Source organism: Neomonachus schauinslandi, chromosome 3, assembly GCF_002201575.2.
Source record: "Neomonachus schauinslandi chromosome 3, ASM220157v2, whole genome shotgun sequence".
NCBI lineage: Eukaryota > Metazoa > Chordata > Mammalia > Carnivora > Phocidae > Neomonachus > Neomonachus schauinslandi.
Window position 1 is genome coordinate 70,431,372 of NC_058405.1, and position 68,923 is coordinate 70,500,294.

At 40.6% G+C, this 68,923-nt stretch overlaps 1 protein-coding gene across 4 annotated transcripts; it reads left to right on the forward strand.

Moving 5' to 3' along the window:
• Positions 1-33,936: 33,936 nt before the first annotated feature.
• On the forward strand, positions 33,937-60,455 carry HSPH1 (heat shock protein family H (Hsp110) member 1). 4 transcript variants are annotated; one of them, XM_044913207.1, is made up of 18 exons: positions 33,937-34,451; positions 36,954-37,011; positions 39,142-39,282; positions 39,980-40,102; positions 42,229-42,328; positions 43,533-43,666; positions 44,286-44,530; positions 45,488-45,716; positions 47,718-47,824; positions 48,080-48,213; positions 50,389-50,597; positions 52,215-52,346; positions 54,807-54,863; positions 55,853-55,945; positions 57,373-57,480; positions 57,581-57,700; positions 58,114-58,275; positions 59,449-60,455. In XM_044913207.1, the coding sequence occupies exons 1-18, from the start codon at positions 34,345-34,347 to the stop codon at positions 59,653-59,655; spliced, it is 2,466 nt and encodes an 821-aa protein (XP_044769142.1). In that variant the 5' UTR covers positions 33,937-34,344; the 3' UTR covers positions 59,656-60,455. The 4 variants fall into 4 exon arrangements, with proteins under 4 accessions (XP_044769142.1, XP_044769143.1, XP_021533946.1 ...); XM_044913208.1 differs by having other exon boundaries at positions 54,807-54,860; positions 55,883-55,945; XM_021678271.1 differs by having other exon boundaries at positions 54,807-54,944; positions 55,820-55,945; positions 59,449-60,348.
• Positions 60,456-68,923: the final 8,468 nt, after the last annotated feature.

The following is a 68,923-nucleotide window of genomic DNA, read 5'->3' on the forward strand; positions in this document are numbered from 1 at the left end:
GATATCTTTTTGAACTGGTTTTCATTTCCTTCAGATAAATACCCAGAAGTAGAGTTGCTGGATCATATCACAGTTCTATTTTTAATTTTTTTTAATTTAAATTCAAGTTAATTAACATATAGTGTATTATTAGTTTCAGGGGTAGAATTTAGTGATTCATCAGTTGCATACAACACCCAGTGCTCATTACATCAAGTGCCCTCCTTAATGCCCATCACCCAGTTAGCCCATCCCCCACCAACCTTCAGTTTGTTCCCTATAGTTAAGAGTCTCTTATGGATGGACGCCTGGGTGGCTCGGTCAGTTGAGCATCTGCCTTTGGCTCAGGTCATGATCCCAGAGTCCTGGGATCGAGTCCTGCATCAGGCTCCCTGCTCAGTGGGGAGCCTGCTTCTCCCTCTGCCTGCCCCTCCCCCCTGCTTGTGCTCTTACGGTTGGCCTCTCTGTTTTTATCTTATTTTTCCTTCCTTTCTCCTATGTTCATCTGTTTTGTTTCTTAAATTCCACATGAGTGAAATCATATGGTGATTGTCTTTCTCTGACTTATTTCACTTAACATAATACCCTCTAGTTCCATCCACGTCATCACAAATGGCAAGGTTTCATTATTTTTGATGGCTGAGTACTATTCCATTGTATATATACCACATCTTCTTTATCCACTCATCTGTCGATGGATATCTGGTTCTTTCCATAGTTTGGCTGTTGTGGACATTGTTGCTATAAACATTGGGGTGCAGGTGTCCCTTTGAATCACTATTTTTGTATCCCTTGGATAAATACCTAGTAGTGTTATTTATGGTTTGTAGGGTAGTTCTATTTTTAAATTTTTGAGGAACCTCCATACTGTTTTAGAGAGTGGCTACACCAGTTTGCATTCCCACCAACAGTGTAGGAGGGTTCCCCTTTCACCGAATCCTCCATAACATCTGTCATTTCCTGACTTGTTAATTTTAGCCGTTCTGACTGGTGTGAGGTGATATCTCATTGTGGTTTTGATTTGTATTTCCCTGATGCCGAGTGATTTTGAGCACTTTTTCATGTGTCTGTTGGTCATTTGTGTGTCTTCTTTAGAGAAATGTCTGTTCATGTCTTCTGCCCACCTCTTGACTGGATTTTTTGTTTCCTGGGTATTGAGTTTGATAAGTTCTTTATAGATTTTGGATACTAGCCCGTTATCTGATATGTCATTCACAAATACCTTCTCCCATTCCATAGGCCTTTTAGTTTTATTGATTATTTCCTTTGCTGTGCAAAAGCTTTTTATCCTGATGAAGCCCCAATAGTTCATTTTTGCTTTTGTTTCCCTTGCCTCTGGAGACATATTTAGCAAAAAATTGCTGCGGCCGAGGTCAAAGAGGTTGCTGCCTGTGTTCTCTAAGATTTTGATGGATTCCTATCTCACATTTAGGTCTTTCATCCATTTTGAATTTTTTTTGAGGAACCTCCATACTGTTTCCCATAGTGGCTGCACCAGTTTACATTCCCACCAACAGTGGGATCTGCGCTATTTCCAGATGACATGATATTAAATATAGAAAACCCTAAAGACTCCATCAGTAAACTTAGAACTAATAAAACAAATTCAGTGAAGTTGTGTGATACAAAATAAGTACACAACAATCTGTTGTGTTTCTATATACTATAATTAACTATCAGAAAGAGAAAGAAACAATCCCATTTACAACTGCATTAAAAAGAATAAAATACGTAGGGGTAAATTTAACCAAGAAGGCGAAAGACCTGTATATTGGAAATTACCAGAAAGTAATGAAAGAAAATGAAGAAGACATAAATAAATAAATAAATAGTTTTGTTGTGCTTTTATTAAGACTTTTTTTAAGAACAGAAGCTGTGGGCCCTAACTGCATAGCAGCTTACCCGAAATGTATTGGTGTTTTTGGTGCTGTTGCTAGTAAGTAGTCCCTTATTTTACCGTAGCTGATTTCAGGTGTAGGATCCTGGTTAATAAACTTGACAAAATAAATAAAAATTAGTTTTCATTTCTCCATCAATAAACATGTCACAGAGTAACTGCAGGTATGAGGCCCACACGTGACCTGCTGAGGTTGGGAAGAGAAATGCATTTCCTGGGGAGATCACAGTCCCATTGAGAGGACCAAGATGTGCATAAATGCCATGAGCTCACGTAGAATATGGCAAATACCCTAACTAAGAAGCATCTGAATGAAGTATGACAGAAGTGCAGGGAGAAGGACAGCACATCCCCCTGGGGGACCAGAGAGGGTCTCACACACGGGGGAGGCGAACTAGGGGTTAGGGAACAGATGGGCTCTCCACAGTGAGAGAAGGTAGGAAGGACATTCCAAAAGAGAGAACAGGGGGCACTGTTACATGGAAGCTGGGAGCTATGAGTTCAAAGACTGATGAGTTCAGTTTGGCCAATACATAAGAAATATGAAGGAGAAGCCAGTTTGGGCTGCCTTGAGGAGGACTTTAAATGCCATGCTAAGGAGACTGACCTTCCACTGAGCGTTCCAGGGAGGGCAGTGGAGAGATGGGAAAGACACTTCAGTGGTGATGACAAAACCCTCCACCATGGGACTGTAGCTCTCAAGGCATATCTTTTGTCCTAAGTCTGCAATCACTATCAGAAAACCCAGTACATGATGTGTACCCAATTCATGTGTGCTGGGTATTGATTTCATGAAAGAGCTCTGCTATGAAAAAAGTAATTCAATGGTAACATTTTAGATGCATTGGAGAGGGGAAGGAAGAGGAGCAAGAACGGTTAGGAAAACAAAACAGTACACCTGAAACTAATATAACATCATATGTTAACTACCTGGAGTTAAATAAAAACCTAAAAAACACGCAGAAAACAAAACAAAATCATGAGAAAAGGATAAAGGAAGGGAAACCAAGATGTGTAGAACACATGCTATAGCTTGGACTCAGCCAGTTAACTTTCAAATATGTTACTTCATTTAACCCTCCCAAAAAATGTATATAAAAGGACTATTCTCATTCCCACTTTACAGAGTAGTAAACTGAGTCAGGCAGGTCAAACACCAACAGCCAGAACTGCTTTTAGTGGCAGTTTCTTTCCACAAAGTCATGCTCTTTAACCAAGATGGTAGCAGCAAGAAGAGAAGGTGTCACTGTGAAGGCATGACAGAGGTCAGATCCATAGTACGGTTCTTGTGGGTGAGCAGATATCGGCTGGAACAAAGAGACCACAGAAGGAGACAGCTGGAGCAATGAACTAAAATGGAGATCTGCCAGAGGAATGAGTTGGTAGGGGAAAATGGAAGATTATCAGTACTACCATTATTAACGACAGCTATACCCTTACAAAATCAATAGATGAATAGTAATAGCTAACATGTAATAAGCACTTATACACCAGGCACTCTACTAAGGGCTTTACATGCATTACTTCTTGTTAAATAATATTTTATTCAATTCTCAAGGCAATATTTCATTCAATTCTCAAAACTTTTTGTAACAATACTGAAATATTATTTGCTTTTTTCTCTGTGTTTCCACCACTGGTGCAAAAGCAGTGTGGGTAGAAGGGTTATTTATTGCCTTGGCACTAATCAAGGCAGCGGCAACAACAACATAAAAGCCAGGTTAGTGCTTAATGAAGCAAATTACTCATTTTCTGAAATTACACCCTGAGTACATATCTTTTTGATATCTTGTGTGGTGAAACTGAGGTGTGGCATAAAAGTGTTTCTCCTGTATGTCAAACTATAACGTCCTCTCAAGAAAAAACACTGGTGTGATGGCTTGAGTTGCAAGCTGAACTAGCTGCTTTTTTTTCACAGAACACCATTTTTCATTGATAGATTGACAAACCATGGCCATTCAAAGTTAGGGACTGGGCCAACATTTTTTTTTTTCAAAAAAAAACAAGTGAGCCTGTCACTTCAAGGAAAACAGCTGATGGTATTTGTTGCCAACAATAAAATTGAAGCTTTGACATGAAACTTGAATTTTGGAAAACTTGTATCTGTAACCATGAGTTTAATAGCTTCCCAGTCCTTGAAAACTTTTCCAGGAGATCAAAGGTGGTGGTAAGAAATACCATTTTTTTTGATCTCATATACTGACATGGGTCAACATTTGAAAGACCTGCATACTTCCATGAAACAATATTCTCCAAATGATCTGTGTGTGATGTTACAAAATCACAAATGGGTTTTAGAAAGTTCTTTTCAAAGTAAAAGATCAGTGGGGTTTAATGTAACACAAAAAGTTCTCTGATATGGCTTCAGATTCCATGTTGCAACGAATGTTTAAGAAATTCCCAATCATCTTAAGTTTTGGTGTAGTATCAAAGAATGCCTTCAATTAAATGAAAAGATTTTTAAAAATCTCTCCATTTTTCAACTGTGTATCTGTGAAGCTGGATTTTCTTCACTTACTTCATTCAAAACAATATATCCCACCAGATAAAATAAAAAAAGCAAATATGAAAAAAATTCACTCATCTTCTATTAAACCAAATATTAAGGAATTTACAAAAATGTGAAATAATGACACTCTTCTTATTTTTTTTCTTTTGGAAAATATAGTTATTTATCATAAAAACATATTAACAGATGATGGGTTAAGTATTGTTATTTTTATCTATTAATATGTTTAAATTTCTTGGGTCTTGTATCTAATACAGCAAGTATTTATAGATATGACCCACATAAACAAAAGTTGTTTAGGGTCCTCAATAATTTTTAAGAGTATACAGGGGTCCTGGGACCAAAAGATTTGAAAACCACCAATTCAGGACATATACCTTGTAAAGCATGGGTTCCAGGACTCAAACCCTGGTCTGACTCCAAAACCCTTTCTCCTGCCCTGAATTGCTCCCTGTTTAGTTATAGATTTATTGCATTTGAAGTCCCAAATTTCCAAGAATCCCACTTTGGCTTTCAGGTTACCTAATTAAACCCGTAATCATTAGGGATTTAAAATAAGTATCAGTTAGATGGGCCAAGTTATATTGTGGTAACAAACAACCCAAAAATTTCAGTGGCTTACAATTACAAAGGCTTTCTTGGTCCTGCCAAGTCTGCTGCTGGCCCGGGCGACCTTCCAGGCCAGCTGTGCTCCATTGTCAGTGGTCTCAGGCTGCCTGCCATCTCAGCTCAAGTTCTCCTTTACGGTCATTGTTGTAGTAGAGGTGCCTGCTGGAGAGCCATGCACCAGCTGTCAGAGGCCTCCAGCAACAGCAAACAGTCATCTCCTCTTGGATTTCCCTGCAGGGTGGGGCAGGTGCAGTCCTCATGGCCAGAACAGAGGAGAGCTGGATACTGCTGGTTATGCTGGTTACTGTCCAGCATCCACTCCCTCTGAGCCCCCATCTTCCACCACCCCAGTGTCTGCTCTGAAGAGATGCTGTGCTAGACGCTAGGGGGCATGAGCAAGGTTCAGTTCCCAGAACTCTGCCTCCGCCCTTCAGAAACTCACCATTTATCTAGAAAGAAAAGATAAGAATACAAAGACGGCTCTGTAGCTGACATTGTAAAGCTCTTTACTATTTATCAAATAACCATGAAAATAATTGCTGAATGAGGCAGCTAGAGGAGAAGTCTGGATGAATCGAACGGTTTTGAGTGTCCTTGGGAAAAAGAAAGCTCTGGGTTGGATAATCAAGGATGATTTCAGGGATAAGGTAGGATTTGAATAGAGGTCATGAAATGAGGGAAGGATCCAAACTGGTAGAAATGGAAAAGCGGTGGGGGAGAAAAAGACATAAAGTCAGTGAAGTGAGAGAAATATTTTCAAGAGGACCAATAGACTAATGTGGCTACAGGTGATGTCTGTCTGGTGAGGAGAGTAGCAAGCCCTGGAGAGGGGCCCTGCCCTCATGAGGGCTCAAGTCTCTGGGAAGAGAGGGCGCAGCTGACCAGGCCCCCACGAAAGGAGGCCACAGGGCCCTGAGGACTTCTAATTAATCAACAAGAGAAATGTTAGGTAGAGATACAGACATCATTTGTTCTAATTGAAAAATCTAGAGCCAAAATAGAACCAAATTTTTGTCTCTTTCTTTCTAAAATTGTACTTCCTTTGTAATTCCCTAACTTTGATAACAATAAAATAGCTTGGCATGATAATGTCTTACACAAATGAAAATACGATTTTCAGAAATAGCATTTCAGTAACTTTAAGTCAAGCGGATGTTGGACTATTTGGCTTAAATTAAATTGTCAATGGCTTTCAAGAGTAGGCAAGTCCTGTTTTTTGTGTTTTCCTGCCTTGTGACATCTACTGACATCTACTTTTGGAGGGATATAAAATGAAAGAGAAGAAAGAAGGAAACCCCAAATCTTGAGATGCAGGCTGTGCCTCTGCCAGTGAAGCTGCCCTGACTCACTGAAGCACTCAGGGTTTGGAGGAGAGTGGGGACAAATTCAAATGCGGCAGTAGTCAGGGAAGAGAAGAGATTGTAAGGAGACACATTGCAGGCATCGAATTTAAAGGACCTGTGAGAGATTGAAATCAACATCTTCTTTCTGTGATCCCTGCATGATAACATTTCTTAGTTTGTTTAAATGTTTGAGGTTAAATCAAAGACTATATAATGCTAGAACAGAGTAAAAGAGTTGAAGCAAGATGGCTGAGGCCTCGAATGGCAGGCCTGCAAAGGTGTACTTTCTCTTACAGTCACGAGGAACCCAGCGCATTGTTGAAAGGCTGATACTCATGGAGGTAGCCCATTAAGAAGACTCTGGCGAGAGGGGGCGGAGCAAGATGGCGGAGGAGTAGGAGACCTGGATGTCGTCTCCTCTCAGGAATTCAGCTGGATAGGGATCAAACCATTCTGAACACCTACAAACTCAACAGGAGATCAAAGAAAAGAAGAGCAACAACTCTCTCATCAGAAAAGCGACCACTTTCTGGAAGGTAGGACGTGCGGAGAAGTGAATCCGAGGCGATATTCGGGAGGATAGACGGCGGGGGAGGGGCCTCCGTCGGCCGCTTCTGGCAAGTGATAGAGCCGCGGAGCACAAAATCGGAACTTTTAGAAGTTGGCTCCACTGAGGGACGTCGCTCCAGTGGCTAAGCAGGGGGTGGAACCCTCGTGGGACAGTGTAGTCTCAGGACCCTTGGGATTACAGAAAGACTGGGGGTGCCTGAGTGCGGCAGAGCTCCCGGGTAACGGAGCAGGGAAGCCGGCTGCAGAGGCGGAGCCCAGGCGCGGGTTCTCAGCTCAGGGTTGCCATAAACCGTGATCCGCGGCACAGTCGGGCCACTGCTCCTCCAGCAGGGACCCAACAAGCGGCAGATCCGGGGAGACTCACCTTCTCCCCCCGGGAGGAGAGGTGCAGGAGCGCACCGCAGGGATCTGCTAGGTTTGGAGACTCCACCCAGGGTCGGGTGCCAGAGATAGAAACACGCGGTCACAGGCCGGGTGAGCACGGAGTGCGGCTAGAAACCAGGGAGACGGGAGTGACTGACTGCTTTTCTCTGGGGGCTCACTGAGGAGCGGGGCCCGAGTTCTCGGCTCCTCCGGGGCGGAGATTGGGAGCCCGCCATTTTCACTCTCCGCCTCCAAAGCTGTACGGAAAGCTCGCAGGGAACAAAAGCTCCAGAGAGCAAACCCCAGCAGATTACTTAGCCCAGACCGGGCAAGGGCGGGGCAATTCCGCCTCAGGCAAAGATATTTGGGAAACGCGGCAATAGGCCCCTCCCCCAGAGGCTCAGCAAGAACAGCCAGCCAAGACCAAGTTTACCGATCAATGAGAATGGCAGAACTCCAGCACTAGGGGAATACTACACATAGAATTCATGGCTTTTTTACCATGATTCTTTAGTCTTTCAAAGTTAATTTTTTTTTAACTGTCTTTTTTTCTTTTTCTTTTTTTTTTGAATTTTTCTTTTTCCCTTTTTCAACCAACATCTTATCAATCCCTTTTTTAAAAAACATTTTTATTTTTCATTTTTAGAATCATATTTTATCCCTTCATAGTAGTTACCTGTATTTTTGGCATATATATATAAGTTGTTCTCTCTTTAAAATTTTGAGATAGTTTCTTCTAACAGACCAAAATATACCCTCTAGTATAAATCTCTATAAATCTCTAGTATATGGTTTTTTTCTACTCCCCTCCCTGATCACATTCTCTCCCTTTTTTTTCTTTTTTCTTTTTTTAAATCCTCTTCTTTCTTTTTTCAAATCCTCTTCTTTCTTTTTTCAAACAACTTCTTATCAATTCCTTTTATAAAATTTTTTATAATTTCCATCTTTACAGTCATATTCCATCCCTTCATCATATCAACCCTTATTTTTGTACATATATAAGTTTTTCTTTCTTTAAAATTCTGGGAGGCACTTTCTTCTAACAGACCAAAATACACCCAAAATCTAGTGTGTGGCACTGATCTATGTACCAGCCTAATCATATTTGATCACATTCTGGTTTTTTTGTTGTTGTTGTTTTGTTTTGTTCTGTTTTTGTTTGTTTTTATCTTTATCTTTTTCTTTTTTTTCTTTTTCTTTTTTCTCTCTTTCCCTTTCTTTTCCCACTGCTTCAGGTTTTTTCTGATTTGTTTAGAGTATATTTTCTGGGGACGTTGTTACTCTGCTAGCATTTTGTTCTCTCATTAATCTATTCTCCTCTGCACAAAATGACAAGACGGAAAAAAACACCTCAACAAAAAGAACAAGAGGTAGTACCGACTGCCAGGGACCTACTCAATACGGACATTAGTACGATGTCAGATCTAGAGTTCAGAATCATCACTTTAAAGATACTAGCTGGGCTTGAGAAAAGCATGGAAGTTATTAGAGAAACCCTTTCTGGAGAAGTAAAAGAACTAAAATCTAACCAAGTTGAAATCAAAAAGGCTATTAATGAGGTGCAATCAAATATGGGGGCACTAACTGCTAGGATAAATAAGGCAGAAGAGAGAATCAATGATATAGAAGACCAAATGATGGAAAATAAAGAAGCTGAGAAAAAGAGAGATAAACAACTACTGGATCATGAGGGCAGAATTCGAGAGATAAGCGATACCATAAGATGAAACAACATTAGAATAATTGGGATCCCAGAAGAAGAAGAAAGAGAGAGAGGGGCAGAAGGTATAATGGAGCAAATTATAGCAGAGAACTTCCCTAATTTGGGGAAGGAAACAGGCATGAAAATCCAGGAAGCACAGAGAACCCCTCTCAAAATCAATAAAAATAGGTCAACACCCTGACATCTAATAGTAAAACTTATGAGTCTCATAGACAAAAAGAAAATCCTGAAAGCAGCTCGGGAGAAGAGATATGTAACCTACAATGGTAGAAACATTAGATTGGCAACAGACCTATCCACAGAGACCTGGCAGGCCAGAAAGGACTGGCAGGATATATTCAGAGCACTAAATGAGAAAAATATGCAGCCAAGAATACTATATCCAGCTAGGCTGTCATTGAAAATTGAAGGAAAGATAAAAAGCTTCCAGGACAAACAAAAACTAAAGGAATTTGCAAACACAAAACCAGCCCTACAAGAAATCTTGAAAGGGGTCCTCTAAGCAAAGAGAGAGCCTAAAAGCAACATAGACCAGAAAGGAACACAGACAATATACAGTAACAGTCACCTTACAGGCAATACAATGGCACTAAATTCCTATCTTTCAATAGTTACCCTGAATGTAAATGGGCTCAATGCCCCAATCAAAAGACACAGGCTATCAGACTGGATTAAAAAATAAGACCCATCGATATGCTGTCTACAAGAGACTCATTTTCGACCCAAAGACACCCCCAGATTGAAAGTGAGGGGGTGGAAAACCATTTACCATGCTAATGGACACCAAAAGAAAGCTGGGGTGGCAATCCTTATATCAGACAAATTAGATTTTAAACCAAAGACTGTAATAAGAGATGAGGAAGGACACTATATCCTACTTAAAGGGTCTATCCAACAAGAAAATCTAACAATTATAAATATCTATGCCCCTAACATGGGAGCAGCGAATTATATAAGGCAATTAATAACAAAAGCATAGAAACACATTGACAACAATACAGTAATAGTGGGGGACTTTAACACCCCCCTCACTGAAATGGACAGATCGTCTAAGCAAAAGATCAACAAGGAAATAAAGGCTTTAAATGACACACTGGACCAAATGGACTTCACAGATATATTCAGAACATTCCATCCCAAAGCAACGGAATACACATTCTTCTCTAGTGCCCATGGAACATTCTCCACAATAGATCACATCCTAGGTCATAAATCAGGTCTCAACCAGTACCAAAAGATTGGGATCATTCCCTGCCTATTTTCAGACCACAATGCTTTGAAACTAGAACTCAATCACAAGAGGAAAGTCGGAAAGAACTCAAATACATGGAGGCTAAAGAGCATCCTACTGAAGAATGAATGGGTCAACCAGGAAATTAAAGAAGAATTAAAAAAATTCACGGAAACCAATGAAAATGAAAACACAACTATTCAAAATCTTTGGGATGCAGCAAAGGCGGTCCTAAGAGGAAAGTATATAGCAATACAAGCCTTTCTCAAAAAACAAGAAAGGTCTCAAGTACACAACCTAATCCTACACCTAAAGGAGCTGGAGAAAGAGCAGCAAATAAAGCCTAAACCCCCAGCAGGAGAAGAGAAATAATAAAGATCAGAGCAGAAATCAATGAAATAGAAACTAAAAGAACAGTAGAACAGATCAACGAAACTAGGAGCTGGTTCTTTGAAAGAATTAACAAGATTGATAAACCCCTGGCCAGACTTATCAAAAAGAGAAGAGAAATGACCCAAATCAACAAAATCATGAATGAAAGAGGAGAGATCACAACCAACACCAAAGAAATACAAACAATTATAAGAACATATTATGAGCAACTCTATGCCAGCAAATTAAATAACCTGGAAGAAATGGATGCATTCCTAGAGATGTACCAACTACCAAAACTGAACCAGGATGAAATAGAAAACCTGAACAGACCTATAACCACTAAGGAAATTGAAACAGTCATCAAAAATCTCCCAACAAACAAAAGCCCAGGGCCAGATGGCTTCCCAGGGGAATTCTACCAAACATTTCAAGAAGAATTAATACCTATTCTTCTGAAACTGTTCCAAAAAATAGAAATGGAAGGAAAACTTCCAAACTCATTTTATGAGGCCAGCATTACCTTGATCTGCAAACCAGACAAAGACCCCATCAAAAAGGAGAATTACAGACCAATATCCTTGATGAACATGGATGCAAAAATTCTCACCAAAATACTAGCCAATAGGATCCAACAGTACATTAAAAGGATTATTCACCACGACCAAGTGGGATTTATCCCTGGGCTGCAAGGTTGGTTCAACATCCACAAATCCATCAACATGATACAATACATTAACAAAAGAAAGAACAAGAATCATATGATTCTCTCAATAGATGCAGAAAAAGCATTTGACAAAGTACAGCATCCTTTCTTGATCAAAATTCTTCAGAGTATAGGCATAGAGGGTACATACCTCAATATCATAAAAGCCATCTATGAAAAACCTACAGCAAATATCATTCTCAATGGGGAAAAACTGAGAGCTTTCCCCCTAAGGTCAGGAATGCGGCAGGGATGTCCACTATCACCACTGCTATTCAACATAGTACTAGAAGTCCTAGCCACAGCAATCAGACAACAAAAAGAAATCAAAGGCATCCAAATTGGCAAGGAAGAAGTCAAACTCTCACTCTTTGCAGATGATATGATACTTTATATGGAAAACCCCAAAGACTCCACCGCAAAACTGCTAGAACCCATACAGGAATTCAGTAAAGTGGCAGGATATAAAATCAATGCACAGAAGTCAGTGGCATTCCTATACACCAACAACAAGACAGAAGAAAGAGAAATTAAGGAGTCGATCCCATTTACAATTGCACCCAAAACCATAAGATACCTAGGAATAAATCTAACCAAAGAGGCAAAGGATCTGTACTCAGAAAACTATAAAATACTCAAGAAAGAAATTGAGGAAGATACAAAGAAATGGAAAAACGTTCCAATCTCATGGATTGGAAGAACAAATATTGTGAAGATGTCAATGCTACCTAGAGCAATCTACACATTCAATGCAAACCCCATCAAAATACCATCCACTTTTTTCAAAGAAATGGAACAAATAATCCTAAAATTTGTATGGAACCAGAAAAGACCCCACATAGCCAGAGGAATGTTGAAAAAGAAAAGCAAAGCTGGCAGCATCACAATTCCGGACTTCCACCTCTATTACAAAGCTGTCATCATCAAGACAGTATGGGACTGGCACAAAAACAGGCACATAGATCAATGGAACAGAATAGAGAGCCCAGAAATGGACCCTCAACTCTATGGTCAACTCATCTTTGACAAAGCAGGAAAGAATGTCCAATGGACAAAAGACAGTCTCTTCAACAAATGGTGTTGGGAAAATTGGATAGCCACATGCAGAAGAATGAAACTGGACCATTTCCTTACACCACACACAAAAATAGACTCCAAATGGTTGAAAGACCTCAATGTGAGACAGGAGTCCATCAAAATCCTAAAGGAGAACACAGGCAGCAACCTCTTCGACCTCAGCCGAAGCAACTTCTTCCTAGAAACATCGCCAAAGGCAAGGGAAGCAAGGGCAAAAATGAACTATTGGGACTTCATCAAGATAAAAAGCTTTTGCAAAGCAAAGGAAACAGTCAACAAAACCAAAAGACAACTGACAGAATGGGAGAAGATATTTGCAAATGACATATCAGATAAAGGGCTAGTATCCAAAATCTATAAAGAACTCATCAAACTCAACACCCAAAGAACAAAGAATCCAATCAAGAAATGGGCAGAAGACATGAACAGACATTTCTGCAAAGAAGACATCCAAATGGCCAACAGACACATGAAAAAGTGCTCAATATCGCTCAGCATCAGGGAAATCCAAATCAAAACCTCAATGAGATACCACCTCACACCAGTCAGAATGGCTAAAATTAACAAGTCAGGAAACGACAGATGTTGGCGGGGATGCGGAGAAAGGGGAACCCTCCTACACTGTTGGTGGGAATGCAAGCTGGTGCAGCCACTCTGGAAAACAGTATGGAGGTTCCTCAAAAAGTTGAAAATAGAGGTATAACATATGATCCAGCAATTGCACTACTGGGTATTTACCTCAAAGATACAAAAGTAGGGATCCGAAAGGGTACGTGCACCCCAATGTTTATAGCAGCAATGTCCATAATAGCCAAACTGTGGAAAGAGCCAAGATGTCCATCGACAGATGAATGGATAAAGAAGGTGTGGTATATATATATAATAGAATATTATGCAGCCATCAAAAGGAATGAGATCTTGCCATTTGCAATGACGTGGATGGAACTGGAGGGTATTATGTTGAGCGAAATAAGTCAAACATAGAAAGACATGTATCATATAACCTCACTGATATGAGGAATTCTTAATCGCAGGAAACAAACTGAGGGTTGCTGGAGTGGGGGGTGGGGTGGGAGGGATGGGGTGACTGGGTGATAGACACTGGGGAGGGTATGTGCTCTGGTAAGTGCTGTGAATTGTGCAAGACTGTTGAATCTCAGATCTGTACCTCTGAAACAAATAATGCAATATATGTTAAGAAAAAAAAAAAAGAAGAAGAAGAAGGTAGCAGGAGGGGAAGAATGAAGGGGGGGAAATTGGAGGGGTAGACGAACCATGAGAGACGATGGACTCTTAAAAACAAACTGAGGGTTCTAGAGGGGAGGGGGGTGGGAGGATGGGTTAGCCTGGTGATGGGTATTGAAGAGGGCACGTTCTGCATGGAGCACTGAGTGTTATGCACAAACAATGAATCATGGAACACTACATCTAAAACTAATGATGTAATGTATGGGGATTAACATAAGAATAAAAAAATTAAAAAAAAAAAAGACTCTGGCGACAGAGTCTAGAATGCACTGGAGAGAGCACAGACAGATGGCAGTGAGGTGGATTGAAGACCATTGCAACAGCCCAGGCATAAATCAAAAAGGAGCTGAACTAGAGCCCAGGCTGCAGAATTAGAAAGGAACGTGAATGCAAGAGTTGTCATGAAGGATAAATCAGAAAGATTTACGATTAGCCAGAAGGAATTAAACATGATTCTGAAGTTTGGAATCCTAGTCGCCAAGTATCATGGTGAGATAAGTGAGGGGAGAGGACACTTGGGTTTAAAAGATTTCGTTTTTCTGACAAAGTGTATTTGAGGTGAGGGTGGTACATCTAAATAGAAACATTCTGTAAACAGATAGATGGGAGGACTGGAACTCAGAGAAGGGTCAGTGGCTGAAATACAGATTTGAAAGGAGCCACAAAAGAACTGGAAAAAAAATTCACAGGAGTCAGTAAAGAGAGAGAGTTGCAAATGGCAGGACACCAAGTTAGGGACACCATCCTGGTGGCTATTAGGTTTTTTCCATCTTGATACCATATATTTGGTGTCTTTTGCAACACCACATCTCCAGCCTCTCAAAACAGTTGTCACTATCCACCTGGAGTAGGTATCAGATCCCATGGGGGAAAAGGCTCCCACAGACTGCCCCCACTTCAGATGCCAACTGCAAGTTCAGGGTCACCCATATTTCCGACTGATAGGCTATAAATCTGAGGTTCCTACAACCTCCTCTTCAGTTTCAACAATTTGCTAGTACCACTCACAGACCCCAGAAAGGCACTTCGCTTAGGTTGACCAGTTTATTAGAAAGGATACAAATGAACAACCAGATGAAGAGGTACATAGGTGAGGTCCAGAAGGCTCCCAAGCACAGGAGCTTCTGTCCTCATGGAGCTGGGGTGCACCACCCTCCCAGCACATAGATATATACACTGACTTGGAAGCTCTCCGAATATGATCATTTAGGGATATTTATGGAGGTTTCATTCCATAGGCATGATGGATTAAATAACTGGCCATTGGCGATTAACTCAATCTCCAACCTCTAGCCTCACTCTTTTCTCCCAGGAGCAGGGGTGGGGTGTAGCAGTGATGTTTGAGACTGAAAGTTCCAAGCTTCTCATCAAGGCTTGATCTTTCTGGCAACCAGCCTCCATCCTGAAGCTATGTAGGGAATCCCTAAGAAACACCTCAACAAAAGAAATTCCTGTCACCCTTATCACTTAAGAAATTCGAAGGGTTTTAGGAGCTCTGCGCCAGGAACTAAGGAAAACCACAAGGGATGTTTTATATAATACCACAGGGGTTATCCTCATTGAAGGGTCAAGGGCAGGAAGAGAAGCTAGGGACAAAGCAATCTGACACGTAGGACAGGAACCAGACTTGGCAGTGCCATGAAGATAAGCTGGAGCACTTCCGAAGGAGGTGGAAAGTGGACATTTAGCTTTCCTCTAGACTTTCCAGCATCTGAGTTCCTTTGCTACATTTGGGAAATTCCTCATCTTACTATATGCAGAGCCTGATCACTTTCCCACCCTGCATTGCAGTTAGGAAGCAGGGGCAACACCTAGATTCTGCCAACCAGACACTCATGCCCAGGCTCTGAACGCGAAGTGGGGGTGGGGGTGCTGCCAGGTACACTCTGCAGTGAACGGTGGCAGCAGCAACAGGCTCCTCCAGTGTGGGTGCCCCCAGCAGTGGAAGCAGCAACATCTAGGGCCGGCGGCAGATTCAATGGATCAATTTCCAGCATGACTGGGGGACTCATTCCTGGCTTCCTGGCCTCCAAGCCTGGTTCCATGCCCTCACCCCATGTCCATCCTCCAACTCCCCAGATTATTTGAGCTTCCCAATACCTTTGTGTCCCTTTTCTTCTTAAATCATCCAGAGTAACTTCTGTTGCTTGCAACTAGGACCCATGGCGAATATAAGAAGTTGCCAACAATGTCAAGTACTGAAGACTATTGCATTCAATTTCATGATTTGGTTATTCGTGATTTTTAGACAGATATCTAGCAATGGGAATAAAATATTATTAACAGTGGAAAAAAGACTGAGTTCAAAGATAATACTTATCTAGCCACATGTCTGAGATCAATATCGTACTAACAAACAATATCGATTTGGTTATAGAGTTCTGGAGGACTCATCAGAGTCCAATTGTTAAAAGCCTGAGACCTTCTCTTGTTCAGAGCTATATTTTTTGTGTCAGGTGTGGCTAGAGAGTGATTCTCATTCCTTCTTCCTCCAACAGAGAGAGACCCACTCTTAGGATCATAGCCAAGAAGAGAATCGCACAGATTGATCTAACGGAGCAGTAGAAAGGTCTGATTATCCTTCTCTTTCCTCCCCTCCTCTCCTTCCTGTGGGACAAAACACAGGTTCATGAACTTGGCATCCTCAGTTCTTCACACTCTGGTCTCAACCTTTCCACCATGGGCTCTACCTTTCCCTTCCCTCACATGTCCCACCATGGACACAGGACTCTCTCAGAGCACATCCCATTCACAAAAGTGACATGTTCTTTCACACATATGAGAAAACACTGCTATATTTTCCTTCTGACTAAGATGGTTCCCCCACTTTTCTGCCTGGCAAACTCACAGGCTTCCTGTATGACTCAGATCAGATATTGCTTATTTGGGGAAGTCGTCCCAAGTTCCACACTTCAGATCAAGTGACTCCTGTTTCTGTTCTCCTTTAACACCGCTCTCTAAACAATTGATTATGCAACATATCTACCTATATCTATTTATAAATTGCATGGGTGTCACTATACCAGTTATATATATCTAAAAGCACACAAAAACAGAAAAATTTAAAATGTGAGATAAAAAATACAAAACAAATTCTAGTATTTTTCCTTGTCCCTACCCCCACCCCCTCAGTCACATCCTTTGTACATAATTCTTTTTTTCCTTTGTACATAATTCTATCACATTCATAGCATCTATTGCATCCTATTATAATTGTTTCAAGACCCTATTGAATTTGCCTTTGTTTCTGCACATAAACTAGGTGCTTATATATATCTGTTGAGTTAGCCTAATTACATTATAAGAAATCATTTTTTTATAAATAGTTTCAAGTTCCCATAATTTCTCAGTGGTGACAGATTGAAGAAATTGGTATATTGACTGAGTTATCTAAACAACTGCAGTTTAAAGTCAAGTGAATCACTTTCCTTCATTTAAACTGCCCCGATCTTGTGCTCAGTTAGTTTTCTTTCTGTCAGTCCTGGATTTATGCTTTAGAGCACAAATAAATGACAATCCAATCCTGGATCTGGAGCTATTAAAAATTCCAGAATCTGGGTTTGTTTTTGAAATGAAGTATTTGGACATTACCATCGCAGCTAGGACTGGGTCATTAATTTGCAAATGTGAAAGTCTTCCCAAACAAGCCAAAAGCCCAGTTATTCATGCAAGACTTGAATCAAAGAAAAAAACCAATAGGAATATACTTTAAATAGTCACAATTCCCATTTCTCAAAATTCTATTCATTTTGGGCATTCAAGGCTCAGTGCTTTTTCTTATGAGAATTATCTGACTGTGAAATACTTGTTTAAAAATAGAATCTTTAAAGAATACTATTACGTTGTGGTCCTCTCCAATGTTCATCCTACTTGTTTAAATTATATGCTGATGGCCGAGCTACATAGGCAACATATTAACATATTAATAATTAAGTGAGTTCTGTGAGGAAAGCCGGCGTGCACCTGCCTGATGGGAAGGTGGCTCGGTAAGTGCGTGTTGACTCCACATGATGTTCTATAGCTTCATTTCCCAGCGTCCTTGCAATAACCCCTCCCCCCTCCAAATACTCCCATCCAAAAAAAAAAAAAAAAAAAAAGCTCATTTGGAATAGGTCTATACAGAGTCTTGACTGAGCACTTATTCTTTATTTTGTTTGGAATATTTTTGTTTGGAATGTATTTTATTTGGAAACAGTAATATGGTGTGAGCTGCTGGCAATATTGCTTTTATTTGGGAAATCCTACAGATAAGAAATTGATAGTAAGTTTAAAGGAGTTGTTTAGCGTTTGAGTTGGTGTTTAGTGTTTGAGTTGGTGTTTGGGGTAATCACTCATCTCTCCTTTCCTCTGGGGGTTTATTCCTGACTGTCCCACACCTGAGGAACAGTAGCCAAAGTACTGCTTGCACAATAACCCCATTGCTGGGCTATCGTTAAAGCAGACACATACGGCTGAGGCTGTACCCACGGTGAATATGGCTGAATAAAGTTGAGGCCAGGAGGCTTCCCTTCCAAATATTAGATGGCTGGGTCTGTAGACCAGTGCAAGTCCACTTGCCCAAGCAATTGAATGGGCAGGATTGACATACTCTCCCAGAAGCATGGTTCTGTAGGAGGAAGAATGTAAAAAAAGGAAGTGCCTCTTGCCCATCCTGCCCTTTAAGACCAGCTCACTAGCAAAGCATAGGCCAGGAAATGCCTTGAATTCTAGTCCACCAGATCAGCAAGTCCTCTTTCTGTAGAAGTACTAATAGAGTTGAGTATAAGGATAAATATGGGTTAAAGTATTCCATCCACTCTGGCGAAGGAGGCCTGATAGGATGAGAAGGTCTGAAAATTCCTCTTCTCCAATAATGGTAATACTCAGTTCCATAATTTGCTGGTGTTTTCTAAATTTCACGGGTTTGAGGTTATGCATCTGTCAGGTTAGGCCGTGTTATGCTGCAGTAAGAAAAGACCCCCAAACTCTCAGAGGCTTTACGTGATAAAGATTTATTTCTCTCTCACATTACATGTCTATCAAGGGTCAGCTGTACCTCTGCTCTATGTCATTTTGACTCTAGGACTCGAGGTGACAGAACAGCTTCTGCCTGGGACATGAGCTGTTGCCATAGGAGGAGGGGGAAAATATAGCAAATTATACATCACTTTTGCTCATATTTCATTGAGCAAAGGAAGTTGCACAGACACATGTAAGGCACAGGATGTATCATCCTTTCTAGGAGAGGTCGCCACAAGCAGGTCACTGAATATGATTAAACTATATTACAATATAATGCATGCTGTTACAGTCTTATGTTTTATGTTGACCCCAGAGAACTTTTAAAAAGTAAGACTCAAAGGAGATCTGGAAATGGAGAAATACAACTATGGGCATATTCTAGCCCCAGGGATGCTTCATTGTCAAATACTCTTAAAAAAAATAGGCTTATTTTGCTCACAATACATGTCCATCTCAAGGGGCTCTGATCTACGGTGTCCTCACTAAGAGACAGGAGCCTCCATCCCTTCATCTGCAACATGGTGGACCCATGGCAGGGAAAGAGAAGATAAGAATTTGCACATTCTGTCTTAAAGACTTTGACCAAGAAGCAACACATGACACTTCTACTTCCATTCTGTTGACCAAAGTAGATCACATCACCATGCCCAAATTTAAACAGAAAACCCGATCCCACAATGTGCTTGGAAGGAGGAGAACCAAACCACAGTTGAACCACTCAGTGACTACCACATAAGGTACTGAAGGTGGCCTAGGCTGAGCAATGGAAGAAGAATCCAGAATCTACTGACCACCTGTGACTGTTCTGGCCAGATTACAAAGAATAGGGGACAATGAAAAAAAAGAACATCTTTTGTATGTCTCCTCAACTTTAACTTTTCTTTCGGAAAAAATAAAAGGGTTGAAGTTTCATATGTTGATGCAAATTTTGAGTTATTTTATATACTAGCCCTGTATTATCTGGGCTGGGTTCCTATCTGAGCTCACCATATAAACCTGCCAGACAAATTTAGTTAGCCATGGAAATAAACTATGGATGACTTTGCAGCCTATTATAGAGTATGACCCTGGGTATAACATTATCTCATCTTGTTCCAGTTTAGAGATGGTGGGAGCCACCTCATAAAGGCCCGAGGGGCTCAAATACTCACCTTACAGACTTTGGGGGATGTGCAGGGAAGATAGGATAAGTCTGTGAAGGGGCCAGACTAAACTCCATTAAGCACAGCAGGCAACTTCTTTCAGAAAGTTCTTTGAAAATCAGAAGAAAATCGGAAGAAAGAAAAGATCTTTTATGTTGAAGAAAATGTTTTCACATATAATATTAATAGTCATCTTTTTACCAATGTTTTAGTAAAATAATTTTTATTTTATCATAAGGGAAGGGGCTCATGAAGACAAAAGTGGCTAAGACCCATGAAAGTCATAATGCGATGCTAGAAAGAGCACCCAGAATCCTCCCCTAACCTCTCTGGAGAGCAGTAGAAATATGGTTGACTCAACCCGATCATTGACATTGGGATTAACAAGCCAAGAACACAAATGAGGAAATTCTGGCCTCAAGGGGAAAATAGGGCCTCCCTCTGCTCCCCACCCCAGGGCATACCATATAGAATGTGCTAAAAATGATGTTCAAGGTCTACATAATAATTTGGGAATCAAGAGGTGGTAGAGCTTTGCTGGGTGATAGAGTGTGATGAGGAAGGGATTACAATGCTAAGCCAGAGCAGTCTACTTCCGGATTCTTCTCTTCCATTATGTCATGGAGTTGTTCCCGATATGGTTCTTCCTTCTCCCTACAAGGGGTATGGGTGCGAGATTCTGCAAGTTCTAGCCTATGTCCTAAGAAGAAGCTATTGTTTCTTGGGATTGCTCATCCTTGGTGCATTTTTGTCCTTAGTGTCATCTTTCCTCACCATTATCTCCTATCTGCACTGTTGCAAGAATGTCCCAACTGGTGACCCTGTTTCCAACCTTGCCCCCTATAGTATAGACCCATGTTACACATTATGGTAACCTCAAGCCACGTAGGGCTATTAAGCCTTTGAAATGCAACTCTGCTGAATTCAGAGCTGCTATAAGAGTGAAATATATGCCAGATTTCAAAGATTTAATATTTTTTAAAAGATGTATATATAATCTTTTTTTTTTTTTTTTAAAGATTTTAAAGATTTTATTTAAAGAGAGACACAGCGAGAGAGGGAACATAAGGAGGGACAGTGGGAGAGGGAGAAGCAGGCCTCCCACGGAGCAGGGAGCCCGATGCGGGGCTCGATCCCAGGACCCTGGGATCATGACCTGAGCTGAAGGCAGACGCTTAACGACTGAGCCACCCAGGCGCCCCGATGTATATATAATCTTAATAATTTTTATATTGTTTATGTTATAGCATTAATAATTTAGACATTAGGTTAAGTTAAATATACTAAAATTATTTTCACCTGTTTATTTTTGCCTTTTAAAGCAAAAAACTGTTTCTATTTGCTGCTTGAAAATTTTTTGAAATTATGTATGACTCATTTTTGTGGCTCACGTTATTTTTCTATCAGGCAACGCTGCTCTAGACTTCATGCAACACCTAGAATCATTCTTTGGGAATCATGAATATCACGTTTCCCTTCTATTCAAAACTCTCCAAAAGCTTTTACATTTCACTCAGAGGCAAGTAACAGATCTTACTGTGGCCTGTAAGGTCTTATGTGATCGTAGATGATCCCGGCTACCTCCCTGACCCCCTCTCCTACTACTTTTGCCTTTGCCACTCCATTCAGGGCACAGTGGCCTCCTTGGTAAACATGCCAACCATGCTTTTACCCCAGGGCCTTTGCATATGTTTTTCCCTCTGCTCAGAATCCCTTTCCCCAGATATTGGGCTGCCACTCCCTCACTTCCTTCAGGTCTCTACTCTTTTGTTACCACCCTATTTAAAGTAAAAGTGTGCGTATGCATGCACGCATGCACACACACATCCACAATCCCCTGAGTCACCTGTTCCCTCCTTATTCTGTTTTAGTTATCCTCCGTACTTACTATACCCATCAGTTTTTCTTTTTTTTTTTTTTCTGTTAGAAAGTAAGCTCCACGAGGGCAAGGTTGTTTGTATGTTGTTTACTGCTGAAGACCAAGTGCCTAGAACAGTGCCTGGCATGTAGTAGACACTTAATGAATGTTTGTTGAATGAATGAATATCAGAGCAGTAAATGTGTGTGGATCCAGGGAGGAAAAGCCCAGGATGACCCTCAGGTTTGCCACTAGCCTAAGTAAAAGGATCTCCTTCACCTCCAAGAGATCTGTACACTGGGGTTTGAGGCAAAAGCCTCTCAGTAATAGGGTCCCCTTTGCCTGACTTTGTTCTCTGTAGAAACTCAAGGACAGGACAGGACCTGGGGATGCTAGGTGCTATCCAAATATTATCAACCCTAACACAGCTCACAAAAATCTCTTTTGTATGTGTGTCCTTTTTCTTTCTTTTTTTTTTCCTTTTTCCTTTAAACACAACTAAAACAGAATACAGTGCTTTAAAATTCTTAGGTAAAATGAAAAGAAAGCTAAGAAATCCAAACAGTATAAAACCAATTACTGTAGGGCTTGGGCTATGATCCTACAATAACTAGAGTCAAGTCACAGATTGATTAAATTTTCAAGGGCAAGGCCTGGCTTCCTCCAGCTTCAGCTTTCATCTGTTCCAGCTCATATGTGCTCTGGGTGTTACCTCATTTCCGATTACCTAGTACACCCCTGAACATTGCCCTTAATTCAAGGAGAAACTGGAATGCCCACTTTTCTAGCCACAAATCCTTGCTTGCTAGAGACCTCAGTTCATAGTTTATGGTTTCTCCAAATGCAATTAATCCCCAGTTCTTCCAGTCAGCCTCCTCCCTGCCCTCACTGGCTCTGAGATTCACTTCCCTGGGCCCTTCTCACCCCTACCAGACTCAAGGGAGCCTTTCTGGCAAGATTTAGCAGCTTGGTCTCAATTAGCAAGGAAATGGAGTACCTGGAGGCTGAAGGCCCCAGATGGTAGAAGAGCCCCTTGGAACTCAGCCTCGACATCTGAGAGCTGCTCCAGACCCTCTCTGCCCCTTCCCCATGGGAGGGTTAGGATCTGCTCTGTGTGAGATCAGACAGCGGGGAGTACAATCCCGGGCTACACTCCAGAAACCTCACCCCATTCCATCCCCACACACTGCCCAGCACCAGATATAGTAAACTGTGCCTTTAATGGATGAACATTGTTCCACTCTCTGAGACTCGCCTGGGACGGATTTTGTGGCTTAGGCTGTGCTGGAAGCAAAGGGAAGGAATTATTTAGAAGCACTCTGCTCTGTTTCCTCTCATTGCCTACACCCACACCCACTACCTCAATCACCCAAGCCTGCCAGCCAATGCCTTCCCCCAACTTCCCCTGTACTTTCCTGCCCCTTTCAATCAAGCAAGGACTTCCTTAAGTAACACATGGCTCCACCACTTACCAGCTGTCCTTTGGGAAATCACTTAATCCAGCAGCGCTGTACTCTCACTTGTAAAATGAGGATGAAATAGAAGGTACCTAGCTCTGAGGGGCCTTGGGAGCTTATCCTCGCTCTCCTCTTCTGAGATGTAAGTTCCTTGTCCACCTGGAGCTACAGGGCCTGGTTTTATCCCCATGACGAAGGAAAGGGACACAGAGCAGAGCTTAGCTGAGAGTTGGATAGAGAAAGACAGAACAAGTCCTGATAAGCTAAGTGGAGCGCCTGGATATGGCTGAGCCTAAATCAGATGCACCCCAAAACTTCCAAGTTGGGTGAATCAACAAATTCCCATTTTTAGTTTTATTTTGTTGGTGGTTGATTGGTTGTTTTGTTGCCTGCAACTGCAAAAGCTCAAACTAAAATACTGCTTTTCTGTGCCCTGGCTCTTAACTTTGGCAGCTTCATACAAGATTTTCATGAGTCTCTGGCTCCCCTGGGTGGCAAAGAGAATAAATTCACCTTTCTAGGATTCTTACTCTCTACATAAGCATTTTCATTTCTACAATTTATTCACACTTTGGCGCCTCTAGTCTCGGATATATTTGGGTTTACTCTTAGCCCACAGGTGCCTTAACAGAGATTTCTTTTTCGTGATTCCCCCCACCCCTCCCTCCTGTGGTGGTGCTCTGTCTGCAGTGAGTCAGTCGAATTCTCACTGGTCCTATTTGGAGTGGCTACTGGGTTTGGGGCAGTTGCATAGTGAACGGCCCAAGTCAGGAGAGCAGAGGGTCACCCACCTCCAGAAGCAGTCTGGACACAAAGCACCATTTTAGTATTAGTCCTGGTTTCACCAACCAACTATGTGAACCAGCCCAGATTCTATCATGCTTTCAAAAGCCCCAGCCATGTGTTTCCAAAGAAGACATCCAAATGGCCAACAGACACATGAAAAAGTGCTCAACATCGCTCGGCATCGGGGAAATCCAAATCAAAACCTCAATGAGATACCACCTCACACCAGTCACAATGGCTAAAATTAACAAGTCAGGAAACGACAGATGTTGGCAGGGATGCGGAGAAAGGGGAACCCTCCTACACTGTTGGTGGGAATGCAGGCTGGTGCAACCACTCTGGAAAACAGTATGGAGGTTCCTCAAAAAGTTGAAAATAGAGCTACCATACGATCTAGCAATTGCACTACTGGGTATTTACCCCAAAGATACAAATGTAGGGATCCGAAGGGGCACCCCGATGTTTATAGCAGCAATGTCCACAATAGCCAAACTGTGGAAAGAGCCAAGATGTCCATCGACAGATGAATGGATAAAGAAGGTGTGGTATATATATACAATGGAATATTATGCAGCCATCAAAAGGAATGAGATCTTGCCATTTGCAACGACGTGGATAGAACTGGAGGGTGTTATGCTGAGTGAAATAAGTCAATCAGAGAAAGACATGTATCATATGACCTCACTGATATGAGGAATTCTTTTTTTTTTTTTTAAAGATTTTATTTATTTATTTGAGAGAGAGAACAAGAGAGAGAGAGAGCACATGAGAGGGGGGAGGGTCAGAGGGAGAAGCAGACTCCCTGCTGAGCAGGGAGCCCGATGCGGGACTCGATCCTGGGACTCCAGGATCATGACCTGAGCCGAAGGCAATCGTTTAACCAACTGAGCCACCCAGGTGCCCGATATGAGGAATTCTTAATCTCAGGAAACAAACTGAGGGTTGCTGAAGTGATGGGGGGTGGGAGGGATGGGGTGGCTGGGCGATAGACATTGGGGAGGGTATGTGCTATGGTGAGCGCTGTGAATTGTGCAAGACTGTTGAATCACAGATCTGTACCTCTGAATCAAATAATGCAATATATGTTAAGAAAAAAAAAAAGAAGAAGATAGCAGGAGAGGAAGAATGAAGGGGGGGAAATTGAAGGGGGAGACAAACCATGAGAGACGATGGACTCTGAAAAACAAACTGAGGGTTCTAAAGGGGAGGCGGGTGGGAAGATGGGTTAGCCTGGTGATAGGTATTAAAGAGGGCACGCTCTGCATGGAGCACTGGGTGTTATGCACAATGAATCATGGAACACTACATCAAAAACTAATGATATAATGTATGGTGATTAACATAACAATAAAAAATTAAAAAAAAAAAAGCCCCAGCCATGTGAATTGACCGCATCCAAATTTCTCTAAATGAGAAGAGCACAGAATTGAAATTGACTTGCAGTGCAAGTGCAAGCTGATAGTCATTTTCATTATGCAATTTGTAAAGACATATTTAAGAACACAAAGGGTTGGCTATATTGGTATTATTTTACCATGATCAATTTTCTGGAAAGGCATTGCTATTAAAAAGTCAACCAGGTTCTTGGAACCCTTACTCACCTTTTAGTATTCCGAGACCACCTGGAAACATGTCATTAGTACGTGCCACTCTGTTGTGCTTACGTTTTTTACATAATTGTTGCTCATTCCTTACTTCAACCCTTGCACTTCAGAAACACTAACCTGCTTGTCCTTACAGGCTATCATTCATCTCCTGTGTATTTGCATCCTCTGGCAGAGAAATGGAGTACTTCCCCCCATCCTCCTCACCTCAGCTCAGGTGTATCTACCTTATCCCCCTATTCTGCATCCTTGGCCCAAGTTGGGCTAGGTGTCCCACTTCTATTTCCAATAATGATCTATGCACAGTTCTGTCATTACAGCGATTACTTGTTTATTAATTGTGTCCTCAAGTAGATCGTGAAGCTTGAGGTGTGGTCTTTTATCTCTTTTTTTCTTTAAAAAGTGCTTCTAGCACAGGGCTTGGCCCAAAGTTTATTAAATGAATATATGAATTAGAAGGACAGGAGAAGATAAAATAGCATTTGTTGAGGACCTACTGGCCAGATGACTTAAAGCACTGTGGTGAGAATTTCACAAGAGAGTGTAAGTAAATGACCTGGAGACATACCTAGCACCACATGGACATGCATGTTGAGTGAATGATAGTAGATCCGCATTCTGAAGAGGAAAGCTGAGGCTCAGAGAGCCTAAGCTACTTCCCAAAGTCACCCAGTTACAGTGAGAGAGCTAAGATTTGAACAGAGCTCTCTCTGGCCCCCAGGCCCTGGCCTCATCTACCCCTCCCTGTAGCCTTCCACTTCCGCCTCACCATATCCCTCATCCCAGCAGGTAGGCAAATTTTTTTCTGTTGATCATGCTCTTTGAATCAACTGTAACACTTTTACATAATGACTTTCCATGGGAAGAATTCCACAAATATTTGTTGGGTGAATGGGTGAATGACTAGACTGGGGGAAACTTCCAGTGCCGAACAAACACAGGTGGCTGACTAGTCCATTTAGTGCCTGGTATTAGATTACTCCTTTAGAAAATGTACAATATCACTGTAGCGATCCATTAAGCAGAAACATAATGTGTGATAAAATAACAGTGGGTAAAAGGCTTTTAAGACAATGTAACAGAAGTAAAGGTAAAGAAAATAAAGCTAATCTTTCCAGGACATGGACAAAGTTAAAATCTGTGGTATTCAGAATATTCTTAAGAATCTCTCACTACAGAGAGGAGGTATTTTAACCTCCCTGCTAAAATCTGATTCTCTGATTTTGAATTACCTGCAGAGATATTAACACAGATCTGTCTAATGTTTTGAAATCTGGATGGTTGATTGTCTAAGCATTTAAGCAGTATGAAGTAGCATACTGTGAAAGGTGAGGATAAGTAAAGAGTTGCAGGTTCTCTTACTGGGAGAGGATTAGGAGGGGAATGAAGCTAACTGGAGGCGTCGTGGGTAGCTAAGAGATTAACCAAAGCAGTAACAATCATAACTGCTGTCCATTATGCTCCCTTTCTGTGGCAGGCACTTTGCTTATGCTATATGATTGAATTAACTGGTCCCCACAATACCACGATGTGGTAGGATTTCTTATCCACATTTCACAGGTAAGATTTCAGAGAGGTTAGGTATAGTAATTTGCCCAAGGGATGTTACAGACGCAAAGATTTACACCCAGATCCATCTGACTCCAGACACGGAGGCTGGTGGATTATCTTGTGACTCTCACTGTAAAGGCAAATTGACAAACCTGCCGCCCAGGCTGTGAACCTTACCACGCTGGGTTCTAAGAGCTGCGCCCCCTTCAGTTTGCTGAGGACATGGGCTGATCACCAGCGTGTCCTCAGTACAAAGCGAAGGCCTTGCACACTGAAGATGCTCATCCACTGTAGGTGATGACAAGGGCTACTCTGTAATAAGCAAGGTGCAAAGTCAGCTTGTTAGAAAAAAAGCATATCAAGCTGAAGGCTAATAGGCATTTTAATTACGTAGGACATATTTAAAGCACAAAGTCTTGGCCATATTAGTTTTATTTTATTGTGATTAATTTCCTAGACACCCACTGCTATTGAAAGAAGTCAACAAGGTCCTTGCGATCCTTCTTGGAAACAGCCCAATGCTCCTCAATATTACAGTCTTCCTCCCACCATCCCTGCCAAGCCTCCCCACATTTTCTTATGTATAAACTCTGCCCCAGGGAAGAGTTCTGTTCAAGGACAAATGTGATCCTCAAGGACAGGTCATAGGTCACAGTCATAAGGGTGGGGCTTCCTGTACTCCCAAGGAACAAAAATGTCCTCTTCTTTCATTTCTGTCCCCTAAGGGTAACAGGCATAGTTAGCACTTCCTCTTCCATAGGAGGATATCCAATGATCTCACCTTTGGGAGATCAAGCAAGGCCAGTGCAGGACCAGAGGAAATAAAGTTCTATAGTGGTTTGTTCTAGGAGAAAGAGGCCCTTTTTTCACTGCTTGGCACTTGATGATATAAAACAGGACTGGGGCTGCCTTTTACTGGTAGGCCTCTCAGGCCTTGGAAGGTCAAAGAGAAATCAAATAGGAATAGAACATGCATATCTAGAGAACCTTAGCAGAGGAAGGTCAGGGATTTGCATTCGGGGCCACATACGAGACACAGCCAAAAGTAAATGAGGAAGCCGGAGGCAGGTATAAAAAGTCAGGGGTCAGGAACTATAGACATTCCTGACCTTTTGTTTTGGGTTGACCCTGTTCCTTCCTGTAGAGACAAAAAAGAAGAAATTTACATTGTCAAAAAATTAAAAGCAGTTGACAAATGGAGAACTTCTCAGAAGGGAGACTCTGCAAGTATAGAATAAAGTGCAATGACATATTTGTGGAGTGTACTTTTTTTAATGGAAAATAACAACACACAAACTTCCTCAGGAAAAACAGACTTAATATATCACAATTTAAATAGCTGGTTTCAGGGTTGTTAGTCAGCAATATCAGATTCCTAACCGTAATTGTGGGAGGGTGGAGGGATGCATCTTCTCCAATGCTTTACTCATAACATACCTTAAGCCTTTTGTTTGTTGATATAGAAAGCAGTTGGAAGGCATGTGTTGTTAGTTTGAAGCACCTCACCGTTCAGAATTGGCAAGAATTTTTGCTCCTTTTCGCTCTTTCTCCTTTTTTATTGGGAAATTAAAGCAACTTTAATTTGCACGACTCTTAGTTCTCATGTCTCTCTCTTTTCCAATTCTAGCTGTCCACCATTAGACAACTGACCTTTTGTGATTATATCCATTTTTGCTGAGATCTGACTTCGTAATCAAGTAGCCAACTCTCCTGAAGGATCTAGAAAGAGGGATTTCATTTCACTCTGCACAGATGAAGTTACAGGTCAATTTGCCCAATGAAAACAAATCCTGAACATATTCTTTATTCCAGCACTCCCACCCTCCTGACTGGGTTATTAATTCATTTGGGAAACTGAATATACATATACTGGTTCCATGAACCTAAGGTGCCATCTAACAATAGCATCCATAAAAATGCTAACATCCCTGGAACTCAGACACATCCTGGTCTCAGAATCTGATTCATAAAAAAACAAAAACAGTAACACTTTGGTGGTTGTTTCCCACTGAAATGAAGATGCTTTCTTTCAACAGGGCAAATCCAAATAGTCTGTAGTGAAATGACTCATCTTTATGTACAAGGACTTTGAATTTACCCCATTATAGCTCAGAAGAGAGAAGACACAGGATACTAATTCTTCTTTCTTTCCTTTTTCTCACATGTGCTGAAGAAACAAAAGAGAAAAAAAAAAAAGAGGAATCTATTTCTGGCCTACAAATTTAGCTTTCAGGGTGAAAAATCAGAATATTATGTAGGGCAACAATGATCCCGATTATCCAAATATGAAATCTCTTATTTCTACTATCATAGAATGCTTAAGGTAACCATAGATATAAGAATTGCTTTATAATTTTCAGTAACAGAGCAGGAATTCTCATTAATAGTTTATAGGTGAGAAAACTAAGGCAAAGAAGAGTGGTGAGTTACATATATTTGTCTGAATTAATTTATAGTCACAAAAGTACTTCTCAATCACAGTCAAAATCAACTCCTTGGAATGGGCAGGGCAGGCGTTCACAACAGCAAGCATGTCCTGTAGCTAAATGGCAGACACACCATCCCTCCTCACCTACTGGATGGAACACAGGATGGAGCTGGCTGTCTTATTCATAGTGAGGTTATTGTTCTTCCATCTCTTAGCCTCTGGTTTCCGAATCAAACATCACTCTATTTTCTCTCAAAAACATCTATGCTCTATTTGTGCCAGTTAAGCTTAAATAAAATCTTATAGCTATTATAGCAGTGGTTCTCAATCAGGGACACTTTTGCCTTTTTCTGCGACTGGTAAAGGCTTGGGGTGTTGCTAAACACTCTAGGACAGCCCATACACAACAAAGAATTATCTGGCCCAATATGTCAACAGTGTCAAGCGTGAGAAACCCTGTATTAGAGGAAAGCTGACAAATGTCCCTTTTCCCCAATAAGTTTGTGATATATTTCTATCATCCAAATCATTCACCAAATATTTATTGAGCATCTATTATGGCACTGTGAAGAAGAAAAACAAGATCACTGCCTTCCTGAGCCATACAATTTAAAGAGAGGAAATAGGTAAATAAACAACTAACTAAATAAATAAACACTATAATTTCAGAGTGTGGTATAGATGGTAAAGGAAATAAATGGATAACAATAGAGAATAACCAGAAGATGCTTTTGATAATATAGTCAAGGAAGACCTACCTTGCTGAGGAAATGAGGATGTTTTTAGCCGTGAATAACAGAAACTCCCAATTCAAACTGACTTACACAGTAAGGAAAAATATGGTTTCATTTAAATCCAGAGGTGGGGTGAGTCTCAGAATTGGGTTAATGCCTAGGCTCCAATTTCTATCCAAGTATCTACATCCAGCTTCCTTTTCTGGATGGCAGTAAGGTCGGTTGTAATCATGAGGTCTCATAACCTTACATAATGGGGCTTGAGGGAAGGCAAGGGAGATGGAATGGGGCACACAGGTAATAGTCACACCCCAGGGCTCTAAGCAATAACACTGAGAATCACCTGATTGGACTGTGTAGGTCACGTGCCCACCCTGAACCAACGACTGTGGCCAAGGGGAATAAAATGTGCTGATGGGCTTAAGCCAAACAGTGCCCACCCTTGGCACGGGGTCTGACATCAGCTTCTCCTTAACAACTAAGCAAACAGTGGGAAGAGTGAGGTACTTACTGGGTGACTTTAGGAAACTTTCTCTGTAGAAGATGAGATTCAAATTGTGCCTCGGAGAATGAGAAGGAGCTGGTAGTGAGGGGCCCAAAGAAGAGCATGGGGATGGGGGGGAGGGACACAAAGGCTTTGAGATGGGGAAAGGAGGCCATGGTGCTCCAAGGGGAAAGTGGTCCACAGTAAGCTTGGAGGGGCAGATAGGAACATTATCCTCTAATTTGAGTTTTTGCTAACCACATTTGTTATAAAATATGGTGATCCTTTTTAGGTTGGAAAAAACACAGTATTTCCTTCAGGATTTTTCCCTGCATTCCTACTTTTAGGTAATCATTCTTTCTAATGGCACTTAAAATTAAGGCGAAATAGGTTTTATCAGAACTAATTAACTTCCAAAGAATAATTTTCAAGTTAATATATGAAAAGAAAAAAATCCTTTAGAAAGCAAATATTGAAAGAAACTCAAGTGGATGAGATTTCAAATATTTGAGCATTTAGATGTATGGGTACTCTAGAGAAGCTATACAAAACTCATCTTGATTTAGAACAAGTTTTATCTACTTCTGTAACCCCCGGCACCTGGCAGGCACCATACTGAATGCAGAGGCGGCCACAATGATACTGATTCACACCAGAAGTTGAAGATCACGAGCACTTTCATGTTCATTATTCTACCTACATATCCACTGTTTTGACCATCTCTTCCTTCCTTGTAAGGAAGCCCATCACAACTTTTTTATATTGACTGCACATTATCTCTCTGAATGACATTCTGATTTGGGCTTTTCTTTTTTTGTCTTTGCATTTTTCTTTTATTGTACTTTGGGAGCTGTTTCTGCTTCTGATTTTGATGACTCTCTCGTTCTCCAAGACAAATATGGGGGAAAAACCCCCAGTAACTGCACTGATAGCTGCTAGCAGATTTAGGATAAAGTCACCTTAACTTCTTGTTTACCTTTGGCTCCATAATTACATAATAATGATGTGTTGGAATTATGTTTATCGTTCTTAGTTTCATCCTAAAATTTCTGACACTCTGACAAATAGTGTGAGAAATTATGTGTATTAAAAATGTAATAAATAAAATAATAAAATATGATAAAGTAATAAAAACAAGGATTCTAATTAGATAATAAATGTAGCATTATCTAATTAGAAAATAAATGTGGTAGTTCATATTCCCTATTCACTTGTCCCCAAAATTTGTGAAGGTGATATAAAATGTTAAATAAGGTTAAATAAAAGGGGGCTACAAAAATGTACAACTCAGCATTCACAGCAGTGTGAGCTGAGATACAAGTTCTGGTACTGGCTTTTCTTGAATAATATTACCGTTGCTACAATTTATTGAGTGCCTGCTACCATACTAGATGTTTTATTTACATGTAATCCTTCCAAACTCCCAAGGAGATAGTATGATCTCCATTTTTACATATGAGGAAACCGGGGCCCAAATAAGAATTGGAAGATTACACAGCTATCACATAATAATGACATATGTTTGGTGGTTTATATACATTTTCAGTCCTTGTATACAACCTATCAGGCGGAATTCAAGAAAGCTTAATAATTATCTCAAGGTCTCACAGCTGGCAAAGTAGTGAGTCTCTAGAGCCAGAATTAAAGCCCACGAAGTCTAACTCTGGGAGGCTGGTACTCTTAGAAGCTGTGCTATAAAATATCTTAGTATTGCCCAGGATTTGAACCTGACTCAAATCTACTTCTAAAGACCAAGAACTGTTCCTTTCTCCTTTTTGCAGAAGTTTCCTCATATACAAAATGTTAGAAGACCAAAAAATCTCCAAGTTCTATTTCTGTTCAAAAATGCTACAATTCCATGGATTCTAATATAGAAAATTTTCTTATGCAAACAACGTGGGGGCAAGAGAAGTTTTTGTAAGGCAAAACAAAAATCATCATAGCTACCAATATTTTCAAAGGTAGGAATACCATCACCTTTAGTTAACTAATGAAGCATTTAAAGGTTAAGTAGCTCCTCTAGATGCCAGGCCAAGGATCATAAAGCACATACAATTTACTTCACGTGTAACAAAAGCTGGCCTCCTAGACTTGTCTCTAATACAACCTTCTAAGAGTTGTCATACTCTTCAGAAGACAGATTTTTTTATCTTTGGGTCACCACTCCTAACTTACCCAGTTACACACCTTTGAACTGTGCTTATATTTTTCTGTGCCTGAGGGAAAGTGAGCAGAAAGCTATCAGGAAAACTTGAAAGACACAGAAGTGTATGAAAAACCTGATGATAGCAGCAGAGTGCCAACTTTTTTTCTTTTCATAGTTGTCTCTTTACTGAAAGCAAGTTGATAGCAACATCACTGTTCAGGGAAAGAAACAAAAGCTGTTTTCTGATCAAACCAAGAAGCAAAACTTAGTATGGCTAGGAGTGGCAGGGTAGAACAAGGTCCGCTTAAGTAAGACATCAAAAATAAGCAGCAAGTGATACCACAGACAGCCTTCCATATTACGCCACATCTAAAAAACGCTCCCCTTAAAAACAAATCAGTAACAACAACAAAAAAACCTTTTACATTTTATTCCACGAAAGAATATCCTGTCGACTGACGAATACAAGAACATTTAACACACACCTTGTGCCTATTAGCGGCTTAAACGGAAATTCCCTCTTCTATTTCATAATTCCCCAGTTGAGGGGTAATCCGTACAATCGAAAAGAACACAAAACAAACAGAAAACAAAACGCCACTGCTAGGGAATGCGCGCAAAAGCACTAGAGGGAACCCAGCCTCCCCCGCGAGTCTTCCAAGACAAAGCGGGGTCCCGGCACGCACTGCGGCCGGGACTACACATCCCAGCATGCAAGGCGCACTCCATCAACCAGCTGGACTACGGTTCCCGACGTGCTCTGTTGACAGCTGGTCGGCCTCCTCGGGGTCTAGGGTCTCCGAAGAAGTGGGGTTTGTCTCCGCCCGATCAGCCTCTCAGGGTCGGATACCATAACCCAGTAGTAAATTGTGAAGATTACGATTTTCCATTTTTCCATTCTGCATTGTCCGTTTTATTAGGGCAGCAAAGAGCCTGTGGCTACGGCGGGCGGGGACCTAGGTGGGTCAGCCTGGCCGGCTTGAGCCAATAGCGCCGGGGCGGCTTTTCTGCCACTATGGCAACCGCGGTCGTCCCCAGAGGGACCAGCCACCCATTGGGTAGAATCTTTCGAGAAGGCTCGAGAAAAAGGAAGCGGAAGTGGCACGTGGAGGGGCCGGTGGAGGCGCCGGTGAGTAAATGCCGCAGATTCTGGAAAGTTCTGATCAGTGCGATACATAAGGCTGAGGAATTGGGACCTCCCCTTCTGGGTCGGTAGTTCAGCGCCGCGCCGGTGAGCTGTGGGTGCAGATCGAGGCAGTCAGCCCGAGCTTGCGGAGCTACCTGCGGAGACCGATCACCGCTTTCCCCCGTGCTTAGTCGTCTGGGAGCTGCCACTGTCCCCAGGAAGCCGGAGGCGCCAGCCAGGCCGACTGTCCGTGTGTCCGTCCGAGTGACAGAGGAGCGGTCGGACTCCGCGGGAGCCGCGCGCGGCCGGGGCAAGAAGCGGCTGCGGAAGGAGCGGGCGGGCGGACGCAGGACGCAGAGCCAGACCCAGAGCCCAGGCGGAGGCGGACCGCGAGCCGGCCATGTCGGTGGTGGGGCTGGATGTTGGCTCGCAGAGCTGCTACATTGCGGTGGCCCGGGCCGGGGGCATCGAGACCATCGCCAACGAGTTCAGCGACCGGTGCACCCCGTAAGTGGGAGCCTGCGGGGGCGCTAGGAGAGACCGTGGAGTGAGGAGAGAAAGCCGGCGGGGGCTGGGGAACGTGGGGACCCGGGGCTTGCGCGCTGGCGGCGGAGCGCCGGGCCGATCGGAAGGCGATGTGGGGAGCGGTGCGCTCCTCCGTAGGATCTGGGTACCGACGGCCCGGTAGGGCAGGACGCTTGCCCAAGAGTAGGGGTGGGGGCTTGCCGCCAGGATTGGGAGAGGAGGGGGTCTTGGCGATTCACGGGGCCAAGAGAAGTCCTAGAGCGGAGTGGCCCAGGGTGGTCGCTTCGGGGGCGGGCTGCGCTCAAACCCGCGATTTCGTTCCTTTTCTTGGCAGGCCTCGGTTCGCTCTTTCCGCGGCCGCCCCCGTTTCCCCACGCGGCTTCTCGCTGCCTGTGCCGCCCCCAGCTTGTCCCCCTCCCGCGGAGCATATCTTTGCGCACCGCAGTTGCGGGGCTGCTGAGCTTTTTCTTCCGCATTGTGAATCTCGAAATGAACTGGAAGCTTCCAGAGCTTGTATGCTGCTGCTTGTCCAGTGAGCGGGCGGTCTGTTGTTAGCGACCGCAGAATCCCTCCTTTCATAGATACCTCTTCGTGCGCACTTTTGGTTGCTAACGCTGTCCGCCTTAGTGCCTTGGATCATTTGTGAAGATGTAAACGTTCTTTTGCTCATTTTATGAGCGCCATTCAAGGGGAATCCTAAATCGTGTTCTAGTTTATTAATTTTGCACAGTTTAAATAAAGGAGATAAAATGAGAATTGCACAGTTCTGTGCTAGAACTCGGGGATGAATGTTATCACTGAATTAAATATTCTACAGCGGCACGGGGTGGGCAAAGGTAACATTTTATTAAAGCAACTTTTTCGGGGGGCTTATTTTCTGAGGGTGATACATGCAAACATGCCTGCCTGTACATTAATGAAAACAATTGCTTCTCGGGAAAATTAATGTAGGTATTTATTTTTTAAATGCCTTAAACCCAAGATAAAAAGCGTAGAATGAGACATTAAGGCCCAAAGGTAGAATGACTGTGTATGTCACGATTTGAGTACAGATGGCCATTTATTAAAGTGAATGGAAAATCAGAAAATAAGCAAATATTTGACAACGAGTAGCCTTGGGAATACTTATTTCATGATTTTACGTATTTGCAAATTTAGTCTGTTCTTTAGCTGTGTAAAGGGCTTTGTAATTGGAGTATAGTAAGAAAGACACTATGTCAGGCTTTCGTGCTTAGGTACAGTTTACATCTTTGTTCTCTTTGATCCGATAAAAGGAAGAAAAGCTGTTCAGATGAGAGTAGGAAAAAATGGGTATGTGGCTGTATTGACCACTGTGAAAGTAAAGACAACAGATATTTCTCTAAAAAGGGTAAACAGAGGGCAGCTTGGAATTCCCTTTAGTCTTTTGATCTAATAGATGTTTGACTCATTTGCATTGGCCAGTATTAATTTCAGTGTGGAAAATGAGTTAAGTCGTTCTGCAAGTGAATAGTTTACTCTGAGGCTAGAATGATACACTGTTTTTGGAAGGTGCTAGCCTTTGCTTGAACACTTCTCTGGCTTTTAGGATGCTATTTAGCACCTGCTCAGATAATTTAGATTTAGGGTGTTTCCTTACTAGCAAATTTAAAGTTGATTTAGCCTGGTGTTTAATGCCCTCCGCATATTCCCATTTTGTTCATCACACTATTACTCCTACCTGCTCTCTGATTGAAAACCTAATTTGCTTACCTCTTCCTGACAAGACTTTGAGTTTCTCTCTGCTCTGTGCTGCCATTCCATTTCTATTGCTGAGAAGGCTGTCTCACAGAAGTCATTTTTCATCTCTTCTGACTTAATGTAACTAATTACTCACTCCTTTCTCTCAACTCTGTTCTGCTGTGGTCGTTGCTCTGCGTCATTTTTAGTTGGCTTCATTAAGTAGAGTCTTCCATATAAGACCCCCTCTTGTGCTTTTAAACTCCAAAAACCTAACTTAGGGCCACTTGTTTGGGTTTATATAAACCCTTTGATCCTAAAGAGGCCAGTGGTGTATATATAGAACAGCAATGGGTATGACAGTGATACTTAGATTTGTACAGAGTTGCTAACCGAGAAGTGGAATTACACCATGAATTTTGATAATCATGTATATAAGGCCAAGTTAATGATAGCTTTTATTCAAAGTATTTTCAGAGTTCATGTGCACTTCCTAATGATTGGGCATCTGGAGAATTATACTGGTACTTAAGGTACTGGAAAATGCCCCCTGAACCATGAGCAGACTTTTTTGGGTAAGATGGCCACCTAGATTGGATTCTCAGAGTAGCGATTAAGCAGACTTCCACTGAGTATCTGACCAAAGCTTTAGAGTCCAAAGTTGTGCTATAGTTACGCTGTCCTCCACCCCCCATGGGTAAGAAATTTATATGTTCTTGTCAGTTAAAGATGTCCACATCTATGCCTTTTAACAGTTTTGAGACATGCGGTTTGTGTATCTTCTAGATCAGTCATATCATTTGGATCAAAAAACAGAACAATTGGAGTTGCAGCCAAAAACCAGGTATGTTCTTTAAGAGAATTCTGGTCATTTTTAAGGGGGAGATTTTCAAGGTAAAATCTCAAGGGCATACAAGAGTATGAAATATCTAAGCCTATATATTTTTGAGTTTTAGAAATGTAATGTGAGTATTCTTTATGAGCCCTTAGATGGCTATTTTTCCTTCTGTTCTGTTCTTCTTTTCCCAAGATCTACCTTAGTGTTCTAATCTGCCAACCTTAATTTTTAATAGTTTTGCTACCTTCTAATTTATCTAATTTTTAAAAATTATAAATAAGACACTTGAACTTCTTTCATGTGTAATTTCTTATGATACGCATTTAAGAGTTAAAGATTCCTTCTAGAAGTTCTGTATTTAAAAGCATTTTCAGGTTATTTAATAATTAAGGTAAGACTGGGAGAACTTTCTATATAGACCTGTGCTGTCTTATTAGGGTAGCCATTAGGTACACTTGAAATGTACAAATGTGAAGTAAGTATGAAATACACATGAGATTTTGAAGTCTTAAAAGGAAATAAAGTATCTCCTTAATATTTTATATTGAGTACATGTTGAAATGACAGTATTTTGGATCTATTAGGCTTTTTTTTTTTAATTTTTTAATTTTTAGATTTTATTTACTTATTTGAGAGAGAGAGACAGAGATAATGAGAGAGAGCACAAGTGGGGAGGAGAGGGAGAAGCAGGCTCCCCACAGAGCGAGGAGCCTGACGTGGGGCTCGATCCCAGGACCCCCGGGATCATGACCTGAGCCGAAGGCAGACGCCTAACTGACTGAGCCACCCAGGCACCCTGGATCTATTAGGCTTTAAAATAAGTTACTGAAATTAATTTTGCCTGTTACTTAATGTGACTAGAAAATTTATGTATGCCCCTCCCACGTGGGCCTCACGTTGTAACTGGTGAGCCCTTAGGTTTGGGGAGGAAAAAATAAAGGAAAAGAATATGAAATACGAAATCTCTTCTGAGAGGCTTTTAAAGAGAGACTGAACAGTTCTTTTAAATACAGAAAATAGTATTGCTGAAACAGAAACAAAATTCTAAACCCTGGAAGGCTATAATAAGGCTAGTTGGAAGAGATACAAGATAAAAGAAGAAAAAAAAGAGAAAAATAGCTATGTACACTCAAAATAATATACTCAAAAGGAAAGAAACACATTAGTGAAGTAACTATCTTCCTGAATATGGCCATTTAGAATATTGATAATTCCAGACATAAAATTCTGTTGCATTTTTTGTAATTATATGAAGAGAGTCAATAGAGGCCCAGATCTAGCCTATAGGTTACTAGATCTACCTCAAGTCAGTTTCAGAATCACAGGGAATTTTAGTATATAAACATGCTTCAATTCTGTGTTGTTTGAAAAACTAGTACTGCCAACTTATAGTCCTCCCTTTAAAAGAAGTGGACCAGAGAAAACAGTAAATAGTTAACTGTTTTGGGATTTTCATTATTTCAGAAGTCTCAGTTTTTAGTCTTTGAATTATTTCTGTATTTTAAATAAAGTTCCCACTGCTGACTTCTGTGAGTGAAACATACTGTGGAGTGTGGGACTTTTCAATCCAGAGCCTGATCATCAAAAATATGCAGTTGAAAGCATTAAGTCACTTAGAAACTTCTTGAATTATCCTCGCCTCTTCTGCTTTTGGGTATAGATAATTAACATTCCATTATTGTCCCAATCCATGTATTTTGTGGCACAAAATGTTTATTCTGACCACTTAGCAATTTATTAGACTGTAACCACTTTTCTTTTTTTTTAAATGTAATTTGCCCTGTAGTGCTTCTAGATCTCCTTATTCATTTATTCATTGGGTATAAAACTTACAAGTTCAGTGGGGGGGAAAAAGGAATGAAATAAAGGGATGCAGTTCTTGGTTCGTTCAGGGCTTTAGTGATAGTTTCACCATCTTTGATTTTATCTTGCAGATTTTGATATCTTTTTAAAAGTCTGTGCTGACAGTATTGCCTTCTGTTCCCTCTCACTGCCTACCTTCTGGCATTTCCCGGGGTTGCGGAGAAAGTTGTTTATGTTCTTAATGGTTTGAGTTGTACAATTGACTTTCTATAAAATTGTAATAGCTGATAGATGTTCCAATTAGGAAAAAAAATTTTCTGATTTCTTTTGCAGCAAATCACTCATGCAAACAATACAGTGTCTAACTTCAAAAGGTTTCATGGCCGAGCATTCAGTGACCCCTTCATTCAAAAGGAGAAGGAAAACTTAAGTTATGATTTGGTTCCAATGAAAAATGGTGGAGTTGGGATAAAGGTAATATAACTGAGCAACCTTAGAGTCCTTAGTAGGAAATGGAATTCACCTACAGAAAAAAAAAAAAAAACAACCCTTAATTCCTAATAAACATTTAATTTAAAGTTCTTAATTAGATGAGATCTTTTTTTTTGGTCAAGTTCTTGTAAACTGTAAGTATGTTTTAATGTCTGAAAATTATTCAAATGATATATACTGCTATAACTTAAATTGTCTCATAACTTCCTTATAATTATTGAAATATAGGTTTCCTTAGGGGTGGTTAAAAAAAACCTCAGTTGTCTTGTTTTATCAAACAAAAGCCATGACAGCCCAGTTGCAGTTGTTTAGAGAGCAGTAGTGTAATACAACCAGAAATCTGTTTTTAAACTAGCAGAAACGTTCCTGTCTTAGGATCTACACCAAATAATATTTGTCACAGTGATTCATCTCTTCAGTTAGAGTGGAAATTTACTACTTTCTATAACGTTTTGACTAGTACTTTAGGTAGAGGAAAAATCTGCCTTAGCTTTTTTCCTTCTCTTCATCTCTAAAGAAAAGTTCTTTCTTTTTTTTTCTTCTCTTTCCTTTCTTCTTTTCTAACAGCTGTACCAATAAAGGTTTTCTGGAAGAGAATATGTAATAATATTTGGAAGTTAGTATTAGCATGTAGCTTTAAGTACTACAATGTTTAAAATATTTTCTTTCCTCAATATAGGTAATGTACATGGATGAAGAACATCTCTTTAGCGTGGAGCAGATAACAGCCATGCTGTTGACTAAGTTAAAGGAAACTGCTGAAAACAACCTCAAGAAACCAGTAACAGATTGTGTTATTTCAGTAAGTAGAATTCAGCAAGGCAGTATGTTTTATTTTAATTTGCCTTTTTTGCTACTCTTAAGTATTAAATGTGTGAAAGCTGTTCTATTACTAGAGATCAAAATCCTACTGGACTACATTAGCATAGTGTTCGGGAGCATTTCAGAGTATGTTTGAGTGGTATTTTTAGCCAGAAGTTGCAGAGGTTCTTGACTAGAGGTGCAAATCAGAATCTCCTGTGGGGCTCCTTGGAAAAAGAGACTGACTAGTTGAATGGGGGGTTGTTCTAAGGCAGTTAACATACTGTTAGACAGTTTGTATACTTAATGGGAAGTTTTCAGAATTCTGCTGTCAGTTGAGAACCAGTTCATTAGAAGTTTTACAATGTCACCTCCCAGTAGTGACAAAACCTAAGATATTTTAGGATTTTATTTATTTACTTGAGAGACAGAGATGGAGAGCACAAGTGGGGAGAGAGGCAGAGGGAGAGGGAGAAGCAGACTCCCCGCTGAGCAGGGAGCCCGATGCGGGACTCGATCCCAGGACCCTGGGATCATGACCTGAGCCAAAGGCAGATGCTTAACTGACTAAGCCACCCAGGCGCCCCAAAACTTAAGATTTTTATGGACAGTTGGTAGGTTATCAAGGAATATTTGAAATGGACAAAAGTCATCTTTTATTTGGATACCAAAAAGGCAGCGGGACATTCTCTCCCAAATGTCTAGGGTCTCTTTTTGATCATCTGTGGTTATGCCCTGGACCAAGACAGTCTGTGATGGACTTCCCTGCATCATTCATGGTCTTTGCATTATAACCATGGGCAGCGTGGCCTGCCCAGACCATTCAGAAGCTTTTATGGCAGTGTGTCCTAGGATATGAAAGAATAGAGGCAGAGGCTTAAAATTTCTCCTAGTGCCCTTGCAAGACAGAAGGTGTTCTGAAAGAGTATCTGGCTGTCTCTTGGAAAAAAAATTAATATCTGGTAAAATTAAAGAATTAAGTTATAAGTCAGTGGTTCTTCCTTTTTTTTTTTTTTTTTTTTAATAAGCAATATAGAAAACTGATGAAAGCAGTGTTCCTGATTTGAAAGGTGATCAGAGAGACCCACTTTTGCTCTTGCCTCTCTTTCTGAAGCAGCTACAAATACTTTGGGGAAAAAATGAAAGCCGCTGTACTAAGTTTTCTCTTCGGTACTTTCTAGTTAAGTGATTCTATGGCTGTATTGTTAGATGCTCTTCCTGAAGAGTGTCCTAGTTAAAGTGATGTCCTAGAAAGCGATCAAAAGAATTAACCTAGCTGGAAGCACAAGTCAGCACCATAAGAAACTTCATCCCATCCCTTGAGCTGTTTTTGCTTTTCTTTCTTTTAAGAATATCAACAGGCTTTGCCTAAAAATGTTTTTGTAATCTTAACAGGTCTACAGAATTAGAAGGTCCCCCATCATCTATTAATGCAATGAATAGCAAAACTATAGGGCAGTGGCATATGCCAGAATTAGCTCCGTATTATCTTTAAGTTCCTGAAGTATTTATCTGTAGTGCAATTATATTTAACATTAAATGTTGACTTAACATTGTGATCTCCAGCTGTCAGAAATTTAGGACTGGCTTAGAAATGGTATTTCATATGCTTAAAGCTTTCTGTTAGATAGGAGTAATTGTCAATATATCTTAGTGAATATTCCTGATTTTTATTTTGGATTAAAATTTGGTTACAGTAGGGCGCCTGGGTGGCTCAGATGGTTAAGCGTCTGCCTTCGGCTCAGGTCATGATCCCAGGGTCCTGGGATCGAGTCCCGCATCGGGCTCCCTGCTAGGTGGGGAGCCTGCTTCTCCCTCTTCCTCTGCCTCTGCCTCTCTCTCTCTGACTCTTATGAATAAAAATAAATAAATAATAAATAAATAAATAAATAAAATAAATAAAATTTGGTTACAGTAAAGATTACAATTTTGGGGCAATTTTTTTTCAAGTAGTTATTCTTTAAGTTAAGGAACTTGCTAGACATTAAGTCTAAAGTTCTATTTATGTTTATGACTTCATTAGGCACCTATTTAGTTGAACTGTTGTTAATTCATTATAAGTGGTTGTGAGGAATTTGTATGTGTGTATTCTAGACAAGTTAAAATTCTTTCCTTTCTTGTTGGTAGGTCCCCTCTTTCTTCACAGATGCTGAGAGGCGATCTGTATTAGATGCTGCACAAATAGTTGGCCTAAACTGCCTGCGACTTATGAATGACATGACAGCTGGTAAGGAAAAAAAAATATTTTTATGTAGAAGTGAATATACTATCAAAGCTAGAGTTAAGACACATCAGGTATCATAACCGAACACTTTTTCATGTACTTGTAAAAACATAGCCTAGTAAAAAGTATGGGTTAGATTTGAAATTAAAGAATTCTAACTTTTCAGATGCTTATGTCTAATGAGAAATTGGCACTTTGTCAGGTTTATGATTCTGTTTTCATTAAGAAATTCTTTTATATATATATTTTAATCTTTTGAGTTATGTATGTTGGATTTAGTTTTCTATTTCCTTACATAGTTTTAATAGTTAAGTTTTCCCCAAACCTTAAGATTTGGGGTTTCACAACTGCCCTGACTATAAGCATTGATTAAAAGTTTTTCCCTTCTACATTTCCTGAATATATGCAGTTAGTCACTGATCATTCATCTTCTATCAAATATTGACTTAAACTGTATCATTTGCCAGGCATTGTGTAGGTACAGATATAGTGTAAACAAAGCAATCACTATTCCTTCCTCCTAGAACCTTTACTAGTTTTTTATGATTACAGGTGAACAAAAGGTCAGTTACAATTTAGTGTATTCAGACAAAGCAAGTAAGACTTTTTTCCAGTGTATATCTAATATACACGTGTTTTATATCTGATATATATATGTCTTCCAAAACTAATATGTGTTTTAAAACTCCTAGCTGAAGTATCGATAAAGATATGTTCTTAGGGTATATGTATTTCGAAATACAGTGGTTTCAAAGCTCAGAAAAAGCTAACAGTCTCTTTAAGGTAGATCAGTTATTTGCCTTGGACCTAGAAAGAAATTGGTAGGAACTGCAGTTGCTGTAGTTGTATATTAAATTCTTAATTTTTTTGGATAAGCAGTCTCCTGGCAGGTTGTGGTTCAAATGTAAGTATTGTGTGATGAGCCTGCTACTGTTTGTGGTTACATTTCATTGTATTCGCACCTTGTACATTTTCTCTGTCACATCTCTTCATACATTGAAAAGTGATAGAGCATTGTTCTAAAATCAGAAAGGGAAAAAGTTATTGATGCCATGAAAATTAGTTCAAAGTCCAGGTATAAAAGGAATGTGTTCACCTTTAAGTGTTTGAAGTATAGTCAAATTTCCTGCATGTATAATTATTTTGGTAATGATGAAATTCCTAAGAAAATGTGAACCAAAGAATTAAAATAATTGTTTTTTTGTAGTGGCTTTGAATTATGGAATTTATAAGCAGGATCTTCCAGGCCTGGATGAGAAACCTCGGATTGTGGTTTTTGTTGATATGGGACACTCAGCTTTTCAAGTGTCTGCCTGTGCCTTTAACAAGGGAAAATTGAAGGTAAAGTCATAAATTGGAACTCAATGACCAAAACATATTAATTGTGTTGTATTTGTCATTACTTTAAGCAGCTTTGCTTTTTGGCAATGAAGAGTTTTGGGTAATATTAATAAGGAATTATTCCCAAGGTTGCTCTCCATAATGATGATGTAATTATCTTAGCATACTCGTAAGTATTCTTGCTTAAGAAAGAGCAGCTTTTTTTTTTTTTTTTTTTTTTTTTTTAATTTATTTGAGAGAGAATGAGAGACAGAGAGCATGAGAGGGAGGAGGGTCAGAGGGAGAAGCAGACTCCCTGCTGAGCAGGGAGCCCGATGCGGGACTCGATCCTGGGACTCCAGGATCATGACCTGAGCCGAGGGCAGTCGCTTAACCAACTGAGCCACCCAGGCGCCCAGAAAGAGCAGCTTTTTAAGATTATCTTCTATGTAATCATTAAAAGTAAATCAGAAATTTAGCATTTCATTTGGCTTTGGTAGTAACATTTCTCTTAACTTGGATTTCATGTAGTAATTTAAGTAGAAGTCTTGATGTCTTTAGTTGTTTGAGTAGCAGTATTTAAGGTTTTAGTTAAAAATATGATTGAAAATAACCAGATTATTTGTTTTAACTAAATTAGGTACTGGGAACAGCCTTTGATCCTTTCTTAGGAGGAAAAAACTTTGATGAAAAGTTAGTGGAATATTTTTGTGCAGAATTTAAAACTAAGTACAAGTTGGATGCAAAATCCAAAATACGAGCACTTCTTCGTCTGTATCAAGAGTGTGAAAAATTGAAAAAGCTAATGAGCTCTAACAGCACAGACCTACCACTGAATATCGAGTGCTTTATGAATGACAAAGATGTTTCGGGAAAGATGAACAGGTGCGTCTTGAATTCTGCTAGATTAAAAGAAGAAATTTCTTGCTGATGAAACTATAACCCAGATGTCAGTCTAGCTGTGGTGTTGAGAGTCTTGGCCCACGTTTCAAGATTATATGCTATACACTAGGACTGTTCACACCATTAGAAACTAGGATCACTTCTGCAAAGAGGTTGTTTTTTATTTAGAGTGGTGATAGGGGCAGAGAGGGAGAGAGAATCTTCAGCAGGCTCCATGCCCTGCAGGGAGCCCGATGTGGGGCTTGATCCCACAATCCTGAGATCATGACCTGAGCCGAAATCAAGAGTTGGATGCTTAACCGACTGAGCCACCCAGGTGCCCCATGCAAAGAAGTTTTTTAAAAAGATCTTTGCTAAGTGCCCTCATGATGGAGTCTTTTTGGTATTTATCATTTCTTAGTCTTTCTAGGCCAGTAATTGAATAATGGCTTCACAAAAAAACTTTTAGGAAGAAAAGAGCAGTCTTTTTTTTTTTTTTTTTTTTTAAGATTTTGTTTATTTGACAGAGACACAGCGAGAGAGGGAACACAAGCAGGGGGAGTGGGAGAAGGAGAAGCAGGCCTCCCGCGGAGCAGGGAGCCCGATGCGGGGTTCGATCCCAGGATCCTGGGATCATGACCTGAGCCAAAGGCAGACACTTAACGACTGAGCCACTCAGGCGCCCCTAAAATGGCAATCTTAATTTAAAAGTGATTTTTTCCCCCCCAGTAATACCAGTAGAGCTAATTTTTCCCCCATTTCTTTTCTGCACCTGTTTTGTATATTTATATATTTTTTAAAAGTTACAGATTACAGTTAAACTTGGCCCATGTGGAATAGAGGTTGTTGAAGGAAAAAGAAATTCACTGGGTTAATATTATTTAAAAAAAAAAAAAAAACAGGATATTGGCTTTAAGATAATGTTTCTAGAGATTTATAGTGTTCCTCTTGCTTGCCAAGGGCACAATTTGAAGAACTCTGTGCTGACCTCCTGCAAAAGGTAGAAGATCCCCTACACTCTCTGATGGAACAAACTCAGCTCAAAGTGGAAGATGTGAGTGCTGTGGAGATAGTTGGAGGCACTACGCGAATTCCAGCTGTGAAAGAAAAAATTGCCAGATTCTTTGGAAAGGATATCAGCACAACCCTCAATGCGGATGAAGCAGTAGCTAGAGGATGTGCACTACAGGTACGGTTTGCTCAGCCCTTCTCTCTCTTGGTGCTCATTCCTTAAACCATTTCGGCCGTATTTCATTGTGGTGGGGTTATATAGTAAGCAAAGCCCTGTGTCTAATTAGCCATCACAAGGGAGTTCACTTGCAAACACAGCCAGAAGGCTGTGGGGAAACAAGGGTCTTCAGATCTGGAGCATCCAGGAAATTTTTGATGAAAGGAAATTTGCAGCTGGTGTTTTTAAACTGCAGATCAGGAGCAGGCATGATTCTGAGGGGACACAGGAAACACAACAGTGAAGCACGAATTAGTAGTTCCAAAGCACATAGAGGGGAATTAGAACGGCAGTGTGGTGTAATGAGGAAATGATTCGGGGGAAGATTTGCAGGGCTGACAGTATTAGTTAACAAGTGGTTTTAGAAAATAGCTCTTCTTGGGGCGCCTGGGTGGCTCAGTCGTTAAGCGTCTGCCTTCGGCTCGGGTCATGATCTCAGGGTCCTGGGATTGAGTCCCTCCTCGGGCTCCCTGCTCAGCGGGAAGTCTGCTTCTCCCTCTCCCACTCCCCCTGCTTGTGTTCCCTCTCTCGCTGTGTCTCTCTCTGTCACATAAATAAATAAAATCTTTAAAAAAAAAAAAAAAAAGAAAATAGCTCTTCTTCCTCCTCCAAATGCATTGTAACTTGCTTATCAAGTAAGAAGGCCACTCAAAGGCTTAAGTTTGGCAAAGCGAAAGCACCAAAACTAGAAGTTATTGATAAGAGAATTAATCTTTATATTTAGGATAATATAGTCACCAAGTAGTTTTAACTGAAGTTTCAGGCTATCTGTGCTTAATTTTTTTTTTTAATGTTCTGTTAATCACCATACATTACATCCTTAGTTTTTGATGTAGTGTTCCATGATTCATTGTTTGCATATAACACCCAGTGCTCCATGCAGAACGTGCCCTCTTTAATACCCATCACTAGGCTAAAATTTTAATCTAGTTAGCACAATTATTTTTAATACAAAATATCAAGAGTTTCTGTACACAAAGATTTTTAGAAGGACTATACTTAATACCTTTTTTTTTTTTTTAAGATTTTACTTATTTAACAGAGAGAGAGCACAAGCAGACCGGGGAGTGGCAGGCAGAGGGAGAGGGAGAAGCAGTCTCCCCATAGAGCTGGGGGAGCCTGATGTGGGACTCGATCCCAGGACTCCGGGATCATGACCTGAGCCGAAGGCAGTCGCTTAACCAACTGAGCTACCCAGGCGCCCTGGACTATACTTAATACTCTAAAAAGGAAGAATATGTGCTCATTATTGCTGATAATCCATTGTACTCACATGATGCATCATGGGGTTTTTAGTTTTGCTTTTTCCTTGATAATGGAGTGTACCTCCTTAACTGAGTCTCTAATTCCCCAAAACATTGGAAGTTGATCATTTCGTTAGAAGTAGAGCTTATTTTGGCCTCTCTTTTGAAGGATCCTATGCTAATCAGAGATTGACCTTTAGTTTAGTCGTGTATTTAGTCAATTTTATGTGACTAGTCCACATCCACCTGTCGGGGTGGGTGTTTTCCACCTCAAATTTGAATTTACCACTGCTTCCTTCATAAAACTACCTGAAAATATGAACATTTTGGGTTTTATCCTTTTTCAGTTTCTTAGACATTTGAAAGGTGATGTGGACAGAGCTGTGTGTGGATATATACACAGATTCAAAAGTGATACAGCTTGTAATTGAAATTGCTATCAGGGCATTTCTGGCAAGGCCTGTGTTTTTTTTCCTAAGCTCCTATGAGACTTGTTACTAGTCAACAATTGTTGTCCTAAGATTCATTGTATTATCAGTCTATATTTAGTGATTGGCATAGTATTTAGATGTTAAATCCTTTATACTTACGATGTATACTATAAGCAATTTTGATTTTGAATTTAAACTTACCATCCAATTTGAATTGAGTTTTATATTAAAAGGTGAGTGCAGTTATTCATGATCTTACGATAATCCTTTCTTTTTTTCTTTTAAAGTGTGCAATTCTTTCCCCGGCATTTAAAGTTAGAGAATTTTCCATCACAGATGCAGTTCCTTTTCCAATATCTCTGGTGTGGAACCATGATTCAGAAGATACTGAAGGGTATGTAGCAGAAGATAACTTTATTCAGATAATTATTTTAATATAAAGATGAAAAAATTAACAAATGACTTTTACATTTGAGGGTCTGATTAATTGGGATCTTTGAACAATCAAACCTTTCGAAATATTTCTCTCATTTTGGTGTTAATAAATGGTGAGATAGAATTGATGGAGATTTCAGAGCATTTATTGCATTTTGTGTAGCATAGTAAGCTTAAGTGCTTGGAATACTGAATGCCTTTTCCTTTCCCCTAGGGTCCATGAAGTATTTAGTCGAAACCATGCGGCTCCTTTCTCCAAAGTTCTCACTTTCTTGAGAAGGGGACCTTTTGAGCTAGAAGCTTTCTATTCTGATCCTCAAGGAGTTCCATATCCAGAAGCAAAAATAGGTAAGCAATTAATTTTGTGTGTTTACACTTTTAAAGACTTAGTGTACCAAAGTAAAAATTTTTCTTCTCGGTGACGTTGAGTAGAACATAATGCCATGTAAAGACATTGTCAATTTACAATAATGGTAATGAAGAAATCTCTTCCTTTTATTGATGAATAAGTTGGCCTGTAAAGGTGGAACGACTTGCTTAGTGCTGCTGTTATGTCCACGTATCTGTGTTTAGGAACATGTCAGTCTTTTTTCTCTTCTGATACAGTCTCTACTTAAAGGATTACCACCTGTTTTTAATATTAACCTTTCTTCTAGATGGAATGTTACTTCTAATTTAAAACCTGGCTCAGAAACCATCACAGTAGCTTCTCAAATGTACCTTTCTATTGTAGTCTCTCTTTTTTTAAATTTTATTTTATTATGTTAATCACCATACATTGTAATCTCTTTTAAAAGTACATCTTTTTTGGTACATTTTTCTTTTTTTTTTTTAATTTTTTTTTTTTTTTTAAAGATTTATTTATTCATTTGAGAGAGCGAGAATGAGAGAGAGTACATGAGAGGGGGGAGGGTCAGAGGGAGAAGCAGGCTCCTCGCTGAGCAGGGAGCCCGATGCGGGACTCGATCCCGGGACTCCAGGATCATGACCTGAGCCGAAGGCAGTTGCTTAACCAACTGAGCCACCCAGGCGCCCATTGGTACATTTTTCCTTGAGAGGTTTGGCACTATCCATCTGTTCTGACTCTTACTAACTGGAAATTTATGGGAGAGCTACAGATCTCTTCCTGAGTGGCCGTGTGTCTTTCCCAGGCTGAGGGTAAAGTTTGCCAATATTGCAAGATCTGTTCAGGACTCACCGTTGCCCCATACTTTTTCATAACGAAGTTGTTTGAAGAAGTCTAACCTGACCAGTTGTGTTTTCTTTCTTACCACTTAAGACTAAAAATGTTTGGCACAGAAGAGGTTTTTTGTTGTTTTTTTTGTTTTGTTTTTAAACAGTTTTTACGAATTTACTGCTAGGAAATTAGCTTGAGAAATTGTTGAATAGAGAGAAATTTTAATAGGTTGGATTCTATGCGTTAATTCCCCATCGTGCAAAGGATAAAATCAAAGCTTTTTAGTATGACACCAAATCAATATGTTATCACCAAAACTGAAAAGCTCGCACATACTTAAAGAACGATCTTACATCTCTCTCTGTCCTCTAACTCATCTCGGATACCCCACAGTAAATGCTGTTTCTTTAAATGGGTCTTAACAGTAATCATTTCCTGAGCTCCAGTGATTTGATAATTATTGAACGTTTACTCCAACATCTTTCACTGACCTGGTAATTAAATCTGTAACTTTCTGTTTGTGTAAACAGCACCTTAAATATAAAAATGTCAAATCCCATATAGTGCTTTACACATACTAGATTCAGAATACTTAATTTTGGTTTAGTGGCCTCTGGAATAAGAAGGCTTTTAGTGGAGATGATATAGCTAACACGTAGCACTTGGTACTGCAGTTTTACGTGCTCATTGTAAGCACCAGCTCAGTCCACAGAAGCATAGATAGCTGAAATAACTTGCAGTAGGTTACATGGCCAGGATTCAAGCCCAGAGACTGGGTCAGAGTCCATACTCTTAACTCCTACTCAGTAATGCTCTGGAACTGCTGTATTTTGCATAAGAATTTTAGGCTTTGGTAACAGGTTTTATCAAAACCTCTCCTATTTAAGACCTAGGAAGATGTTTTGATTATTCAGTCAGAAAAAGTATTCCCTAAAGACCCTGTAGGATTAAGATGCATCCAGTTCTTGGTATCATTTGAGATCTCTGCCTTATACTAGCTAACAGATTTTTATGTCTAGTTTGTGCTTACCCATCTGGAGAAATAGGGTAGGAGGAGGCAGGGACTTCTTGTCATCTTATCTTACAGTATCTGTGTTAAATAAAAACAATCACAAGAGTGCCTTGCCTTTGAAGGTTTTACAGCATATTAAGAGTAATTCCAAGTATTGAAGTAATACCATACAACTAAGTTTATTTTATGTTAATAGTATATATCTTAATTCAGTTAGTAGAGAAAATGGGAAGATTTGGGAATAGCAATACTGTGAAGCTATATTTCTTGGTCTTTGTCTTCTTTACAGACATTTAGATTCACTTCAAAAATTGCCAATTTCTTTTTGTTCTAGGCCGTTTCATAGTTCAGAATGTTTCTGCGCAGAAAGATGGAGAAAAATCTAGAGTGAAAGTCAAAGTGCGAGTCAATACGCATGGCATTTTCACCATCTCTACAGCATCTATGGTGGAGAAAATCCCCGCTGAGGAGAATGAAGGGTCTTCTGTTGAAGCAGACATGGACTGTCCAAATCAGAGACCAGCAGAGAACTCGGACACTGATGTAAGTGTGTTCATAATAAGCCTTTGAGTTGGAATATATAGTTAACTCTATAGGAGGAGAGTAGGGAAGGGTTCAGATACGTTTTTCTTAATTTTATTTAGAATTTTGGGGAATGATGATAGCAATTGCTAGATGATGATAACATATGGCCCAGAATTTGGTGAATTATGCTTAAATTCTATACAGTTAATTTGAACTGGCACATTACAAAATAATGAGTGTAATAACTTGTTACAAAATAATAAATTGTTTTTTTTAAAGGCATTGACCACATATTGAGAAGGAAGTTTTGACTGATGATTAAGAAAAAAAGAAAAAGACTTAAAAATATTAATTTGGAACATATACCAAATATTAAAGCTGATTCTTAAATTACTGCAAAATTGGCTTTGGTATTTCAGGACTTAACTTGCTTTTATTTACATGATTTGTTATATTATGGGAGGGAAGGAAAAGAAGTATCTGCATGGAGTATAGAAAGAAAGTTGTTACTGTTCATGTTCTTCCAATTAGCATGAGTGCAGAAGAATTTTAAGAAACTTTAAAATAGATTAGCTATTGGAGTTTACTTCTGGATAATAATCAGAAATAGCTTAAATGAAGAGGCAAGTGAACAGTGTTTTAGTCAAGATGTGAGAAAGTGTGGTATCCTGTGGTCAGACAACTGTTACCACTATTATTCCTAGAACATTTAAGGAACATTAATATCTGAGCCTTAGCTTTGTTATCATTTTTAAAAATTTCAAAATAATGCGTTAAATGACCAGTGCCGTATACTTTTCCATTTGGCTACGGACACCATTATTCTAATGCCTGTTTTATCAGTCTCTTAGTACCGTTTGGATCTGTTTACATCATGAGTGCCTTGTTTCTGAATACTTCCATGTCTGCCTTAGAATCTTGAAGCTCTGAAAGAAAAATTTGAGAGACTTCAGGGTGGACAGAACGTAGTTAAATTAGAATGTTTCAGCCTTCTCCCAAAGATGGGAAACGACTAGTGCAAGCACTGATTTATCGGGAATGGAGAGGTCTACTAACATGTAGCATATATTCTTTATCCTGACATCTTCTGAGGTGGAAATAGCTGGATCACAAAAAGAAGGTGGGGACAGAAGGAGTCTTGGGTATCTGTAAGCTGAAATGATGAATCCCTGAACGACTGATAGTTGGCTTTTTTATGCAACTGTTCAGGTCATTGAAATGGTGATATGTTGAGATGCTGATGGCTGCTGGTGAATTTAAGTTTTGGAATCTTGTTTCTGGGAGAGAGGCCTGGAGTAAACCTATTTCTTGTGCTTTTGAGAGTTAATAGCTGTATAAGGCTAGATCAAAGTTTCTTAAAGGAGAGTTCTTGATTGTCATCACATCAATTAAAATGCCTACTGCTTGGTTATTTAATAATATTAACTGCTCTCATTCAAAGAATTTCTTACAGGTTTAAGATTTGTGAGGAGTTTTCAAATATTTTGTGTTTATTTTGCTTTTATCCAGTATCTTTTCTCCCCCACCTATTAAGATTTCAAAAATGGAGTGTACGTCTTTGGTGCCCTATAACCTTTTAAATTTATATAAGTACACCTGCTTTCTACATCCTTTGTGCCTGGGCTTTCATTTCAGAAAAATATCCAGCAAGACAACAGTGAAGCTGGAACACAGCCCCAGGTACAAACTGATGGTCAACAAACCTCACAGTCTCCCCCTTCACCTGAACTTACCTCAGAAGAAAACAAAATCCCAGATGCTGACAAAGTGAGTGACTCTTCTAGTTCATTCCTTTAGACAATGTTGCAACATGTGATCATTAATGATATCATTAAATCTGCAGTTTCAAGAGCAAGCACCAAGTTCTCTTATTCTGTATAGGGTTTTTCTTTTAGTTGTTTGTGTTTTTCAATTAAAATTGGAGGTACTCAAGCTCAACTAAGAGAATTGAATATTCTGCTTTAGACCTAAAAGCTTCTCTTGATTAACTGCTACTCCAAGCAACAAGAGGCAAATGCATGGCATTTCTTGTCTTCTGTAGTGCCCGAGGTATCTGCTAATGTGAGGGCAGAAATAGATACATTCCCAGGGCTGTGTGATGAGTTTTCACTTGAATTAGTCTGATGATAAATACACGGGCTATAGGAGTTTAGTAAACCTTTTTCTCCTCTCAAATCACTTGCCAAAATTAAATTAATTATGATGGTCTGCTAATAATCAGATTGTACTTCAAAGTCATTTTTCTTTGCCATGCTTCCACAATATGTATTGGAAGCTTAATTAAATATTTGTGCTTTGTCCCTTGAAAAATGACAGCTTCTAATCAAACCTTTAAAATTCATGGTCAGATAGATACTCGGAAGTTTACATTGTTACTGTAGATCATTCTGTGCTTTTCAGAACTTCACTCTTTGTACAGATTGCATGTAAGTTATTAACCTTTCATTAGTGGTTTGGTTTTTTCTTACCTTTAGATGAATTGCAGAATTGTTCTTTGGCCAAAATACATTTTCCATTTGGTGGTAAAAGTTTCCAGTCCTGTGGGGATCCTAATATGAGCTTTAGTTCCTGACTCTGAAAGCTGCCTTTTTCTCCTCTTAAAAGAGTTCTGTGATGATGATGGTGGAGCAGCATGGCTTTCTTTGCGATAACAGCTCCTTAATGTCCCACCCCTCCCCTCACTTAGTGTTGAGTATTAATGGGCTTGTGCTGTTAGTCTCAGTGCCTGACTGGAACATGACATTGAGCACCATCTCATGTTCTTCGTTGTAGGTGGGACCGCTAGCGTCAAGCCCTTTGGAACATTCTCACACACCCCTTTGCAGGGTTCTTCATCCATCCCTTGTCGAGTGCCATTTTGTGATATATCGGTTTAGTCAGTAGTTGGTTTAATGTACTGTCAGAGTCTTATTCTGACTTTTAACTGTCACACGTGTACTGTCATCGATTTGTTTCCCAAATATCTGTTGTATTCCTGTTTTTTTGCAAGGTGTGGTTGTCCTCTAATTCATTTTCCTTGTGGTCTGTGCCCCCAGAGCATGCACAGTATAATGGGGGGTTCTCGTGTGTGCTAGAGTGAAGAAGACATGGGGACTGCAGGCTAATTGACTAGATCCTTGCTGGTGAGACAGCTGGCTACACTTCTGAGACATCTGACTTTGAGGAATACTGAACTAGAAGTCTGAGAAACATGAGTTCTAGTCCCATCTCTGTCTTTGTCATTTTAGGCAAGCCACTGAACTTTTTTCAAGTCCCAGTTTCTTCTATGAAGTGCCTGGAATTCTAACAACCTTTTAACTTCCCAGAATTATCCAGTGGCGGTGCTCATTGTACTGATGGGGCTAGTCCTTCCTATTTGACCACCCCAGCCAGCCAGGGTATATGGCTGAGTTTCCTAAATTGTGTTCTTTGTCATCTCAGCTAGTAGGAACCTGTAGAAATGGAAATACATAGAAAAGTCTTGGAAAATTAAAGGCCATAGGAGATACTTACTTCTTTAGCCCTGTATTTACATATTTTGAAAAACCTGCAGTAAACTGTTAGCATTTGCTGCGTCATTTCATTTTCTATTTTAAGATTCTTTTGTCTCTTTCTACCTTATGTTTGCTTTGAAAAGGGGTATGACTCAAAGGCAGATAGTAGGAATAAGGATATTTATCTGCATATGTACATACATGTACGTATGTGTGTATATACATAATCCCCAAATTCAATAGGAAACTTTAAAAGGCACTCACCAGTATAGTGCTAATTGTAACTGAAGCAGGTATAATAGTGGGCTAGAGGGACTCAAGTATAGAGGAGAAATAGAAAGTGATCCTAATGTATTTAGCATTGGTCACAGTGTATTTTAGTTACTGTTAGATTCTAGACTGTTATTTAAAGATGTGGTAATTTAATAATAGTTTTGACTTTTTTTGGAGTCCTAGACATTGCTTACAGGGCTTAAAAATTAAAGATCTATGAAGAAGAGTTTTAGCAGGAAAGATTGAATTTAAGTTTAACATGCAAAGAGAAAAATATCCTGGTGAATTCTTGAGAGAGAATATGACATGTTCAAGTTGTAATTGCAGCCCCGTTTAAAATGAGTGGGTGGGAATTAGATGATCTTCACTCCTCCAATTTAGGATTTTAGGGATTTTATTTTTAGTAAGTGTGGTAGGGAGATTTTGTTGTTTTCAAGAATTATTTAGGAATTTTTCCATTTCTTTTTTACCCCTTCCTAAGGCAAATGAAAAGAAAGTTGACCAGCCTCCAGAAGCCAAAAAGCCCAAAATAAAGGTGGTGAATGTTGAGCTGCCTATTGAAGCCAACTTGGTCTGGCAATTAGGGAAAGACCTTCTTAACATGTATATTGAGACAGAGGTAAGTACTTCAGGTAATTATTTTCCATCCTGGAATGTATTTAGTTGGTTGGCCCTGTTACCCATACTTCTGATAGAGAAATAGCTGTACTTCTTTCCCATATCCCACGTTTTATACGGTTTTTAGGACTAGGATGAATCTTTAGTTTTATTTTTTTTTAACAAGTTTTGTTTACATTTTTGCATCCTTATGAACGAGATCTATACCCTAGATCATTCTGCTTGGTATGTAATTGATTGCCCAAGGTCTTGGAAGAAATTGGATGCCACTATGTCCTAGCACCGGGCACAATACAGTTGGTGTCTCAGGCAACACTAAATATTTCTGTTAAAATACATTGTGCTGCTTTGTAGTCTAGAATACGTGAAAAAATTTGAGATTAGGTTTTATTGTTTTGTTTTATTGAGGTGGCAACATTGTGTTTTGAAATTTAATAATAAATTACATCTCATTAATGTTTCATAAGTAAGTGGATAAATAAATTTACTTAAAGCCCTTGATCTCAAATACGGTTGCAGCGTCCTATGACGATTATATATTGGCCAATATTAATCCCAATATGAGACAACCATATAACTACCTAAAAAGAAAATTATAGTGAATTGGGTTTTTTCCTTCTTGGTATTAAACCTGAGATGCGAAAGCGTGTAATTTATTATATAATTAAAAAAAAATCACAACCCACTATGTGTATTTTAGTAAATGAAGAACTTTGTAAGATTTGTTATAAGCTTTATGACGTATACATTAGAACTGTTAACACTAATTTTTGTGTGTGTGTGTGTAATTGTTGATTTTAACACTAGAGTCTAGTTAACATTTAGTTACAGGTAATAGAAGACCAAAGCTGAAATTAATCTTCTATTCTCTGACAGGGTAAGATGATAATGCAGGATAAATTGGAAAAGGAAAGAAACGATGCTAAAAATGCAGTGGAGGAATATGTGTATGAATTCAGGGACAAGCTGTGTGGACCATATGAAAAATTTATATGTGAGCAGGTATGTGTAGAGCTCTTTTTATTCAGATAATCTCATAAAGTGTTTCATATCAAATTTGACATTTAAGTCTCTACTAGATTATGTAACGAGCTTTTTGAAAACAGAAAACTTGAGGGGTGCCTGGGTGGCTCAGTCGTTAAGCGTCTGCCTTCGGCTTAGGTCGTGATCCCGGGGTCCTGGGATCGAGCCCCGTATCAGGCTCCCTGCTCCGCGGGAAGCCTGCTTCTCCCTCTCCCCCTGCTTGTGTTCCCTCTCTCGCTGTCTCTCTCTATCAAATAAATAAATAAAATCTTAAAAAAAAAGAAAGAAAACAGAAAACTTGAAATAGGAATTATATAAATAGAGTCCTGGAAAGAGGCTCATTAGTAATGTGCAGTTTTATTCTAACTTGTCCCAGTGACTTTTTAGTTTTTACCATCCAGAAGAAAGAACCTATCAAACATTTATTTAGAGTCTATGACACTAAAGGTATGGGGGCTAGAAAGATAAATAAGAGAAAATCCTTGGTTTTAAAGACCTCAGACCTTTTATTTTTGTTTCTGGTTTTTTGTTATGAGTCTGGTTCCCTTGGTTCCTCATGGTCATTGTTTTATCCCCTAAGATTTGTTCATCCAGTCATTCCAAAGTTTATTGGGCACATTATTCCCCTTAGCCCTTTTCTAAGCTCCCAAAGTCAGTGTGGCTCTGAGTAAATCCCAGAAGCACAACTGTGAAAATGGGGCTTAGAAAACAATTGGCTAGATACAAATCTGGGATGGTTTCGGGATTAATTCTGAAGTTAAAAGAATTTAAACTTAGGGGTCTATTTTAGTTCTAAGATCCCTGGACTACCTTGTAATAAACGTTAGTTTTTGGCTCTGCCCTGACATGTCCTGGATTTCTTATGGTTGGGATTCTGAAAGAGAGATGACCTAAGGAGGGTAGACCTCCTAAGGCTAGAGTAGAAATACATTATGGGAATTGGTTCAGAATGGCTTTTTTTCAGGTTCAGTGATTAAATTGTCAACTTGTCTATTTCCCTTTGATAGTTGTGGGAGTGAATAGGAAGTTACTTCATCAAGACCTAATTGCTTTGGAGAGTGGGAAGATAATTGCTCTTCCATAACCCCATTTCAGTGTATAGATTGTTCAAAACTGGACTTCTGAGATACATTATTGTTACGGCAGTAAGCAGTTTACCAAAACTTCTCACGTGTCCACATGTAAAAGAGAAGCCAAAGAATTACTGTTCATCTCTCATATAAAATCTACTAGTGTTCATTGTTCCTTGATACTTTACAGTAAAGAGAATCCAGCTAATCAGAGTGCCTTCCTAGAAATAAGATTGGTGACTTACTGTTTAACACTTCTGAGGATGACTCTGTTTTGTTGTGAAAACTTTTAAAGTAAAATTGCCCCTGATACAGTTTCTCATGTTTCATATACAGGATCACCAAAATTTTTTGAGACTGCTCACGGAGACCGAAAACTGGCTCTATGAAGAAGGAGAGGACCAAGCTAAACAAGCATATGTTGACAAGTTGGAAGAATTAATGGTAGGTCCTTCTCTCCTCCTAGAAAGTGGTACATGTGTTTTAGACTACAAACTTTCGAAATGCAGTTAGACAAATGTTAATTTATTATATCTTGTTTTAGAAAATTGGCACTCCAGTTAAAGTTCGGTTTCAAGAAGCTGAGGAACGACCAAAAATGTTTGAAGAACTGGGACAGGGACTGCAGCACTATGCCAAGATAGCTGCAGACTTCAGAAATAACGTAAGTCTGTTTGTGTGTTGCGAGGAAGTTACCCTAGATTTTAATAAGCTGATACTAAGTTGAGGAACCTTCACTGTGAACACATCTTAAATGAGAAATTTGTTTTTGGTATTTGAAACCACAGATAGATTTGAACTTCATGGAAAATTCGGGCAGGTTAGAGGTTACTGTTAAATACTTTTTTTTTTTTTTTTTAAAGACTATTTGAGAGCGAGCATGAGCGGGGGTAGGGCAGCGGGAAAGGGAGAAGCAGGTTCCCCACTGAGCAGGGAACCCAATGCGGGGCTCGATCCCAGGACCCTGAGATCATGACCTGAGCCGAAGGCAGATGCTTCACTGACTGAGACACCCAGGTGCCCCACTGTTAAACACTTACTTAAGTCTATAGAATGACCATGCCTTTTTCCATTCAGGATGAGAAATATAATCATATTGATGAGTCTGAGATGAAAAAGGTTGAGAAGTCTGTTAATGAAGTGATGGAGTGGATGAATAATATCATGAATGCTCAGGCTAAAAAGAGTCTTGATCAAGATCCAGTTGTACGTGCTCAGGAAATTAAAGCAAAAATAAAGGTAAGTATTATTGTCTGATGTTTGTTGCTGTGTTTTCTTAGGGACTCAAGTTGCAATCCTGTGAACCTTAAACATAGCTCTTTCTTTGATCAATCTTCTACCTCATCCTGATTGAGGCCAGATTTCTTAGTTCATTATTGATACTACAAAATACAGAAGACCTTATATGTTTCTCTTAAATTTCCATTTCTTCGTTATTCATTCATTTCAACAAATACATTTGTTGAGTCCCTACCACGTGGCAGCCATTGTTCTCAGGTTAAACTCTGTACAAAGTCACTGCCCCTGTGGTAGTCACCTGCTGGTTCGAGGAAGGCTTGACAGCAAACAGGAGAGGAGAGGAAGTGTATCAGATGGGGTCAGGTGCTGCGGGCAAAAATAAAGTAGTCAAAAGGATTAGGGGATTCTGGGCACTGGAGAAGGACCCAGATTGGTATTTGATCAAGGAAGGCCTTGCTGAGTGTGTGAGGCTTTGAAGAAAGTTGAGACGAAAACCAAAGAATGTTTTCCATCTGGAAGAATGTTGAAACAAAATGAAGGTTAAAGAAGCGTGAGCTTTTTTTTTTTTTTTAAGATTTTATTTATTTATTTTGGAGAGAGAGCATGTGGGGGGGAGGGGCGGAAGAAGAGGGGGAGAGAGCATCCCAAGCAGACTCTAAGGTGCAGAGTCCGATGTGGGGGTCAGCCCCAGGACCCTGAGATCGTGACCTGAGCCAAAGAAGGCAAGAACTGCAAGCTCAACCAACCGAGTCACCCAGGTGCCCGAGAATTGTGAGCCTTTGAAGTCAGGGGGCTATAATCTTGAATCCCAGTTCTTTGCTCACTAGTTTTCCTGATCTTGAGGTTTAGTTAACCATCCTCTCTGAACCATCTTTCCTCTTTCCTAGGTGGGGATCATAATTTCTACCTTTAATATTGTGAGGATTAAATGAGATAATAAGATGTGAGGACTTTACAAGTTCCTGACTCATCATAGAAGAATATTCACTGCTCTTTTTTGATTAGGCTTCAAGTCATAGTTTTGGGCAAGTGTAATGAGGAAATTGAATTCCTCGAGATATGTGTAATTGGAGTTGATAGAAAAACAGTTCAGGTGGTGTGTTAGGAAAGTAATTGAAAATGACTGGGTGGATCAGAGTTAACCTGATTACCAGTTTTGTTTCCCTTGCTTAGGAGTTGAATAACACTTGTGAACCCGTTGTAACACAACCCAAGCCAAAAATTGAATCACCCAAGCTGGAAAGAACTCCAAATGGCCCAAATATTGATAAAAAGGAAGAAGATTTAGAAGGCAAAGAAAATTTTGGTGCTGAGCCTCCACATCAGAATGGAGAATGTTACCCAAACGAGAAGAGTTCCATTAATATGGACTTGGACTAGATAACATTACGTTGGCGTAGTCCTTCAATGAATAAAATATTTTTGCCATAGTATGTGATTCTACATAACATACTGAGACTATTTATATTTTCTTTTTTAAGGATGTTTAGAAATTTTGTGTATTATATGGAAAGAGAAAAAAGCTTAAGTCTGTAGTCTTTATGATCCTAAAAGGGAAAATTGCCTTGGTAACTTTCAGATTCCTGTGGAATTGTGAATTCATACTAAGCTTCTGTGCAGTATTACCATTTGCATCACTGAGGATGAAACTTTTGTCTTTTGGAGAAAAGAAAACAAACTGTACTGCTTGTTCAAGAGGGCTGTGATTAAAATCTTGAAGCATTTGCTCCTGCCAAGGTAGTTTTCTTGCATTTTGCTCTCCATTTCAGCATGTGTGTGGGTGTGGATGTTTATAAACAAGACTAAGTCTGATTTCATAAGGGCTTTCTAATATTAATTCTGTCCAATAGAATATGACTTTTTGCTTTGATATTAAAAATCAACGAGTAAAGCAAAAGCTAGTGAAATGTGTTAGCAGCATGCAGAACAAAAACTTTCAACTATATCTCCTGTCATACAGTACATTGTCATGTGAAGGTATAAATTGGAAGAAATGTTGATTCTGTTTGTAACTGATATTGTGAATGAAGCCTTTTATGAGCTTTAAAATAAAGTTCATCTTATGGTGTCATTTCTAAACGGTTTTGTCATTAACTCAAAAATGGGATTGGGAGGGAGAAGGCTATATAAATGGTAGCAAAAATGAAGTTACTTTGTATGAAAATCCAATTTTCCTTTTTTTGCTCCTCCTTATGTATGCTTTCTCCTGATAGAAGAGTGGCATATATTTATTACATTGAACTTTTTTTTAATAGAGCATTGACTATAACTCCAACACCGGGGAAAAAAGCATTAACTTGTTGCATATCCTTCAAGCCTTGTCCTCCTAGTGATGGGGGTGTGTTGGGACAGGTATGCGTGTTATACTGTTGTGTAGGCTGTTTTTTAAAATTACATAACCAAGCGAAGATGTAAATTTAGTCAGGTGTTGTAACTGCACTGCTCTCCTGAGTTCCAATATGAAGACATACAACAAAATATTTTAGGGGCGCCTGGGTGGCTCAGATGGTTAAGCGTCTGCCTTCGGCTCAGGTCATGATCCCAGGGTCCTGGGATCGAGCCCCGCATCTGGCTCCTGGCTAAGCGGGGAGCCTGCTTCTCCCTCTGCCTCTGCCTCTCCCCCTCCTCATGCTCTCTCTCTATCTCTGTGTCTCAAATGAATAAAATCTTTAAAAAAAAAAAAAAAAAATTTTAACCAGTCCCAGTGTCGGTGGAGAGAGGTTTCTCTGGGTTTTGCTATCTAATGCTGCAATGAATCCTGTCTATCTGCTTATTTTCTAAGGCCAAGAAGTGTTGGGGGTGTGTTGGGAGTGTGCTGGGTGTGTGTGGGATAACAAGTAACCACACTACCCTCTAAGGGGCCACAGTTTTATGTTCCTTTAATGAGGACCAGTTTTCCCTCACCAAGGGGCAGAATTCATGTTTTATCTGTGGCCAGTCTATTATAATATCTACTATTTAGCTACTATGTACCAGGTATTTCAGAGTTTAGTCCTCAAAACATCCTGGGCATCCCAGTCACTTGAATTTTAAAGCCCACACCCCAAACAGCCACTAAGCACTAAGTAACCTGTCTTTGTGTGTGTGGTGTGCACCTCAACATTGTAAGTTTGTTTTCCTGTTCCTATTTCCGAAATACTTTATTCTTATTTGTAATGTTTGAATGTTGATTTTTTTTTATAAAATGTTCTTATTAAGAATCTTAATCATTTGCCAACATTCAAACATTTTCCCACTTTGTAATTTCATTTTTTTTTTTTAACCATTTAGAGTCTGTCTCTTCTGTGTTTTTTCTTATGTTCTCTTAATGCATGTTAATATATACTCATTGGGTATATGGTCCCCCATTGAGAAGTGAAGATAGGTTAATGTTCTGTGTACAATTGGGAAGCTCATAAAAAATGAAAGATTTTTAAAAATATGAATGGGAAAACTTTTTTTCTTCTACCCCAAAATAGTACCTGGTGATAATGATAGAAGAACTATCAGTCTGGTCTAAGTCTGTTTTTGTCATTAAAGGTTAGAAATTATCTGTAGTATCACTTTTCTGTAAAGATGAGGTATTTTTTAAAATGGCTCAACTGGGGCACCTGGGTGGTTCACATGGTTAAGCGTCTGCTCAGGTTATGATCCTGGAGTCCTGGGATCAAGTCCCGCATCAGGCTCCCTGCTCAGCAGGGAGTCTGCTTCTCTCTCTGACCCTCTCCTCCCCATGCTCTCTGTCTCATTCTCTCTCAAATAAATCTTTAAAAAAAATAAAATGGCTCAACTGGCTATAGTTTGCAGACCTCAGGACTGCATTTTTGAATGTGGGGAAAAAACACATTGTCGACATTGACTACTTTATGATCTAATATATATAGGCTTACACAATTTATATATATATATATTTATATATATTTAGTATATATATATTTTTTATAGTGTATATATATATATTTATATATATTTAGTAATCACCTAGAATCCTCAGGACATGGACTAGTTTGGGTAAGTTCTCTAAGAGAGCATTGATTTTTTATATTTAATTTTCACTTAAGGTGTTACTTAATGACAATTATTTTTAAAGATGTCTACTCACTAGATGTCTACTGACTAGAGAACATAGGCAGTAACCTGACACTGGCCGTAGCAACTTCTTGCTAGATAGGTGTGAGGCAAGAAAAACAAAAGCGAAAATAAACTATTGGGACTTCATCAAGATAAAAAGTTTCTGCACAGTATAGGAGGAAAAACTAAAAGGCAACCTTTGGAATGGGAGAAGATATTTGCAAATGACCTATCTGATGAGGGGTTAGTATCCAAAATATATAAAGAACTTAAAAAACTGAACACTTAAACAGTCCAGTTAAAAAATGAGCAGAAGACCTGAACATTTTCCCAAAGAAGACTTACAGATGGCTAACAGACACATGAAAAGATGCTCAACATCAGGGAAGTATAAATCAAAACTACAATGAGTTACTACCTCACACCTGTCAGAATAGCTAAAATTAACAATACAGGAAACAACAGGTGTTGGTGGGGATGTGGGGAAAGGGGAGACCTCTTGCACTGTTGGTGGGAATGCAAACTAGTGTAGCCACTCAGGAAATAGCATGGAAGTTCCTCAGAGTTAAAAATAGGACTACCCTATGATCCAGCAATCACACTACTAGCTATTTACCCAAAAAATTCAAAAATACTGATTTGAAGAGATAAGTGCATCCCGATATTTAAAGCAGCATTATCAACAATAGCCAAACTATGGAAAGACCCCAAGTGCCCATCGACTGATGAATGGATAAAGAAGATGTGGTATATATAATGGAATATTACTCAACTACCAAAAAAAAAAAAAGAAATCTTGCCGTTAGCAACAATGTGTATGGAGCTAGAGGGTATTATCGTAAGTGAAATAAGTCAGAGAAAGACAAATACCATATGATTTCATTCATAGGTGGAATTTAAGAAACGAAATAGATGAACATAAGAAAAAGACACAAACCAGCAAATAGTTAACTGTAGGAAACAAACCGGGTTGCTGGAGGGGAGGTGGGTGGGGGATGGGCCAGATGGGGGATGAGCATTAAGGAGGGCACTTGTTCTGATGAGCACTGGGTGTTTTATGTAAGTGATGAATCACTAAATTCTCCTGAAACCAATATTGCACTCTGTTAACCAACTGGAATTTAAATAAAAACTTGAAAAAAGAAAAATAAAATAAAAATACCTACTGACTTTAGTAATCATTAATGGACTTCTCGAGTCTAGTTCATCATGAACATTGATTAAGTCTGAGCAATGATTAACTCTCATGGGTAAAATCCCTAATATTTACTTGATTTTTATTATCTTTGAAAAAGCACAATATGGCTCTTTAAAAATAGCTATGAGAGTTACTTTTAGAAAGACCAAAAAGTAAACTTCAGCGTTGCCAATGACTCGCTTTTATCAGCAGTGTTCAATATTTCTTTTTTGACATTACCACTTGTCAACTTGTACCCAGACTGTTGTCTTGCCTGTGATATTTGCTGTGCGGGAGTATCTCACTATCTATATGTAATCAGCACAAAACAACCACGTCATACTTTTCTGGAGAGATTGAGTCCTGATTTAATGATATTTGGAGAGAGAGATTCACTTTCCCAAAGAACGGAGGAGTTTGGCCATGGTGAAGCTCTTGCAGGGGCTAGGGTGATGGGAAAGCATCCCCCATGCCTCTGAGGCTAGCTCTGGCAAATGTGCTATGGTTTTCTCTCAGGAGGTCTAGCTTCGCTAGCCTTGGCTACTTCTTAAAAGACAACCAGTCAAAATTCGTTATTTCTGAGTCTGTATTTGCATGTGTTTTGTAAATAACATGAGCGTGTGTGACATATTTGAAAGCTTTAGAATAATTAGCTGTTCCAGTCTCTGGTGGTTTTATTTTCTCAGAATTGTCACATGGTGCAGGTCCCTTAACAGTTCTTATTCTACTTAAGGAGAAGTGGCACTATGATAGAGTGGAAAGAGCACCTTTTGGGGTAAAAACGGATTTGGTTTCACGTCCAAGGGTCCAAACTGTGCCTCCCTCAGCACCCTCCCCAAGTATACTATGGTTTTTAGACAGATCACCCAACTTCCCCGGATCGCCCATTTCCTCATCCAGAGCTGTATCACGCACACTTGGCAGAGTCTCTGATGTTGTGCATCCCTCGGTGGCAGGGTTTCTCTACCTCAGCACCACCGACACTTGGGGCCGGATAATACTGTGTCATGGGGGGCTGCCCTGTGCCGTGTATAATGTTCAACAGCATCCCTCATCCACTAGAGGCCACTAGATGCCCCTGTTGTCACAACCAAAAATGACCCCTGCCCCTTGAGATCCGCTTTAGGGAAAGTGACTGAACTTCAAAATCGTACATAAAGAGAAGGTTGGAAATCGGCACCTAACTGCCTCAGAGTGTCCCAGCACTCTGCCAGGTGCTCTTACTCAGGCTTCACAGTCCTTCCCAGTTTACAAGTGGAGAAATGGGGCAGAAGACAGTCGGACCTAGTTGAAATGTTGATCAGAACTTAGATCTGACTGACTCCAAAGCCCGTGTTCTCTCTATGGCAGTAGAGCGATAAAAGGTAGCTCTTACTTAGGTGTAAACGTTGGTCAGCACTGTCAAAATACATTACAAATGCTTCATGAGAGGACTCAGAATCTGTTTTTTGAAATTATCTGTTGAACTCAACAATATTATGATTTGCTGTTTTTTTCCACCAGACTGTATATAGCTTTGTAAACTCATGCTTATATGAAACACTAAAGCTTTTCTTTACCAAATACAGACTCTTAATCCAGTATTTTCAACCCTGGTCAAGAGACAGACAAAGAGAAAAGGAGAGGGGGCGGGGGGGGGGGCGACGTTAAGCAAAATATCAGTGTTTGATCAAAAAACAGTCAAGATGAGTATCAGCCTATTTATTATTGCTGGGTGCCCAGGGCTACCTCTTTGCTAACCACTTCCAGATTTGGGTATGTTCTAAAAGCCAGATGGCGCCCAAAAACGGCTCTTGGGAACCTGACTTTATAGTGCGTAAGTAGAGGACAATATTTTCCCAGCTCCAAAGAAGTGGTGACTGTCAGGATTTGTGAATTTTCCTGTTTACTGGCATAAAAAAACGTCTGAAAGAGGAGTGTGCTTGGGCAGCTCTGCTGGTTAAGTGTCTGGTTCTTGATCTCAGTTCAGGTCTTGATCTCACGGTCGTGAGTTCAAGCCCCACACTGGGGTCCGTGCTGGGCATGGAGCCTACTTAAAAACAAAAGAAAAGAAAAACCTCTGAAAGAGTTGCCTTAATAATATCCTTTTCCCTTAAAACAACAAATACCAGAGTAGCATTCTTCTTTTTTTAAGTACCCCTACCTTTTTATTGAGAAAAGTTAAAATATTGCAGCGAACACTTGACTAGTCATGGCCACACTCACCTCTCTCTTCCCCACATACCTTCTGAGAACAGGGACCTCCTCCTCCCAAACCACAAGTCCATTGCCACACCCAAGGAACCCTTCATTGGCACGGTCGCATTATCAGGTCCACTTGTGCCCTAGATGTCCTTTACAGCTTTTTTTTTTAGATCTAGATACAATCATGGATTATACACTTCCTTTGGTTGTCATAATCAGCCCAACCCTTTTTAAATTATGTAAATTGTTTTATTTGAGAATGTTGGACATTTTACAGCAATACTATTCATAAGTGTTTTGCCTAAAGAGAGCTTTATTGAGGAATTAGAAGGTGGTTCTTTATTAGTCAAATAATTAGACAGTACTTGTATTCACTTAGATCAACTGCATCTTTCTGAAAGCTATGGGGGTGATCTCATGATTAGGGTCATACCATTCTTCCATTAGTAGATAAGACACATCCAAGAGTCAACAGCCCTACTGTTCCACAGCTACAAAAAATCAGATCTAGAATAGCAGATCTCCGCTTTACAATCGGTGTGTTTCAGTGGGACATAGGTGTGCGTCCCGCACACAGCTGGCCCCTACGTTTTCCACACGCAGCCCATGTGTTGTAGTCCTGAGCGCTGCATGCTCAGGAGGAGGCACTGCCTTGGTTGTACTAATCAGGCTTCTCAGCTGGCAAGTGTAAGACACCTGACTTCGAGTACTTTGGTTCAAAGAGGGAATTTACAGGAAGAGTGATTGCATGTAATAAAAAAAACACTGGAAAACCAGCGTGTGGATAACCTGGGGTGACTGGGCTTCCAGAACGTCGGGACTGGCGTGAGCGCAGCACACGTCTCCTCTGTCCTTGCGGATGTCTGGACCTCCTGCACGCACACCTGCTTCCTGGGCGGGGTGGGAAGGCCCCCCCGCACACCGTGCTGACACACGCCTCCCTGGGCCCAGGAGTCGGAGGCGGGGGACACTTGTGACGGGCGCCCTTCTGGCCACCAAACTATGCCCGCAGGTGAGCTCTGTAAGAGCATGACCACTTCCATTCAAGCCCGCGGCGACGTGGCAGGTGGAACCCTTCCCAGGGCAGGAGCCTCTGCTCCCGGAAGAGCCGAGGGATGCTTGGCTCACCAGCCGCGCTGTCTGCGGGATCCGAACTCGGGCTCCCTGGGCTCTCCCCAGCAGCGCAGTGCATCTCTGCACCACCCTCGCCGGGCGTGGAGGAAAGTGGCCAGGAAGCGATTCTTCAGCACTTGGTGGGCAGTCAGGAGTCCACCTGTCCCTGACCGTCCCGGAGCTGTGCGCAGTAAGGACGGGCTGGGATGCTGAGAGGGAAGCAGGCCGTTCTTACTCCTTTCCTGTCCCTGGGAATCACTGCAAATAACCTAAGCAGTTCACGGCTCCCTTTCTCCCAACTCAGCGTTCGTGGTTTGCCCCAGAAGGCTCGCCTCCCCCGAGACCTCAGCGCGCTCATCTGTCGCTTCAGCTCCTCTCCACCCTGGTGTGCTGGTGGACTCCCGATGAGCGGCGGGGACAGGGACAGGCTGACTGCTGTGTCTCTGACTTTGGTGTCATTCCTTAAAATGGAGCCCACAGGAGGAGACCGGAGGAGGTGAGGAGAGCTGGCTTCACCTTTGTGCATGTTGAGTTGGTAATGTCTACCGAGGGCCAGGGCAGAGCAGGGGGCTCCCAGGTGCGGGACTCAGCAGGGAGGTCTGAGCCGAAACCCACTGCCAGTTAGCGTGGGGGCCATGCCCCAGGCTCTGGGTGTAGACGAACAAGTGGCCCATACATGGAGCCAGGGTGAAGGGTGGGTGGTTGGAGGGTGGGGTGGGCAGGGCTATTGTGTCCAGTGAAACAGGGTAGGGGGTGCACAGGGTCCCTGGGAGTCACTCCTTCTCTCCAGGGGAAGCCACAGTCCTGCTCCAACATCTCCACGTCATCCCCTTCTCCAAGGGGAGGCTGATCACAGTCTTAGGGACCCTCTTCTACAAGCCCCGACTTCCCCAGACAACTACCGGAGAATAGCCTCAGACTGCTCTCCTTTGTTGCCCAAACTGGCTATGACACCCTGACTCTCCTCCTACAAGGAAGTGAGGATTTATTAGCTTATGTAAGAAATGATGTGCCCTGTCAGGAACATGATGATCTGTGTAGGCTTCAGCCTGGAGTCAGTCCCAATGGCCTGCGAGACCCCTCTGCAGACTTGTTTCTGGGGTCCAGTGGCAGCCCCCTGCCCCCCCGCCTGCCCTCTCCCTGCCCCCATGAGACAAGCCAAAAGCAGGATTGGCCACATGTGGATTTCTGTTTCCAGCTCTGTTATTCCAAAGAGATCTTTGTGTCATGTGACTTTGTAGTGTCTGTGAGGGATGGAGTTTGAAATGCGCTCTTGGCTAAAACCCTGGATAGCACGTCAAAGGGGGAAAGTCAATTCTCAGCTGCAGTTAAGATTCCGGAGGGTCCCAGGTAGGAAGCAGGAGGAGGCAATGGGGCGAGAACTGGGTGACACCAGATGGACAGAAGGGAAGACCCAGGATGCCCGGGGGTTCTTTCTGGGTTTGACGCCGGTGGCGGAAACAGGTGCTTCTGATTTCCAGGGCCTGTTTAGTCAGCAGGACAAAAGACATACAGACACTGGAAGTAATTTAGGCTTCTGGTTTACTGCTCACTCTCCGAAGTGAGCATGTCGGGGAGTGTTCTGCAAACACCGTGTCCATTGTTTCCTTACACCCATTCTTTCCAACTGCTCTGCTCTCAGGAATCACTGGTGAACTTTCTGGAGCTAAGTCTAGTGATCTTTCGTGGCTCTGTAGCACTCACCGCTCTCCTCTCTCCCGGGTCTGGCGACCAGAGGTCTGAAATCAAGTTGGGGGCAGGGTCCCCCACTCTCCGAGGGCTCTGGGGGGAGGATATTTCCTTTCCTCTCCCAGCTTCTGGTGGCTCCAAGTGTCCGTTGGTTTGTGGCCTCATCTCTCTTTTTCACGTCATCTTCCCCCCACCCCGCCAACGTTCACATTTCCCCCATGGTCTCTCCTTTGCCTCCCTTACAAGGACACTTGGGATGGCATTTAGGGGCCATCCAAATAATCCAGGGTCATCTCCTCCTCTCATGATACTGAGGTTAATCACATCTGCAAAGACCCGCTTCCCAGTAAGGTCACATTCACAGGGTCTGGGGATGGGAACTTGCTGGGTGTGGGCAGCCGTCATTCAGCCCACTACCGTGCCCCACAGTGGACG

What these genes read in the sequence shown, in the direction of transcription:
- HSPH1 (XM_021678271.1), top strand. Translation starts at nt 34,345, where the DNA reads ATGTCGGTGGTGGGGCTGGATGTTGGCTCGCAGAGCTGCTACATTGCG. An exon ending in ATATCCAGAAGCAAAAATAG is followed by an intron (nt 48,214 to 50,388) that starts GTAAGCAATTAA and finishes TTTTTGTTCTAG; the next exon opens with GCCGTTTCATAGTTCAGAAT. An exon ending in AAAAATTTATATGTGAGCAG is followed by an intron (nt 55,946 to 57,372) that starts GTATGTGTAGAG and finishes TTTCATATACAG; the next exon opens with GATCACCAAAATTTTTTGAG.